The following is a 60,948-nucleotide window of genomic DNA, read 5'->3' as shown; positions in this document are numbered from 1 at the left end:
ATTAACTTTAGATCTTTGTTTGATAGTTTACGAAAAGTTGGGACTTGAAATGTCTTTTAAAAGAATATGCCCCTTTTTTAAATATCATGCTAAAGTACAAAATAAATTTTTACCCTTTTTAAACCTTTAGGTAGGGGGGTGATAAATTTCATTTTTTATTGTTGGCGTGCTTCCTTTTAGACATCCTTTTAGTGCGCTGAATGCTTAGAAAAGTGAAATAGAGAAAAGGAACATGGTTGTCACTACTTTACATTTTTTGATTGCTTTTTACAAAAATGATAAAGCCTTAGATGACATGCTTTTGGGCACAAGACCGCGATGGGCTGCAAACTAACAAAATAATTGTATTACCTCTAAGAATAATGCTATTTTATACAAAAGTTGTAAGATATCGTAATATTCATCGCATACCCATTCACCCAATTTCTCCTTAATTTAGGGACATTGTTGTCGATTTTACTAGTGAAAATCACCATTTCAACGAATAATGAGATTCATTAGTTATGTTGCAATTAAGCTAAGTTTCACTATTTCAATGTATACGCTAATCTCAATTTTGCAGAAAAATTTAGAGTTTCACTGAAATGGTGAGTTTCGCTGGACCAATACAAAAGGGTAAAGTCATCAACAATGCCCCCAAATTTAGGAAAAATTATGTGGGTGGTTATTAGAGGAATACTACTATATCTTGTAGCTATTATGTAAAATAGTATTATTCTTTCGGATAATATGGTTATTTTTTGATATAACAAATTTGACCAATTGATTTTTTTATTGATGGTATTACTCATTGTGGTTAGGAGTGTCGGGGGACTGGGTGAAACTGAGATGGAGGACATGAAACATGTAATGAACCGAGGATAGAGGTGAAAATCAAAACCCATGCAGGGATGAACATACTCTTACCTTCAACCCGCCTACCCTGTCCGTTGTTAATGAAATTACTAATACTCTTATTATATTATAAAATAACATTAAATCTTATATATACTTCTAATCCTATGTTCCTATTTTCTAACCATAAAACAGGTCCCCTTTCTCTCTTCTCTCCTTAGTCTAACAACTCTAAAGAAGGGTCATTTAAATCATGTACCATCTGCACCATTTGGGAGAACATGAAATGGGGAATGAACTTGGGATGAAGATGAAAATCAAAACCTGCCACGTGGATGAACCGAAGATAAAGGATTTTTTTTTGAGATGGGGCAGAGGTAGAGAACTAGCCCCCCACACCCACACCGGTCCACTACTATCCCTAGTTGTCGTCTGAAAAATTAAGCGCCAAGGTCTTTCTAAGTTCTTGTCTTAAAAAAATCAGGCACCATGTAAGGTAATGCCTGAAAAAATCATGAACCATGATTTCGATCAAGGTGCTTTATTTTTAAGGCAACAAAAGGAACAATCAATACTACTTTTTTCTAGATTTGTCATATCTTTTAAGTATGCGGCCAATTATAGTATTGTGCGTAACATTTGGTGCCATCTATGGCGTTGTGAGTTTTTTAAAACATTTAGATAGAAAATGACAAGTTTACCAACTAACAATATGATTCCAGAGCACAACAAAGATGATTAGGGAACACCCACTTGATGAAAATGATATGCATAGATAGGTCTATGCCTCTTTTTTATCTTGTTAGTTTGGATTTGCTATTGATGTTTGCTGCTCATCCAATATTAGCAAATGGTCTAAGACTTTGTACTTTCCATTTCTCCTATTTTTTTGTCATATTCATTTGATGTCCTAAAGATTCGAGCTTTGAAGATGAATTGGATCAAAATCCAATTCCCAAGATCCAATCCAGGATGCGATCCAGGGCATATTCAATTAAGCAGAACTATCAGGGTCCAACTGAATCTTTGCCAACCCAAACCCATTTTGATTATCGTGCTACAATATCTAAGATATTTTGCATCTTTCTCAGAAATTGTATTTTTATTATTCGATTCCATTTTGGCATGTGAGGAATCACATTAAATATGTTTTTATTTGTAAACTTTTTTATTTTTTTTAGGAACCAGATTCTACGGATCCGGATAGCTATGGTGCCCTATAGGATCTTTTTGTGGTACTAGAGGGTGTATGGGGAATGCAGGTAGTTTTTTATTTTTTCGCATTTGGATTTTTCTAATGCGTTTTGTGCAGGATCCAGTTCGCTGCATGTTTTGGATCTGGATCAGAATTTGTTTCTAAAGGGGGTCCTAGTTGGCGCCATTTTGGAGTGGACCATCTTGAACCTCATTCAAAATCTTAGTGTTGACTGGTCCAAGTCAAATATAGCTATTGGACCTCTTAATGCACTTGACCAAAAATAACCTAGTCAGAATCGTGGGCTGTGCTATGCTTGGGAAGGCCATTTTCCTCTTTAATGTGGCTTTTCCCTAAGCTCCAAGCCTATTAATGAAGGGAGGTCGACCAAGGAAAGGGGGCTTCGGTGATGAAAATTTCAAAATTTTCTTGGTGGAGAAGAAGTGTTTTGAAGGGTAAAGATAGTCTCAGTATTTTAATCTTATCTTCCTAGATACCAGTCCAAATTACGTGATCTTTAGCTTGTTGAAAAGATAAAATCATGCCCTACAAGTTTTCTATTTACCATTTTACGTGACCCGGCTCGGTTAAGTTGCTAAAATATCTGGTAAGTTTTCTGCTGACGGCATCAAGCCCTTTGGTTGGTGGAAAAACTCGAGTTTGTGATCTTTGAGAAGATCAACCTTGACTTGGCTGTGTAAGCATTCTTGGTTCGTGTTGGCTGCTGGTTCGAGTTGCGGTTCAAGAGACTTCTTCTCGGTGTCGGCTGCTTTCCGCGACATCCATTACCACCTTCATCCGGTTATCGTGTTCACTGGTTCATTTGTGTTTTCATTTATGTTATTTTGATCATATGTGATTTGTGTTTCTCGTTGAAGATTGCTTGAAAGTTGCAATAGATTATGTGTTATTTTTCTAGTGAATGAATAAAAGTTATTTATGTTATGGAGTGATTCTATTGTTTACAAATATCCAGTTTGATTGGTTATTATATAACTCAGATTTTTCTGTCAAAACTCAGATTCTCGAATCTTGAGTTGTCAAAAATATCTCCAAACAAATGATCATATCGGGGTCGATACTGGTCGGTTTCTGATGTTATTTAGCTCATCGAAAAGCTAAGATATTTTTCTATAACTTTATAGTTTAGGACATTTTGTGAATCGACCGTTTGAGTCCCTGAAATGTGCTGTCAAAGTCTTAGACTGACAGGAATCCACTGTCACCAGTTTGGTTCAGAATACTCCTAGTGGTGTTCAGTATTTCTTCGTTATCTGGAGATTCCCTGTATCAAATTTCATTTTTTTTATTCTGTGGAAAGCTAGAACATAGATCTACAATGTTCATGTTTTGAGTTTTAATTGAATCTTCGTTTAAGTACCTCAAAAATGTCAATCTTTGCTGCTCTCGAATAATGAAAAATTTAGTTTTTTATTCAATAACTCATACCAGTTTTCAGAATTCAAAAGTTCGTAGAATCTTGTAGAAAATTCAAAAAATTTCAAATTTTAGTTCGTTGGAAAGGTCTAGATCTGACCTTAGATTTTTCAGTTCGGATTTTTTGCAAACTTTACTGTTTGCAGGGTCAAAAACCCTGTCAAACAGACTGTCCGCAAAATCCGAAAGTCTGTCATAACCTTGTTCATCAGTCCCAGATTAGAGTCCGTAGAACATACATCACTGATCCGAATCTAGTGTTTTTAGATTCATTGGAAAGCTGTGTGAGTCGCACACAACTTTTATTTGAACCGCATTTGTCTAAGCAGAGTGTTCGGGTCTCAAAATTCTATTTTCCCAGAGTGCTGTTCGGACTCGTTATCGTATAAGCTTCGGTGCGTAACAAGATCCATTTGGATCTTAGATCGTGGATCAATGTTCACAAAATCCACATCGTGTTATTGCATCATCATTGAACCCACACAAGCAAAGAAAAAAGTTTTTTGTCCTCATTCTATTTTCATGGGCACAAAGTTTTACAATTGTTAATCCCCTCTTTAGGGTAACCTAGAGTACTCTGGGAGTCAATTAGTCAAAGTCCAGACATGAGATGCAGGGTTAACTCATCCTTGTTTGGCTTGTTTAAGCATGAGAATTGAGTTTGGTATAGCCAAGGCAGATTGGAGTAATTGCTAGGGCTTGAGACAAGCTAGGCTGGTTCCGGGTCATGCTGCCATAAGGCCCACGACTCGGACTGGGCTTAAAATGACTATCAGCTCAAAACTCGCCCATAGTCCTTTTCATGGCAAAGCAATTGAGCATAAAATAAAACGGGAATAATTAGAACTCGAACTTGGGGTTGATACCAATCAACTTAAGCCAAAAGAAACCACTAATATGACGTGGCATGACTCATTCGTCGACGTGTACCGAAAAAACAAATGACTGGTCCAATTGCTATGAAGAATATAAGTAGGTAAGGTGGGACCCTGGATCAGTAAAAAGAGCAACTTAACTTAAGACAAGAACTGGCCCAATCACCTTTGCCCCCACGCTAAGCCTTGACTTGAGGTATTGGTTTTGGTATCAATCCAACCATAGTCACAAAAACATTGCATGTTTTTACTGTGATATTATATTACCACGTTATTAATGTAATATTTTTAATTTTTATATATTTAAAGTTTTCATATTTATATTTATATATTTTTGAAATTTAAATATTATAATATTTTCTTCAGATTTTCTTGAAAAAATAAATTTGTTTATTTTGTAGCAAGAATTCTCCTTTCCAAGAAAATCCTCTAACGAGATATGTGACTATGAATCTAACCAACCCGGCACCAGGATATGTTTTGTCAAATCACCTGATCTGTCGTCACCTAGCACTGGGCTTTGGGACCGACCTGAGCCTGACCAACCTCCTAAAAGGGAAACCGGGGTTTGCTGCTTTGGGAATGGAAGGAAAAGGAATTGCCAAAGCTGTTTTGTAACCAAACCGTCCGTTTGAAAGACGACTCTCTCTCTCTCTCTCTCTCTCTCTCTCTGGGGCGTCACTGAGAGGCTGCTTCATTTCTCTTGGCTGCCTTTTCCTTCCTTTGCATCCTTTGCTTTAATCTTGTCCCCCATCACCTTCTTCATCACCACCATTACCAGTAACACCATATTCATCATCACCACCTTCATCATTTTTTTTATTTTGGTTGGTTTTTTATGGCGGACATAAGCCACCCTCCGATGGAGCAGCTCCAGGACCTTGAGTACTGCATAGACTCCAACCCCCCTTGGCGTGAGTCTCTCTCTCTCCCCCTTTTTTTGTGTTTCAGCGCTTTGCTTGTTGGGTAGCGCAGAAACGATTGGAATGATACCGTGGCTTTTAGTATGTTCTAGACTAAGCATGGAGTCTCTCTTTCAGAGTTCTAGTGTTGTTATTTTTCCTGCAATCTACTAATTTTCTTCTGAATAATACCATGGTTTTTAGTATATTCTGGACAAAGCATGGAGTCTATTGTTCAGAGTTCTAGTGTTGTTATTTTTTCTGCTATCTATTAATTTCTTTCTGTTTTTCTTTTCCCCGTTCATTGATATTCTGGAGATACCCTCTGTTTTAAACGGGTACATGTTGGATATATTAATGGTGTTTCCAGCATTTCTTTGCGGCGTTATTCCTCGGACTTCCTGAACTTGCTATTAATGGGTGATCGGCGCTGATGGTTTCCGGCCAAACCAACACCGGAACAGTGCAAGCTAAAGGAATGGTCTGTTAGAGTGAAACTGTGTATAAAATTGTTTCAGATATTTGAGAGTTAAGGGCATACATGTAAAGAAGTATCCTACTGCTGGTTTCCGGCTGGGCCGGATATCAACAAAGGATGTGACGCCCTTTGATGTTCAGTTCACCGGTTTCAGGCATAACAATCTCTGAAAAACGCTAGAGAATATAGGGCTGCTTATTACAGAAACCTGTTGTGGTTCTCAACCATGATACCATATGGTGATACTTACGTCGCAATGATATGCAGTTACGATTACATGAGAGGCGGGTTCGACTCACATATTCATTTTTTTTTTGGAAAATACTAAACAAAGACAGATTTTTTTAAAAATTTTAATCAGTAAAAAACTATTTATTTGATACTTAATATTAAAAATGCATTTTAATAAAATAACATTAAAATGATTTCTTAGAAATTAAAGTAATGTCCATATGTGTCAGTCTCCAAATCAATGTATCTGCACGTATCTGGTCGTGTCACTGGGGACCCGGGGCGGAGCCAGGATTCTAACCTAAGGTGGGCACAAATACAAAGTAATATTTTTTTTTTACTTACAATATATTTTTTAGGTAAAGTTACTAACAATATGTTTCAAAAAACCAAATCAAAACCATATTTTCTACAAACATCATAAATGGGCCATTTATGTTAGATAAAAAAACCCTAATATTCTAACCAAAATCAAATCACACAATATTCATGGATTCATGTCGAATGGTAATTAAAAAAACACAAAAACCTTAAAACTATAAACTAAACATTTATATTATAAATGTTTTGTTTATACTATCATTCTAGGAAAAAAAAAACAAATCAAAACTGATCATTACAAACAATATAAGTATGCATTTATGCTAAGTAATAAAAAAACACTAATATTCTAACCAAAATCACATCTTGTAAACTTCATATATCCATGCCTAATGATAATTGAAAAAAAGCCCACAGAAAAACCCTTACACCATAACTAAACATTTATGTTATTAAAAAAACCAAAACCTTAATCCCTACAAACATTACAAATTATGCAATTATGATTAATTAATAAAAAACCTTAATATTCTAACCAAAATCAAACCACATAATATTCATGAATTCATGCCTAATGGTAATTAAACACACACACACCTTAAAACCATAAACTAACAACAACAACAACAACAACAACTACGCCTTCATCCCAAAACAATTGGGGTCGGCGATATGAACCAAAAATGAAAATCATTCTGGGTTTTCCACATGAATCCTTCTCCTCCTATCATTTCTATCCAATGCCATGTCCTCGGTGAGGTTCGAAGCATTCATATCCTTTCCTATCATCTCCATCCATGTCTTCTTAGGCCTACCCCGACCTCTTTTAACTAATATATTTTCCCATTTCTCCATTTTTCTAACTGGAGCATCATTAGGCCTTCGCCGAATATGTTCAAACCACCGTAAACGATTCTCTCTCATCTTATTTTCAATGGGTGCAACGCCTACCTTCTTATGTATCTCATCATTCCGAATCTTATCTTTTATTGTATTTCCACACATCCATCTAAGCATACGCATCTCAACTACACTCATTTTTTGAATATAATGTCTCTTGGCAACCCAACATTTCGTACCATATAGTAAAGCGGGCCTAATAGTCGTCCTATAAAACTTTTTCTTCAACCGCAATAGCATTCTACGATCGCACAACATTCCAGTTGCACTTTTCCATTTCATCCACCCAACCTTTATCCTATGATTTACATTTCCATCAATTTCTCCATACTTTTGAATGATAGATCCCAAATATTTGAAACAATCATCCACCGGTATTTCTTGCTCACCAAGCTTCACTACACACCCATCACTACTTCGTTGCTTACTAAACCGACATTCCATATATTTTGTCTTACTCTTACTCAACTTAAAACCTCTTGCTTCCAATGTCTGTCTCCATAATTCTAACTTAACATTAACCCCAACTCTAGACTCATCAATCAAAATAATATCATCAGCAAACAATATACACCACGACACATTTTCTTGAATTGATCTCGTAAGCTCATCCATCACTATATCAAATAGGAAAGGGCTTAAAACAGATCCTTGATGTAGCCCAACCGTTATAGGAAAATTGGTTGTCACCCCTCCACAAGTGCGGACATTGGTTACTACTCCTTCATATATATCTTTAATTATACTAATGTACTTGAGAGAAAAACCATAAACTAAACACTTACTTTATTCTAAAAAAAGCAAATAAAAACTTTAAATCCTAACAAACATCACATTATAGATATGCTAATTGAAAAAAAAACAAAACCCTAATTAAATATTTATGTCGTTTGAAAAACCAAAATAGAAGATATAAATCCTAACAAAAATCAAAGATTTAGGGGTTTGATAACCAAAATCAAGCATTTATTGATGGAATCATGCTTAATTATAATTAAAAAGAAAATACAAGATAAAAAAACTAAAACCTTCATTATATAATCATGTAATTTGAAAAAAACCAAATCCATACCCAAAACCCTAAAAGAAATCATAGATTTATGCTAATTGAAAAAGAACAAATAAAAGCTCTAATATTCTTATAAAAACTCAAGCATTCGTTATTCATGCTTAATGCTAATTAAAAAAAGAAAAAGGAAACACACACATACAAAACCCTAGCAGGGGTGGACAGTCGAAGAGAGAGAGGCAGAGCAGGATTGGGGAAATGCGTAACTAAAGGGGGTCGACCCCCTTTGGGTTGGGCACTAGTGCCCACCCTAACTCAGTGAGGATGGGAACTTCCCATGCTATCAACGGGCCCTAACCCATATCCCTTTTAAGGGATTTTAAAGGGATAGGGTGGGCACATGCCCACCCTTTCGCTAACGTGGCTCCGCCCCTGCTAGAGAAACATGCCTACCAAATGTTTTTGAACCATACAAATATGTTTATCATGATTTATTTACCATGTTAATATATTTAATAATCTCTAATATATCATTGGTTTCAATTTTAACACAAGGGCTCATAATTCATGAAGATGATGTTTTTTTTCTCCTAAGGAGAAATAAAATTGCATTGAAATTAATGAAGAGTAATTACAAATAGGTGAAGCTAAGACGGTGAGAGGCCGACTAGTGATGAATAACTACTTGTTTGGGGGCAATTTAAGCCCTACACATTAAAAAAGCTGCCTTTATTGTGCACTGGTAAGGGAGAGACCAAGCCTACACAAAGAACAACAAAGACCAGACGAGGGTGAGGTTGCCAGAGTCCTAGATCTTGCTACGTTCATTAATTTTTGTAGAGTGAAGGTGGGGACATAACAACATGCTCATTGTGTTGGATTCTTTTTTATTGCAAGTCTTCCAAATGAAGATTCATCTCTTCTTGCTCACTCTTTTCTTGGTTCATGCTCTCACCTTCTTTGTTTCTAAGAATGCCTATCTCATCATCAACAATATTCTTATTTGGAGAGAGGTTAAATTCATCAAATATAACATGAATGGATGGTTCAACAACAAGAGTTCTTCTATTGAACACTCTATAGTCTTTAGAAGATAAAGATTAACAAAAAAATATGCATTCATCACTTTTGGCATCAAATTTATCTAAATTATCTTTACCATTATTTAAAACAAAGCATTTGCAACCAAAAGGTTTAAAATAAGAGATCTTGAGTTTCTTTCCTTTGTAAGCTCATAAGGAGTCTTTTTAAGAATAGGCTTTATCACAACCCTATTTATGATGTAGCAAGATGTATTTACGGTTTCGACCAAAAAATAATGAGGAAGGTTGTTTTCTCAAAGCATGGCCCTAGACATTGTTAAATTATGTATCGATATTTGTAATCTCATATATATAGATACATGTACATATATACTATGTATATATATATATATATATATATATTCTTATTCACCCAAAAGGGTATTTCTGTAAATTCCTGTTTTACGCATATTCCATTTTGGAATATGCTTGTAACTTTGCTTTTTCTTTTTCTTTTTTTTTTTACTTATTCCTTTTTTTTTTTTTCTTTTTTGCTCTTTTGTTTTTTGTGCCACATAGGGAGGCTCCCCAAAGAGTCGTTGGGGAGCCTCCAACGGTCACATATGTGACCGTTGGGGGCTCCCAACGACTCTCTTGGGAGCCCCCTATGTTGCTCCTTTGCTTCCTTATAAATAGGGGCTTCCCCCTCTTGTATTTCTCATGGCTTTGAGTCAAAGCCCAAGTGCTCAATAAAGTGATTCCAATATTTTTTATGCCTTTGTGCATTTTTGAGTTTTTGTGAGTTGTGCTTTTGTGCACAAGTGTTTTAAAGTGTTCTTATTGTGCATGTGTGCCGGGTTTATTATCAAGAATATTATGGTCTTGATCTTAGTATCTTGTTTGGAGATACTTTTACATGGTATCAGAGCCTCGTTGAAGAAGGATCGTGCATCTCTTTATTTTTGAAGTGCCTCGAAAAACATGCCTTCAAGTTATTGAAGTTTTGAAGTGGATCATCTCCTTCGGGCAATATTTTAGAAGTATGTTTTGTCAAGAAAGATTTGAAAATCATTTGAGGTACGTGTTATTTTCTATCTTCTTCCCTCTCTAATGGGTGAAAAAGACTCCCACTTCTCCCTTGGTTTTAAACTTAGTGGTTCGAACTATCATGTTTGGGCCGACAATATGGAAGCCCATATCAAAGGGAAATGTCTTTGGGGGTACGTTCAAGGTTCAATATCGGAACCTGAACCCAAACTTACAATCATAGAAAAGGGGATATTAAGATTCTTGAAGGTGAAGATAGACAAAAAACCCTAGAAGATTATTAAAAAAGGCATGATGAGTGGGAGATGAAGAACTTCAAAATCTTGTCTTGGATTTTTTCATCCGTAGAAACCAAGATCAACGCCAACATCATTAAGTTCAAAAAGGCCTCTGAAGCTTGGTTGTACCTTGAAAAAATGTATACTTCAAGGGACTTATCTCACAAATATTACCTCCAAAAGAAGGCATTGACCCTTCAACAAAACAATTTGTCTATTTAATAATATTTTACCGAACTATCATCTATTTGGGACGAGCTTGCTATGCTCGAACCAAAATGGAGCGGAGAAACAATCAAGTTAAGACACAAACAACTAGAGGAAGATCGATTCTTCAATTTTCTAAATGGTCTTAGACCCGAATTTGAGCAAATTCGGTCCTCTCTTCTATCCGCCTTCACATCTCCCTCTATTGAAGATGTTATCACTAAGCTAAGTGGTGAGGAAACCCATATGGGGATTAGTAAAAATAATCCTAGCATCCTTGCTGCACCTTTTCAAAATGATTATGAAGCGGTTAATGCTGTGTCAAGACCCGGGAATAATATGAAGGCCTACAAACCTCCTCATTTCAAAAATCAAGGACAAGGAGGAAATGATCGATATGGCAAAAGAGACTATAGCAAATTAACTTGCCATTTTTGTAAAGAACCCGAGCATATCAAACCCATTTGCCCCAAATGGAAGAAAATTCTTGCCGCAGCTATGGCATCCCAACTAGAGGAACGACCTTCTTCATCAAATGAGCCTCTTTCCCTTCAACAAATTGTGGATGCTCTTCAACCTCTTCTCAAAGGAGGCATTTCCGGAGCCGTTATGTCATCCTCCTCTTCTCTCGGTAAGACATCTTGGCTCTTAGATTCCGGTGCATCATTTCACATGACTCCAAGTTCTTGTTTTCTTTCTGATTTTTCTAAAAATTCTCTTCCATCTTTTGTTTCAACGGCGGATGGAACACCTCTTGAAATTAAATGAATGGACAGTTTTGAAAAGCAAGACTTCTTTATTCCAAAAATTCTTCTTATATCAAAACTAAACTTAAATTTACTCTCGGTTTCTCAACTTTTGGACTATGGTTGCGATATAAAATTCTCTTCTAATAAATGTTGGATACATGATCACCAGTTCGGGAAGTTGATTGAGGAAAGCTCTAAGAGAGGAGACCTGTACTATGTTGATTTTCTCAAAATTCCAAAGAACCAATTTTGTAATGTTGCTCAAAACAAAGATATTCATGTATGACATAAAAGATTGGGTCATCCCAACATTGTTAAAATCTCTTATTTGCCTTTTATTAAGCATCTTTGTAATGAAAATTTTGTATGTAATGAATTTATTCTTGGGAAAATGAAAAGTCTTCCTTTTTCTCAAAGATCCATGTTTACAACAAAATCTTTTGAAATTATTCACTCCGATGTATGGGGTCCGGCTCCGGTGATATCTAAAGGAGGTTTCTCATACTATGTTATCTTTGTGGACGATTACACTAGATTTAGTTGGATATATTTTCTTAAACATAAACACGAAGTTTTCTCGATTTTTAAAACATTTCATATGATGATTTTAAATCAATTCAATGGAAGTTTAAAAATTCTTAGAACCGATTCGGGTGGCGAATATCTTTCCAATGAATTCAAAAGTTATCTTGAAAATCATGGTATTCTCCATAAAAAATCTTGTCCTAAAACCCCACAACAAAATGGGTTGGCTGAACGAAAACATAGGCATATTATTGAAACAACACGAACTTTGCTCATTTCACAAAATATTCCGAAAAGACTCTGGGCTGAGGCAACCCTTACATCAGTCTATCTCATAAATAGACTCCCATCAAAAAACTTGAACAAGGTTTTCCCATTTGAAAAATTATACCAAAAAGAACCTGATTATAGCAGGTTAAGGGTTTTTGGATGTAAATGTTTTGTCCTTACTGATAAAAATGACAAACTCTCCCCCAAGGCCATTCCTTGTGCCTTTCTTGGTTATTCCGAAACTCAAAAAGATTTTCGTTGTTATGATATTAAAAATGATAAACTATATGTTTCCAGAAATGTAAGCTTTTTTGAAAATATCAGTGGTTTCGAAAAATTTGAATCTAATGACGAGAATATAGACTATTCTTTTTTGTTTGATCTGTTGACTGAAGATGATGATACTAGTGATGATGAGTCGAATCAAAATGACTTAAGTAATAATGAAACCAATTCTGTGCCCCCAACGTTTCATCAACATGTCAATGAGGAACCGCATAGAGATCCCATAACCTACACTCACAGAGATAGGAATACTTTCAGAAGTGCCCTCGAAAGATATGATGATGCTAGTGGGACTACTCCTCAAAGTGAGGAAAACCTTCGTAGGACCGAAAGACAAAGAAACCCCTCTTCTAGGTTCATCTCATATGAGTCTTTTTCACCTAAATATAGAGCTTGTCTAAGCGCCATTCACTCTTACATAAAACCTAGAAACTTCGAGGAAGTACGAAAATGTCCGGAATGGATAGTCGCTATGGATAATGAACTTGAAGCTCTAAAGAGAGCAAAGACATGAGAATTTCAAGACCTTCCTAAAGATAAGAAAACAATAGGGTGTAGATGGGTGTTTAAGGTTAAGACTAAGAGTGATGGGTCCCTCGAGAGATAACAGGCCCGTTTAGTTGCAAAAGGATATAGTCAAGAATATGAGATTGATTATGAAGAGACCTTTGCCCCGGTAGCTCGAATGGTCACCGTCCGATGTCTTATAACTGTTGCCTCAATCAACAAGTGGAACATCTATCAAATGGATGTTTAGAATGCTTTTTTAAACGGAGATGTAAACAAAGAAGTGTATATGGATGCTCCTTCTGGAATGAAGTCTTCTAAAGGAAAAATGTTTCGCCTTCGAAAAACACTTTATGGTTTGAAACAAGCCCCCAAGGCTTGGTATGATAGGTTTAACTCCGTAATGTTAGAAAATGGTTTTTCATCCCGTTTTACTGATACTGCTTTGTTTGTTAGAAAATCTAATGCAAAGATTATTATTTTACTTCTATATGTGAATGACATGCTTATAACCGGAAGCGATTCTAAAGGGATTAAAAACATCAAATCAATTTTAAAGGATAAGTTTGAAATGTCTGACTTGGGATTTTTAACTTATTTTTTGGGTATTGAGGTAGCATACTCTCATAGAGGGTATTTTTTGTCTCAAACTAAGCTTGCATCTGAGATTATTGACAGGTCAGGTATTACAGATGATAAAGTTTGTGAAACTTCTGCTATAGTAGGAGCTAAAATGAAGATTGATGATGGTGTTCTTCTCTCCGATCCTACTCCCTAAAGACAACTTGTAGGATCGTTGATACTGACTCTGATTGGGGAGGTGACCCAAATAACCGTCACTCCACCACTAGTTTTTGTGTATTCTTAGGTGATTCTTTAATCTCATGGAGATGTAAGAAGCAACAAAAAGTTTCTCTATCTTCGACTGAAGTTGAATATCGTGCCATGACAAATACTATCATTGAAATTGTATGGATTCATCAGTTGCTTGAAGACATGGGGATCACTATTGAAGGGCCCACTAAGCTATGCTGTGATAACAAGAGTGCAATATACATTGCCAAAAATCATACTTTCCATGAACGGACTAAGCACATTGAAATGGACTGTCACTATGTTCGTGAAGCCTACTTAAAAGGAGTCATTGATCTACCTTATGTTACTTCAGAATATCAGTTGGCAGATTTTTTCACCAAAGCCTTATGTGCCCCAAGATTCAACTTTCTCTTTGGCAAACTCTCGGTCATCTTGCCCTAAGTTTGAGGGGGGGTGTTAAATTATGTATCGATATTTGTAATCTCATATATATATATATATTCTTATCCACCCAAAAGGGTATTTCTATAAATTCCTGTTTTACGCATATTCCATTTTGGAATATGCTTGTAACTTTGCTTTTTCTTTTTCCTTTTCTTTTTTTTACTTATTCCTTTTTTTTCTTTTTTCTTTTTTGCTCTTTTGTTTTTTGTGCCACATAGGGAGGCTCCCCAAAGAGTCGTTGGGGAGCCTCCAACGGTCACATATGTGACCGTTGGGGGCTCTCAACAACTCTCTTGGGAGCCCCCTATGTTGCTCCTTTGCTTCCTTATAAATAGAGGCTTCCCCCTCTTGTATTTCTCATGGCTTTGAGTCAAAGCCCAAGTGCTCAATAAAGTGATTCCAATATTTTTTATGCCTTTGTGCATTTTGAGTTTTTGTGAGTTGTGCTTTTGTGCACAAGTGTTCTAAAGTATTCTTATTGTGCATGTGTGCCGGGTTTATTATCAAGAATATTAAGGTCTTGATCTTAGTATCTTGTTTGGAGATACTTTTACAGACATTTCATCCAAAGTCCTATTTCTCCTTTCAACAACTCCATTTTGTTGAGGAGTTCTAGGTGCGGAGAAATTGTGGGTAAATCCATGTAAAATTGTCTACGAAGAGACAATACTCATACAAACACAAATACTTTATAAAAGAAGTGCACGAAAGCACTCTCACAACACTTTGAACAAAATACGCAAAAAGCGTATAAATAATAAACATGCAATAATGCATGTATTTCATAAATAAAAGCAAATGCTTGAGACTCTCAAGCTTATCTTACAACAAGGGGGAACACCCCTATTTATACAAGAAAGGAGAGGTGCAAGGGGGCTCCCCAAAGGAGTCGTTGGGGAGCTCCCAACGGTCACAATTGTGACCGTTGGGGGCTCCCCAACGACTCTATTGGGGAGACCCCCAATGCACCTTTTTGTAAATACAAAAAGGAAAAATAAAAAATAAAAGAAATTTAAAAATAGAGGAAAAATTATAGCATATTCCAAATGGAATATGCGCAAAATGTAAAAGGACTAAAATACCCTTTTCGGGTAAAAAGGGAAAAATGTATAAATATATATACTTATATATAGAGATACATATATATATAACATATGTATACTTATCTCTATGTATATAAGTATATATATTTATACTTACAATAATGTCTTTGAGTATACATTTTAACACCCCCCCTCAAACTTACGGTGTGATAACCGCAAGTTTGTCAAGAAGGAAATGAAATCTAGGCGAACAAAGAGCTTTTGTGAAGAAGTCCGCAAGTTGATACTCAGACGTCACGTATGGTAGATCAATGACCTTCTTCAAGTATTCTTCCCTGACATAATGACAGTCCATCTCTATATGCTTTGTTCGCTCGTGAAATGTGTGGTTCTTGGCAATATAGATTGCACTTTTATTGTCACAGCAAAGCTTTGTTGGTTCTTTGACAACTACTCCCATATCTTCCAAAATACGTCGAATCCATACTATTTCCATGGTGGTAGATGCCATGGCTCTGTATTCGGCTTCAGTGGATGATAAGGAGACCTTCTGTTGCTTTTTACATCGCCATGAGATCAAAGATTCTCCTAGGAAAATACAAAAACCAGTGGTGGAGTGACGATTACTAGGGTCACCTCCCCAATCTGAATCAGTATAAGCAAACAATTTTAATTCAGAAGAAGAGGATAGGAATACTCCCTTATTTACCGTTTCCTTCAAATATCTGATGATGCGAAGCACAACACTCATATGAACGGTTGTAGGAGCATGCTGAAACTGGCTGGCGATGTGTATAGCATGTGACAAATCGGGTCGAGTAATGCTGAGATACATTAAAGAACCTACCAACTGTCTGTAAGGAGTAGGATCGATTAGAGGAGCACTGTCGTCAATCTTCATTTTTGCTCCCACAACTTCAGGGGTTTCACATACTTTGTCATCAGAAATTCCTGATCGGTCAATAATCTCACAAGCAAGCTTAGAGTGAGATAAAAAATAACCACGTTGCGAATAGGCAACCTCAATTCCAAGAAAATATGTCAGAAATCTCAAATCTGACATCTCAAATTTTGAAGTCAAGACGGACTTAATACCCTTGACTCCTTGAACATCATCACCTGTAATTAACATGTCATCAACATATAGTAATAATATTACAATCCCTGCCTTAGATTTTCTAGTAAATAGAGCAGTGTCAGTATAACAGGAGGAGAAACCATTTTCCAACATTACACTTGATTTGGCGAACAAATAAGATGCCTAATGAGTGGAGGAAGAGTACTTTGGTGCCTTTATATAAGAATAAGGGTGATATACAAGATTGCACAAACTATCGTGGTATAAAACTCATGAGTCATACTATGAAACTTTGGGAGAGGGTGATTGAGTCTAGGTTGAGGAAGGTTGTCATGATATCGGAGAATCAATTTGGTTTTATGCTTGGAAGATCAACTATGGAAGCTATACATCTTCTTAGACAACTTATTGAAAGATATAGAGAGAGGAACAAAGATTTGCATATGGTTTTTATTGATCTAGAGAAGGCATACGATAGAGTACCTAGGGACGTTCTCTGGTGGACAATGATGAAGAAAGGTGTTTCTCTCAAGTACATTAGTATAATTAAAGATATGTATGAAGGAGTAGTAACCAATGTCCGCACTTGTGGAGGGGTGACAACCAATTTTTCGATAACTGTTGGGTTACATCAAAGATCTGCTTTAAGCCCTTTCCTATTTGCGATAGTGATGGATGAGCTTACGAGATCAATTCAAGAAAATGTACCGTGGTGTATGTTGTTTGCTGATGATATTGTTTTGATTGATGAGTCTAGAGCTGGGGTTAATGCTAAGTTAGAATTATGGAGACAGACATTGGAAGCTAGAGGTTTTAAGTTGAGTAAAAGTAAGACTGAATATATGGAATGTCGGTTTAGTAAGCAACGAAGTAGTGATGGGAGTGTAGTGAAGCTTGGTGAGCAAGAAATACCGGTGAATGATTATTTCAAATATTTGGGATCCATCATTCAAAAGTATGGAGAAATTGATGGAGATGTAAATCATAGGATAAAGGTTGGGTGGATGAAATGGAAAAGTGCAACTGGAGTGTTGTGCGATCGTAGAATGCCATTGCGGTTGAAGGGAAAGTTTTATAGGACGACTATTAGACCCGCTTTACTATATGGTACGGAATGTTGGGCTGCCAAGAGACATCATATTCAAATAATGAGTGTAGCTGAGATGCGGATCCTTAGATGGATGTGTGGAAATACAATAAAAGATAAGATTCAGAACGAGGAGATACGTAAGAAGGTAGGTGTTGCACCCATTGAAAATAAGATGCGAGAGAATCGTTTACGGTGGTTTGGACATATTCGGCGAAGGCCTAATGATGCTCCAGTTAGAAGGTTGGAGAAATGGGAAAATATATTAGTTAAAAGAGGTCGGGGTAGGCCTAGGAAGACTTGGATGGAGATGATAGGAAAGGATATGAATGCTTTGAACCTCACCGAGGACATGGCATTGGATAGAAATGATTGGAGGAAAAGGATTCATGTGGAAGACCCAAAATGAATTTCTTTGTTGGTTCATATCGCTGACCCCAATTGTTTTGGGATGAAGGCGTAGTTGTTGTTGTACATTGGTAAATCTGTCATACCAGGCTTTGGGGGCCTGTTTCAAACCATAAAGGGCCTTTCGAAGATGAAAGACTTTATCTTTAGGGATCTCCATGCCTGGTGGAGCATCCATATACACTTCTTCATTAAGATCACCATTTAAAAAAGCATTTTTCACATCCATTTGAAAGATATTACAATTTTTAATAGATGCAATAGTGATAAGACATCTAACTGTAACCATTCGGGCTACAGGAGCAAAAGTTTCTTCATAATCAATTTCATACTCTTGCCCATACCCTTTTGCAACTAAGCGAGCCTTATACCTTTCAAGGGATCCGTCGCTCTTAGTTTTAACTTTAAAAACCCATCGACAGCCTATAGTTTTCTTTCCTATGGGTAGAGTTTGGAAATCCCATGTTTCAGCCCTTTTAAGAGCATTAAGTTCATTTTGCATAGCTTCTTGCCATTCTATACATTTTTTTGCTTCTTCAAAATTTCTTGGTTCAAAATAAGAGTGAATGGCACTAAGACAAGCCCTATATCGGGGTGAGAAGGAATCAAAGGAGACAAAACGAGTGGGAGGTCTCCTATTCCTCTCCGATCTTCGGTGATCGAGAACAGGAACAAGTTCATTATATTGATCAATAGCACTTCTAAAGGTGTCTTGGTTTCTACGAGAGTATGTTATAGAATCACTTGCAATCTTGCCTTCTTGTTGGTTATGCTCTTCGACATTACTCTCAATGTTCTCATCATGGTTTGATGATACATCATCATCACTAGATGTATCATCATTACTAGACAATAAGTCAAAAAGGAAGGAATAATCAAAATTTTCTTGTTGAGAAACAATTTTTTCAAATCCACTTTCATTTTCCAAAAAAGTTACATTTCTAGAGACATATAACTTATCTTCTCGAACATCATAGCATCGAAATCCCTTTTGAGTTTCAGAATATCCAAGAAAACGCAGGGAATAGCCTTGGGAGAGAGTTTGTCATTCTTATCCGTAAGTATGAAACACTTACACCCGAAGACTCGTAACCTATTATAATCCGGTTTGAGTTTATATAAAATCTCAAAAGGGGATATTTTCCCTAATATTCTAGAAGGCAAGCGATTTATCAGATAAACAGAAGCAAAAGCTGCTTCAGCCCAAAAATTTTTAGGGATGTTTTGGGAAATAAGAAGGGTTCTAGTGGTCTCAATGATATGCCTATGTTTTATTTCGGCCAACCCATTCTGTTGAGGGGTTTTAGGACAAGATCTTTGGTGAATGATTCCTTGATCTTCAAGATATGTTTTAAATTAGTTGGAGAGATATTCTCCTCCAGAATCGCTTCTAAAAATCTTTATGTTACTATTAAATTGATTCTTGATCATTGAATGGAAGGTTCTAAAGCACGAAAAGACTTCATGTTTGAATTTAAGAAAAAAGATCCATGAATATCTAGAGAAATCATCCACAAAAATAACATAATAAGAAAAGCCTCCTTTTGAGACTATAGGTGCGGGTCCCCAAACATCGGAATGAACAATTTCAAAGGGTTTTGATGAGAACATAGTTCTTTGCTCAAAAGGTAAACTTTGCATTTTTCCGAGAATACAGTCATTACAAGAAAAATAATTTTTACATAGATCCTTTGCAAAATGTAAATAAGATAACTTGGTGATATTAGGATGACCAAGTCTTTTGTGCCACACATTTATATCTTTGTTTTGGGCAACATTACAAAAAGATTTTGGAACTTGAAGAGATTCCATATAGTATAAATCGCATTTTCTAAAGCCTTCCTCAATTAATTTCCCGGACAGGCGATCGTGTATTAAACATTTATCACATGAAAATTTAATATCACAACCATGGTCCGAGAGTTGAGAAACAGAGAGAAGATTTAAGTTAAGTTTAGGTATAAATCTAATTTTAGGAATAAAAAAATCTTCCTATTCCTTTAATTTCAAGAGAGGTTCCATCCGCAGTGGAAACAAAGGATGAAAAAACATTTTTTGAATAATCGGAAAGTGAAAACATGTTTGGGGACATATGAAAAGATGCACCTGAGTCCAAAAGCCAAGAGACTTTACCTAGAATGGAAGAAGTAGACACGACGGCACCGAATGTAGCTCCCTTGAGAAGAGGTTGAAGGGCTTCCATTATTTGGTTCAACGAGAGTGACCCACTTGATGATGCCTCTTCCTTTTGTGGTGCACCGGTGGTGGCCATAGCGAGAAGCTTTTTCCATTTGGGACATACGGGCTTGATATGCCCCGGTTCTTTACAAAAATGACATATAGTCTTGCTATAGTCCCTCTTTCCTCTTTGTCCACCATCTCCTCCTTGATTTTGGAATTTAAAATGAGGAGGACGATAGGTCTTTACATTATTTTCGGGTCTTGATACGGCATTAACCTCATTGTTTTCTTCATGATTACAAGGAACCATAAGAACACTTGATCCTTGTTTACATAAACTCATGCGAGTCTCCTCACCACTTAATTTGGTGAGAACATCTTCAAGAGAGGGAGGAGAAAATGAGGATAGAAGTGATGACCTTATTTGCTCAAATTCCGGTCTCAACCCATTCAAAAAATTGAAGAAACGATCTTCTTCAAGTTGCTTGTGGCGAAGTTCAATTGCCTCTCCACTCCATTTTGGTTCGAGCATAAAGAGCTCATCCCAAATAGAGGAAAGATCGGCAAAATATTCCCTAATAGACATTTCACCTTGAGTAAGGGAGAGGGCCTTCTTTTGAAGGTAATACTTATGGGATAGATCTCTTGATGTATACATTTTCTCGAGATAATGCCAAGCTTCCGATGCTCTTTTGAATTTGATAATGTTGGCATTAATCTTTGTTTCGACGGATGCGAAGAACCAAGAAAGAATCTTGAAGTTCTTCATTTCCCATTCGTCGTGTTTCTTGGAGTATTCCTCAAGAGCTTTGATTCTTTCCTCTCCCTCAAGAATCTTGATTTCACTTCCGCCCATTACGGTTATCTTGGGTTCCGGTTCCGAAATCGTTCCTTGCACATAACCCCACAATCCTTTTCCTTTTATGTGGGCCTCCATATTCCCGGCCCAAATATGATAGTTGGACCCATTCAACTTGAAGCCAAGGGCAAAGTGAGACTCTTTCTCACCCATTAAGGCGTAAAGAGAAGGAGAAAAAAAACGTACCAATACAATGTTTCAACTTCTACTTTGCACAAGATCCTTCTAAAATATTTGAGAAGCAAGATCCACCACTTCAATATCTAAAGATCCGAAGGCACGATTTTCGAGGCACTTGAACAAAAGAGGATCCCACGATCTTCAATCACCAACCGAGCTCTGATACCATGTAAAATTGTCTACGAAGAGACAATACTCATACAAACACAAATACTTTATAAAAGAAGTGCACGAAAGCACTCTCACAACACTTGAACAAAATACGCAAAAAGTGTATAAATAATAAACATGCAATAATGCATGTATTTCATAAATAAAAGCAAATGCTTGAGACTCTCAAGCTTATCTTACAACAAGGGGGAACACCCCTATTTATACAAGAAAGGAGAGGTGCAAGGGGGCTCCCCAAAGGAGTCGTTGGGGAGCTCCCAACGGTCACAATTGTGACCGTTGGGGGCTCCCCAACGACTCTATTGGGGAGACCCCCAATGCACCTTTTTTGTAAATACAAAAAGGAAAAATAAAAAATAAAAGAAATTTAAAAATAGAGGAAAAATTACAGCATATTCCAAATGGAATATGCGCAAAATGTAAAAGGACTAAAATACCCTTTTCGGGTAAAAAGGGAAAAATGTATAAATATATATACTTATATATAGAGATACGTATATATATAACATATGTATACGTATCTCTATGTATATAAGTATATATATTTATACTTACAATAATGTCTTTGAGTATACATTTTAACAATCCATTGTCATAATTTTTTTTTGTAAACTCTAGGTTTTTAAATTCACCATCATGATCACTTCTAATGCAAGTAATCAAATAACCTTTTTCTAATTGAGCGCGTTTGCAAAACTTGATAAATTCATGTAATGCATCATTTTTGTTAGCAAAACGAATAACCTATGTAAAACGTTAAAAATCATCAACAATTACGAAGCCAAACCCTTTTCCACCAAGACTATTTGTTCTAGTTAGACCAAAAAGATTTATATAGAGAAACTCTAATGGTCTTGAGGTGAAAACAACATTTTTGGATTTGAATGAAGATTTTGTATGTTTTCCTTTGACACATGCATAACAAACTTTATCTAATACAAAATGCAATTTCGGCAAACTATTTACTAAATCATGCTTGATTAATTTGGATATAACACTAGTGCTAGCATGACCTAACTTTCTATGCCAAGGCCAACAATCATCCTTGCCGTTGGATGCAAGACATACATTTTTGCCGTGCAATTTTTCTAATTTAATAACATAAACATTGCCAAAGCGTTTTTCATGAAATTTTATAACATTAAATGCATTATAACAATAAGAGCCAACTCTTATCTAATATTTTGCATTAAACTAAATTATCTAATATTTTCAACACAAGTAGAGAGTATCGAAGTCGTTTGTTGTTGGAGAGTGTTGAAACCTTTGAAAGCTTGAATCTTTGATGTACTTGTGATTGACGTGATTTCAACAACCTTAATGCAGTTCACCATTATCAATTTATGGTTGAGGACGAGAAATAGCCGTTGGAGACATAAAACACCTTTTTGCAACGACTAGAAGTTCGTTAGTTCTCGCCCGTTATAGTCTGGAGTCAACTCTTCACTCTCTGGGGTAAACTATTCTTCCTTGAGAGTCAACTCTTCCTTTATAAGGGTCAACTCTTATTTGAGAGTTGACTCTTGCTTTAAAGGAGTCAACTCTTGCTTTATAGGAGTCGACTCTTGGTTGCACATTTATAATGTTTACGTTCTGTTCTTCGAGAGTCGAGTCTTCTTTCTCGAGACTCATGCTTGCACAGGAGCCATGTTTTCACTCAGTTCTTTAAGGGTCGACTAGGATGCTCTTCAACGGTTGACTCTACTACTCAAGACTCGACTCAAGAGAGTTGGGGGTTGACTCTTAGTGTTCAAAAAGAAGTATGCTCGTGTCCTTTTTTGGGTTGACTCATACGAACATAGATTTTTCAAGTGTTGACTCTCCAGCATTAGGAACATGTATCTTGCCAAATTTACTGCAAACTTTTTCAAATTTCTCCATTGATTATAAGTAACCTTTTGACACATTTTGGGGCGTTGTTAATTGCATTTTGAACTGTATAAACAATACAAATAAGAACAAATCCCTGCACACTGAATTTTCAAATATTAGCTCTTGGAGGCTATACATCTTCTTAGACAACTTATTGAGAGAAATAGAGAGAGGAACAAAGATTTGCATATGGTTTTTATTGATTTGGAGAAGGCTTACGATAGAGTACCTAGGGACGTTCTCTGGTGGACAATGATGAAGAAAGGTGTTTCTCTCAAGTACATTAGTATAATTAAAGATATGTATGAAGGAGTAGTAACCAATGTCCGCACTTGTGGAGGGGTGACAACCAATTTTCCTATAACGGTTGGGTTACATCAAGGATCTGCTTTAAGCCCTTTCCTATTTGCTATAGTGATGGATGAGCTTACGAGATCAATTCAAGAAAATGTGCCGTGGTGTATGTTGTTTGCTGATGATATTGTTTTGATTGATGAGTCTAGAGCTGGGGTTAATGCTAAGTTAGAATTATGGAGACAGACATTGGAAGCAAGAGGTTTTAAGTTGAGTAAGAGTAAGACAGAATACATGGAATGTCGATTTAGTAAGTAACGAAATAGAGATGTGAGTGTAGTGAAGCTTGGTGAGAAAGAAATACCGGTGGATGATTCTTTCAAATATTTGGGATCTATCATTCAAAAGTATGGAGAAATTGATGGAGATGTAAATCATAGGATAAAGGTTGGGTGGATGAAATGGAAGAGTGCAATTGGAGTGTTGTGCGATCGTAGAATGCCATTGCGGTTGAAGGGAAAGTTTTATAAGACGACTATTAGGCCCGCTTTACTATATGGTACGGAATGTTGGGCTGCCAAGAGACATCATATTCAAAAAATGAGTGTAGCTGAGATGCGTATGCTGAGATGGATGTGTGGAAATACAATAAAAGATAAGATTCAGAACGAGGAGATACGTAAGAAGGTAGGCGTTGCACCCATTGAAAATAAGATGAGAGAGAATCGTTTACGGTGGTTTGGACATATTCGACGAAGGCCTAATGATGCTCCAGTTAGAAGGATGGAGAAATGGGAAAATATATTAGTTAAAAGAGGTCGGGGTAGGCCTAGGAAGACATGGATGGAGGTGATAGGAAAGGATATGAATGCTTTGAACCTCACCGAGGACATGGCATTGGATAGAAATGAATGCAGGAGAAGGATTCATGCGGAAGACCCAGAATGATTTTCTTTGTTGGTTCATATCGCCGACCCCAATTGTTTTGGGATGAAGGCGTAGTTGTTGTTGTTGTTGTTGTAGCTCTTGGAGAGTTTTGTAATCATCAAAATCAATCTAAGAGCTCAACACAAACCTCAACCAAAACCTCAGACCCGTGATTTTGATAGCATAATTTCACTAGAGGAGGCTTTGATCCATCCTGTCTGAATATCAGAGATATTGTTCTGCTTTCTGGACAGATTCCACAACTATATTTTACTGTCCGTCTGTATTTCATTTATGTTAGTCCAACACTTCTTAACATCTCTTGCAAATTGCGACCACCATTTGATGTGCAAAGCTTTATTCGATAGCCTAATGCTTAGACTGCATTAGTAGGAGGTTATGTATTGAACCAATTTACCAGCTAGTATTAGCACTCTTCTAGCAAAATACTCTCATGGCCAGAAACAACATGCTTGGAAATTAAAAATATGCCTACTCTACTAAAGAAGCAACTAAAAGGCTAGTTGTTTAGCTCAATCAGATGACTGAGGTTTTCACCCAAGGTACACACTGCTCTACCATCAGTATCTGCGTTGTTTTCTTACCTGGGTCTTGATCTGGTTATGGCTGAACTCTGATTCCTTGAGCCATTCCTGCAATGACAAATTGAAAAGTTGTGAAGATGCCGAACGTTCTCCTGAATGCCAAATCAGTTTTAGAAATGCATACGGATACATTAAAATTTGCAGCTTGGCTCATGCAAAAATGAAATAACAAGGTTTTTCTTTGTTCATTTATTCTGTTCCTTCTATTTCATTTTTCATTTTATTGTTTCTGTTCTTTCGCCTGTGCTGATGGTAACAATTTTATGCCTGGTCTGCAGCTGAGACTGTAATCTTGGCATTTCAGAACTACATCTTGATGCTGGGCTCTAGTGTAATGATTCCTTCAATGCTTGTGCCAATGATGGGTGGAACTGATGTATGTTGGTTTATGAGACAAAAACATGCACAATATAGGTTAGATCTCCATTCATTTATTTAATCATGGGCACTTTTGCATCATGGCTTCATAATTGTTACACAGGATGACAAAGTCCGTGTCATACAAACTCTGTTATTTGTGGCTGGTCTAAACACACTCCTGCAAGCATTGTTCGGAACACGCTTGCCAGCTGTAGTAGGTGGTTCACATGCCTTTGTTATACCAATTCTTTCAATAATAAATGACTCCTCACTGCAGCAAATACCTGATCCTCATGAAGTAAGACCAATAAACTTCTTTTCCAAATCCATTTATCATGTTATTATGATTTTCTATCAAATGTGTCTTTTATTTGACCTATTCTTTAACATTTGAAGATGCTGCAAGCCTGCATGTTTAATTGATAAAGCTAGTGAACTCATCCACTATGTTTCTCTCTTAGAGATTTATAAGGACCATGCGAGCAGTTCAAGGGGCAACAATCATTGCTTCAGGCTTGCAGATAATTCTGGGTTACAGCCAGATTTGGGGGATTTTTTCACGGTATGTTGTAAAAGATAAACTTTTTGACACTACGTGGCTCTTGCAATAAAGGTCACATCTCATTCATTGTGAATTCTTTTTGTAGGTTTTTCAGCCCCCTCGGTGTGGCACCTATCATAGCATTGGTTGGTCTAGGGTTATTTGAGCAAGGTTTTCCAGTGGTACTTTAGTTGTTTCTATTGCCTTTAATCCCAATTGTTTTAGTTTATCTGTACTTTTGCCATTTATTTTTAGAGCACTTATTCTTGGTCCACTTTCTAACACAGGTGGGCAAGTGTGTTGAAATCGGCTTGCCAATGCTTTTGGTAACCATAGGGGTTTCTCAGGTTTGTGACTTGTTATGTCAACTGCCCTTGTCGCCAAAATATATTTACTTTTTTCCTACTTTCTTTGAGGTTTGCTTCATCCTGAATGCAGTACTTGAAACATATTAGGCCGGTAAGAGATGTGCCTATATTTGAACGCTTTCCCCTTCTTATCTGTATCCCCATCATTTGGCTATATTCCCATATCCTGACTGCTGGAGGAGCCTATCGTCACAGTCCAGAAAAAACTCAAATTCACTGTCGCACGGACAGAGCCCATCTCCTGTCTTCTGCACCTTGGTTGGTACATATTTCTTTATTGAGGAGTATTTAAGAAAATGGAGGTTTTATCAATTTTCATCAATTTCTTTTGCAGGTTCAAATTCCCCTATCCTTTACAATGGGGGGCACCAACATTTAATGCAGGGCATGCATTCGCTATGATGGCTGCAGTTCTTGTGTCAATGATAGAGGTGCTCTTATGGTGTATGCATGACCTTCTTGGCACTTGTTCTTACAGTTCTTCTTGATATTGCAGTCAACTGGTGCTTATAAGGCAGCATCTCGGCTTGCTATTGCCACCCCACCTCCTGCCTATGTTCTTAGTCGAGGTATTGGTTGGCAGGTGAGCTGATCAAAGTTGCTTCTGTACTTAATTACATTCTCTTTTATCTTAGTTTCTTATAATTTAAGCTGCAAGTGAATTTAAATCTTGATTTACCTCTCTCTCTCAAGAAATGCTTGATATGTCCAAGTCTATCACATCCATGATACACTAGCATTTTTTTCAGTGCCATCTGATCAGTGGTGAAGCTAGGATTTTCTACTGGGGTGCCGGCATGGTATCCATAGACACTTGCACGTGTGATTGCATGTGTATTTTCCACATTTCTTGGATTAATCCAAAATTGTTTACAAGCATGATCATGTTGACCCGCTTCTTAACTGGTAAGCTATATGAAAATGAGAGATACCTAAAGAGATTTGAAGTGTACAAGATGCATCATTTTTTAAGGGACTAGAGAGACACCCAACACAAACCTAAATTATGTACTGCCTGTTTTTATGCCATGCAGGGAGTAAAATCAATTGATTTTTTTTTTGCGTTTTTTGAAAGTGAAACCTCTAGAATGGTATCTATATTAGAATCTGAAATTATTTAATTTTTACTATTAAATAAATCACTAAAAAATCAATGGTTATCAAATACAAAAAATTCAACTACTATATTTTAGAATAGGCATTATACTCTCTTGCCAACTTGTGCCACATCTACCCATATCTATAATAAAGATGAGAATTTTGGAGGGTTCCCCTCTCCCTTGCCTCCCACTTCGCATCTGAGATTGAGTTGATTGGAGTTATGCAGTTCATAAAGATGGGTTTTGTTTGGTCAAACCAGATCTAAAATCAACTTATTGTTACCAAAGTTATTCACATGAAAAAGTATGCTACTGCCTTTTGGTGAAGCTAGATATGGGTAGAGTGTTGTCTTTGAAGGTGGTGTCGACAGAACCGGCCTTTAGCGTATCTTCATATCTGGAGAGTGGTAGTATATCGGCAATCCCGTACACTTGATGATATATTAAAGAAAACAATAGTTTAGTTTAAACATCATAAGAACTAGATAATATTGCAATATTAGCAGTGTTATTCTCACACTATGTTTTAGTGATTTATTTATTTCTGCAATTTAAATATGATTTCTTGTTTGTTGTTATTTTACATTTTTTATAAGTTCTAAGAACTTATGCGTTCTCTGAGCTTTGTGTAAAAACTATTTTTTGTCTTTTACATGTTCATTTTTAAAACTTGAGGTTTTCATGGAATTTATCCTCTGAGCTGTGTGAAAACTGAAATTTGTTTTTTAGGACTTTGATCCTCTTTTATTGCCGTTTTTACCTCACCATGGCTTCATTCTTCATTGTTTTCTATTTGACTTATCAGGGTATTGGTATACTTCTTGACGGTCTTTTTGGTACAGGGACTGGTTCTACCGTTTCTGTGTAAGAGCTTAATATGAGCTGGTTATGAAAGAAAGATTGGTTTTTTGCATATTTTTTGTGTTTTGGATGATGAAAAGCTCTTTGTTTCTAAATTTCAGTGAGAATGTAGGGCTTGTAGGGCTAACCAGAGTTGGTAGCCGCAGAGTAGTTCAGATTTCAGCTGGCTTCATGATATTCTTCTCAATTTTAGGTGGGTTTGGCCTTCACTCTGATGATCTATTTGTCATCTCTGGCCTGTAACTGATTCCACTATCCTTCTCTTTCTGCAGGAAAATTTGGAGCACTGTTTGCATCCATACCCTTCCCCATATTTGCTGCACTATACTGTGTGTTCTTTGGTCTTGTAGGTCTGTAATTTGGGCTTTTCGTGTTACAGCTGTTTTTTCAAGTTGGTTTCTCATCGGATTGCTTTTCTTCTTTCTTCAGCATCAGTGGGGCTCTCTTTTCTGCAGTTCACCAACATGAATTCCATGAGAAACCTTTTCATAACTGGGCTTTCTCTCTTCCTTGGGCTGTCTATTCCACAGTATTTTAATGAGTTTTGGCTCTCTTCTGGCCATGGTCCTGTTCATACCAATGCAGGCTGGGTTAGTTTACATTCCTTACTGCTCTTGGCATGTTATCTATGGAAATTTAAGATTGCTATTATTTGAAAACTTCTGATATAATGTGGTGGCTGTAGTTTAATGCCTTTTTGAACACAATATTCTGGTCACCTCCAACCGTGGGATTGATTGTTGCCGTGTTCCTTGACAACACTTTGGAAGTAGAGAAGTCGAAAAAGGACAGGGGTATGCCCTGGTGGGTGAAATTCAGGACATTCAGAGGGGACAACAGAAATGAGGAATTTTATACGCTTCCATTCAACCTCAACCGATTCTTTCCACCCACATAAATGAGTTCTCTGACATTGCCATGACAGGCTACATTTTTGGATCAGAGGCAGCAGCTCTGACTGTTCAATTTGGGGAGATGCCTACTCAGTAGACAGTTTACAGCTTCATCATCTCATTGCCATTGTAAAGGCACAGGCTTTGGTTTCTCCTTTGGTGCAATCCATTCACATGCAGCAAGATGTCGTCAGCACATGGGGAGTATCCTGTATTGTATGTTGTATGTTGGGGGTTTTCCTCCTAGAGCAATGGCACAAAATGCTAAATATTTCTCATGTAATTTAATTCCTTAGCACTATGAAAATTGAATTTCCACTGCATGTTGAACTACTGACTCTAATTGGCTTGTATCTTATCATGTAGTCTGTAACTGCTACAAAAGCTCCCTGTGCTTGCATGCCCGTGTGCCACACACACACACACACACACACACAGATTTTCTTTTCTCATGGCCTTGAGAGAGATTTTCTTTTCCCATAACCTTGTTTGGATTCACACGTGCATGCACATGCAAGCTAGGCATTGCAACTTTTCGCATAGGATTGTCCTACTTTTAATACTATAAATTGCCTCTCTGTGGAGTTTGAGTGACTTATCCCCGTAGATCTAAAGATCGAATAGCTGCTCATGGATAACGATCGGAAGGCCTAGTTATCTATTCTAAAGGGGAATCCCAACCTGGTGTATGCGGCACAGGCAGCAAACTGGTGGTCTGTATATGGTCTGGAATGGAGATGTTCAACGTCTCCATCTGAGCGCAGCTGCAAGGGCCTCAGCTGTTATAAGTTATGTTTTGGATCAAAAGACCAAGATTCACGTTCATTTAAAAAAAACACTGAGATGCTTCTCTCATCGGCTAGTACTTTTCACCACTTTAGATGGCACTGTTGATTACTCTTAGGTTCTGTTTGGAAGCCTTGCATTGGGATCCAAATGCTATTTCCATGTGTTGCGAAAAACATGGTTTTGGCAAATTGTGTGGCGTTGATGATGGAGTTGCCAAAAACATCCTCTTGTGAGCAGTGGGGAACATGAGAGCAGTGGGGAAACTTCTAAACACCTCCCATCAAAGGCTTCCCAACATGCCCCTTATTAATCATTGATTTGAAGCGTGTTTACCTCTTGGCGATTTGATAAGTAATGTTTCAATTTGCTAGCTTGCCTGCTGATTCATTGTTATTTATTGTGTCATTCTCTTATGATATATGAAGAAACAGAAGAGTTATTTTTATGGTCTATAGAGGGCAGACACTAGTCCTCTCTTAGGTCCTACTACTGCACAAGTTATTTATTGTGGGGAGACACGGCAGAAAGGACACCAGACACACCATTCGAGTAATTTCTCATTAAGAATGGTATACAAAAGGACACGACACGGAGACAAGTTGGAGTATCCCTGTGACAGTTGACAAAGGCAACTTAGTTTTTATGGCCACAAGGTGATTGCGAAGCATTTGGACATTACATCGGCAAAGTGCACGTGATGCGAAGATGAAGGATCAGAGTAGGTTGTATAGGTCTGGCCTAAATTAGCCCAATCTAGTCCAATTGGATCTGGTTCAGATCTAGGTCCAAGGGAACCTAAGAACTTTTTGCAATGATATCCAATTGCGTTAAGAAGTGCATACTCAATTAGCAAAATGGAACACAGTGTTGATGCATTCACTCCATTGACTAATATTGGCTGGATGAGTTTGCATGCCATGACCAAGACTCAGATCCATCCGGATCTCATCCATATCCAGTTTATGGAACTTCCCAATGACTTTTGCTATTGTCAAAAGACCGCATTAAACCCGTATATAAGATCTGTGGTTTTACAAACTTATTTTTATGACATTTTTTTCTCATCCATCGTCTTGAATGTAGAACCTTTTCGATCATGTATTTGAAACCCTACATGTTTTCACATTGAGACACAACTATCCATGTGTGACCTACATTGGACCCTTGGTTTGGATATGGTTCAACCCATTAACCCGTAAATCATGAGAGGTTGGAGGATGACCTAGTGGTTTTGGGTGAACTCATGTTGATGGTTAGATTTTGCCCTCTGCGGATCTCATATCTACTGGGATCAATCTGAATTGGATTTGGGATAATCTGAAAATAGTTTGGTTCTAGCAAAATAATACAAAAAAACAGATTAAAAAAAAACACTGCTGCTCATATTTACAACAAATTTAGGTGTTTTTACATTTTTTTTTTTTATATATTTACCAAATATAAACAATAAAAATTCATTGAAACAGCATCGTCTCTGTTTAAAGAGAAAATGAACATAAAATAAGTGCACCTAGAGACTGTATTAGATTATAAGATATTATTAATTCTCTCTATTTATTTATTTTATTTGTAACCCTATTTCATAATAGAATTCAAACATTTAATTATGTAGCTCAAATCTTGTAGGAACTTTTGATAAACTAAAACGAAGATCTGTATTCTATACATATTGACAAGTTACAAGTTCTTGCACTTGCTAAAACGTATATCATTTTATGATTACAAAATGAAACATATTACAAAAAAACAATAAAATTGGCTAAAAACACAAGAATAATGAATGAAACAAAAAATGTGGATTGCATGCTGTACCAGCAGTGTGAGGAATGACCCTCTATGTACAAGCAGCCTAATCCTATTCTTTCTGCACAAACTTAGTGTGTAAATTAGGAGAGAAGGCCTCATGTTGTCTATGCCTTCTTGTGCATGCACATGCATTCAGGAACAGGGTAAGCAATCACATCTCTCCCTTTCTTGTCTGTCCTGAATTGTGGGGCTCCCAGAGAGTCTGCATGTATCTTCTTTATTGCATTATTCATCTCTTGCTCGTCCATGGTGCTTGTGTGGTTGCTCACGAAAAGTTGAATGAGACTCTTCTTGTTAGGTCTGATGTGTTTTCGATGCCCCAAGTAGGCGCGGTGTCCCTGTTACCACCAAAGTGACAAGCATGTAGTTCAGCAACAGAGTGAGGTGAAATTGATACAGCAGGCTGCTTAATTTATCTAAACAACAATTTATTTTTGACGACCTATCTTAACAATAGTTATCAAAAACCTTTAAAGGGTCACCATAATATGAGAACTAGAGTACGAAATAGGCATTTAGGATGCTTTTTTTACAAATCTGACCCTGTAGATGCATTCAGCATGGTCCATTTGCTTGGAATCAACAGTTGGATCATGTGTTTATTTTTACGAAAAATATGTTTTCTGTACTTGAATATTTATGAAAACTCCGAGCCATCGATTTTTAAGCCTTAAAAATCCTGCTTATGCATCGCAATCGAATGGTTCAAGAGCTGGTTTTTAAAACCATGTAGATCACATCCATGCAGTCAGATTTAAGGAAAAAAACCTGTGAAAATCTCCCTTCACACTCCAATTCTCATATTCTAGTGGCTCAGTTTTTAAACATCTGAGAAGCTTGATTTAGAAGTGTAAACCCATGTACACCTTTCACGCTTTTGAAGCTTTATGAGAAGCTCACTTGCACAAAATGGGAAGCTTGCTTTCTTCTTCAACATGAAACGGAACTTCCTTGATGTAAAAAATGCTCTTTGTATTAAAAGAATCGTATTTTTTTTCTTCAAAATAGTCTTTTGTTCACACACACACACACACACACACACACACACACATATATATATATATATATAATAGATATTATTGGGAAAAAAGGTTAAACGGTGCATTTAAGTAAAAGGACAGTTTTTTCCACTTTCATGTCACTTCCTTACATGTTACCTCTTACTAGGTTTCTCATGTACTTTATGTAATCTTTGAACTTCAGGAATAGGGAGAAGATCAGGTGCAATGTGATTGCACATTTTTGGTGTGCTGCTGCCCTTGATCACCCTCCATCATTGCTTGGGGCCCACAGCTGGCAGGCTGTATCCCAATGGTAGAGAGTGATCAGGTGCATCAGCGTACTGAAAATGTGCAGTCACATTTTACCTGATCCTCCCTCTCAGGATTATGTCATAGTAAAAAAAGGTTCCAGATTGTGGATGAATCTGTATATATGATACCTGAATTGCCCGTTGCATGTTGCCACCATGGTTGGCCATGAAGACTTGGCTCTTGAGGCACACAATGTAGTCCAAAGCAGCAAGTACTGATGCCTGATGCTTGAATTGTTCGAGCTCACCTGCCATTGCCAAGCTCTGCTTGTTGTACAGGTTTGGGAACTCTGATCGAAGTGGCCGAAGCGCCTCTTCGCCTCCAAAAGGCTGTCCTCCGGCGAGATAGATTCGCAAATTTGCCGATGCACCAAGAGCCTTTAGCAGCCTGGTTAAGGACACCATGAGATTTAGCCCATTGCCATCTTCTCTATCGTGTAACATGCAAGGATGCATGCTCCAATCAATCATAAATTGGCAAACTCATCGAGATGATTCCGCAACTCGTGACTTTCTTTTCCTCATCTCAAGTGGGTCAAATAAAAACATCAAACACATTTTCAAGGGCTTTGTTCCCTTGGTTATGTGGGTCGGTTTAAGGTGTTCAAGCTAAAAATGTCACCGGTTTGATACTTTGGGTACACTTGCCAAAAGACCAAATTGATGGGGGAGTAGAGATGCAAATGGGTTGGATCCAAGATGAAGGTTTTGTAATTGTTGTTTCATCATACATTCAATACTAGCCATCCAAACTGAACCATTTAGCCATTGATTTGATGGCTAGGATTGAATGTATTATGGAACCCATCCTATTTCAAATGATGGGATCCGTGTTCCATAAATGTAGAGAGGAATCACATTCAAAATGACGACTATGTTGGAGGACACAATTAAAGTCCTTGGGTTAATCTGCCACAATCCCCCTTAGTTCCAAGGGGACAAACTGGTTCCCTCATCCCTTAGGTTATCCTTATCTTCATACCCATTTGGGATTTCATTGATGCAAGTTGTTTTTGATCAAATCAGGCTCTATAGATGCGATCTACATGGTTCATTTAGTGAAGATCTATGCTTAAATTGCCAAAATCCAACTTGTATGTAGGATTTTTTGGCTACTACAAAATCAATATTGGTTGACAAAACACAAGCTTTTGCAATCTAAAAAATCATATTTTTCATAAAAAAAATACAATTCAAGGGTTATTTTTTATTAAATCGACCATAGTGGATCCACCTCTAAGGACAGATTTGATCAAAACAACTTTTATCATAAGATTTTCTTGTTCTTTTTTTATGACAAAAGGAGAGCGACACTTAATGGGCCTGCCTCCCAAAGGGATCAATCAGTTATCTTCAAAAATTTGAAACTGCATTAGTGCACACCTAGGGGTGGGCAATGGGCCGATGGGCCAAAATGACATGGCTCGTCATGGTTCGGGTTTGGGTCAAGGTTTTAAGCCCAGGCCCTTTGGCTACCAGGCTGAAATCCAGCCCTGTTATATACGTGGGCAAGGTACGGGTCGGCCCGTGGGTTATCAGGCCGACCCAATGGGATTGAGCTATTTATTAATTTTTTAATAATAAATAAATAAATAAATTAATTAATTGCATAGTCATTTCATAACTATTATTATATATTTACTTAATTAGTTGCATTAATATTATGAAAACTAAAAAGATAACATGAGGACTAGAATTCAACATCGTGCTTTATGTTGTTTTGAAAATTTGATGTTCTTTCTAAAAAGAAAAACAGAAAAAAAGAAAAAAAAAGAAAAAAAAGAAAAATTGATGTTGATTTATTAGTTCAAATGCTATTTCATGGACAAGATATTATTATGAACTTTTGATTTGGATACTTTAAACAATATCAGATGTAAAATTTTGAAGTATGCTTTTTCAATTAATTCATTTTTAGTATTCTAAAAATTAATTTATTGATTTTATTAAAAAATAACCTACAAATGGGTTTGGGCTAAGCCAGTCCTTACCCGACCCGACCCACTTCACATTGCCACATTGGACCAGGTCGTGGGATGCTCTTTAAACCTGAGCCCGTTAAGAACTGGGCCAAAACCTGGCCAATTAGTAAACAGTCCAGGCCATCTCCGGGCTGCACTTAAAGCCAGGCGAGCTGAGCTCTAAACGGGCCTTGGCCGGCCCGATGCCCGCCCCTATGCAGGGGTCACCCACGTGGCCAAGGGGTATGAGTTGGGGTGTTCTTTTGACGATGAGGAGCCCTTGCTGAGAATCGGGTCACTTAATGACCCCGCCTCCATGCGAGGTAAACCCAAGCCCATCTGCAGGTCTTAAGATGAAAATATATACCAGACTGAACCCTGTTGGCACGTGGGTATGTCTGCATCTTTATCACAAATGAGGCACATAAGGCAGGGTGGTGGTGCCCTCATCCTGGGTTTTACCTCGCAGTAGGGGTGGGCAACGAGGCCGGGCGGCCCTATGGGCCAAGCTGACCCGGCCCTCCATGAGCCGGGTTTGAGTCAAGATTTTAGGGCGAAACCCTGCCTGTTATATACGTGGGCTGGGTCTAGGTCAGCTAAATGAGCCTGTGCTATTGATTAATTTTTAATAATATAAAAATTAAAAAAATAATTAATTACATAGTAACTTGGTAGTTATTATTATTTACCAAATTAGTTGTATTTTATGAAAACTAAAAAAATAACTAGTTGGGTACATGAAAACTTGTTAATTATTTACCTAATTAGTTGGGTTTGGGCCGGGCAGGGTCACAGGCTGCTCTTCAAACCCAGCCCGTTAGTAAATGGGCCGGGCCGGGCCGGGCCGATGCCCACCCCCTTGGAAAGGATGAGTGTGTGTACCTTGTTATGTCCAGGGATGCGAGAGGACAAAGGCCAGCAAGGTAGCGGTCGCGTGGGAGCATGTTGGTGCGATCGGTGAGCAGGCGTGGGTGGGCAGCACGCTCCTTCTCAATAAAGCGATCTGTGTCCTCACCTAAGCCCGGCAGGCACCCAGTTCGAATCCAGACGTCTTTCTCGAGGCGCAGGTGAAGGGCCAGATATGGGCCCTTCTCAGCCATCCTGGCAGCAATGATATTGCCTACTTCCTGGATGTCTGCTCGGAATTGCAATGCATGGAAGGCCACCTACCAACAGCTTGCTAGTAAGTGTTTGATCATATATATATATATATATATATATATATATATATATATATATATATATATAGAGAGAGAGAGAGAGAGAGAGAGAGAGAGAGAGAGAGAGAGAGAGAGAGAGAGAGAGAGAGAGAGAGAACCTTGCAGCGAAGCTTTTGTAGGTCAGGATTGAGATCCTTTGAGAGCCTTGAATCGAGCCCATGGAGAATAAGGACCCTATTCTTTTTTATCTGTTAGAATAGTTAAATACGTCAAAAAATGAGAGAGAGAAAGAGAGAGGAAACTTGCGATAAATTAAAAAAGAAAACTTCTTAAAAAAAAAATTAAAAAAACATCTTTTGGTATCATGATTTGCCAGGGTCTTTATGGGTTTATAAATCTCATGCAATTTTCATTTTCCTTTAATCTTTTACATATCTATACAATTTTTGTTTTTAAATATGCCAAGATCTTTTTGATGTATTTATCTAAAAAAAATGTCAAATTTATCATAAGATTTTTCCTTCATAAAAAAAAGTCCAACATTACTATTTGTGACTCATGAGAGAGAGAGAGAGAGAGAGAGAGAGAGAGAGAGAGAGAGAGAGAGAGAGAGAGAGAGAGAGAGAGATCTAACAACGCCACAAATGTAAGAATCATATTTTTCGGGAGAGGAGATTCTTGAAGTAAAAGAAATTTTTTCGTTTTGCATGGAAAATATAAAAAAAATATAAGTAAACATGCAAACCGAAAGGAGTTGCAGGATGCACCAAAAAAGCCTTAAGACCCCGCTTTTAATAAGTGTGAATTACAATTTTTTTTAGCAAAATTCAAGCACCCAGGTAACCATAACCTTTGAGAAGCATTCAATGCTGGGCCATCTCTTACACACAAGGTCCCATTGATTCCAACACGAGGTCTTAACATGAGCAAACTCTATCCATCGGACAAATATGGGTTTTGATCAAGATGGATGGCGTGGACCGGGGAAAAATGAGGCACGCTCGCCCTCGCCCCGGAGATGGAGGGGATGAAGGCGGGGATGAAGGTTAAAATAAAAAACTGTGTAGGGATGGACTTACGCTTTTCCCTGCTCCATCTCGTTCTCATCCTCGATCCCATCCCATCCCCGATCCTTCTTTAGAGATGACAGTGGATAAAGGAAAAACAGGGTCCAGCCCTGCCTCGTCCGGTTTGCACCGAGGATGTAGGACATGAAACGGGAATGAAGGCGAGGATGAAAGTTAAAATCAAAACCCGTGCGGGATAGAGGGTAGAATTTTGAGACGGGGCAGGGATGGAGAACTTGTCCCCAACCACCACCCCCATCCCGATCCACTGCCATTCCTAATCAAGATTTGCATTGTGGAGAGTGGCACAATGTTTCAAAATATTGGTGAACATATTATTATTATATTTTATCAGTAACTATTTACTGTATATTTGTGCCCACCTTAGTTTAAATTTCTGGCTCTGCCTTTGGTCTGCTGTACTGGTGCAGCATCATTCTAAAAGTATCTATCTATATATATATATATATATATATATATATATATATATATATATATATATATATATATATATATATATATATATATATAGATATAGAGAGAGAGAGAGAGAGAGAGAGAGAGAGAGAGAGAGACGAAAGTAATTCAACATTACCACTCATGAAGATCAACAAAATGTTGAACCCATGAACTGAACAAGAACAAAAGCCAAAACAAATAAAGAAAGCACAAGAGAAAAGAACATTAGACAGATAAAATGGGCTCACGCCGGAGCCGCTTGCCCAGATTGCGACAAAGGATAGGTAGCATCAGCAGGAGGGAGTGGAAGATCACTAAGATGCATACGCAAGATCGCATAAAGAGAGAGAGAGAGCTTACCACTGATAGAAAGTGAGCCAGAATCCACTCTTGGTCTACGTGGAGTCGGGGGATGGAATCTACGAAGGGACGTGTCTTCAAGTGCTTGGGTGGCAGAGACGATACGACACGGACGTGCTCCTTGAGCTCCCCTTTGAATTGCATCACGTCGAATATGTCTGAGAATTCGCTGCACTAGAACCAAACCCAACACACTTCTTTATTCCAAGTAGATATAAAGATTTGGATCCCTCCTGTAATGTTTTAACCATTTATAGCCCAAACGGATGTCTACTTAGTTAGATACAATACAACGCATTATTTAACTATTCAATTTTTAATTTAAATACAACTTGGTAATCGCTAGTCCACCCTAATTTTATTCCCCCCTCTTTTTCCCCTGAATCTAACGCGTTATTAACCAATAAAAAAACAGTTGTATTTTTAATTTAAATACAACTGTGCCGCTTTTATCTGATGTTTTTTAAGAAAATGATAGCTGGGGTTTTAGCAGATAGAAGGTTGGATATGGACCTGGATCCAAACCAAGAATTAGACTACCAGGTAGGCCCATTATGACCAGCATCACAAGTAAAATGGCAACTACGTATGGTTCAACCAAATCATAGCTGACCTCGTTAAGCCTGGAATCCGTCCCCTAAAACCAAATCAACTCAGGGATCAACTGTGCCAAGGAATTCAAATCAAGCTAACTCAATACTTTTGGCTAAGGCCCCTAAAGCCAGGTTCGACTCCCACCGGGTGAGCGATGTCTTTAACTGGTGGGCTCCCTAAGGGCTTGTGTGTCGATCACCAAAAAAACATTGACCCAGTTCTCGACGAGCAAAAAAAAAAAAAAGGCTAAGCCAAAAGAAAACTCTCAGTTCTTATCGGCCATGACCAGGATCGCTGTGAACCTAGTTGGCGCAAGTTCTGGCCCTACTACAAGCTTTGGCCGTGCAGCAAAAAATGCACAACCTGCGTATCGAACTCGCGACATGCACCAACTTGGACTCTTTAAGCCAACAGCCCGAGTCAAAGTGCACGAACCAATGGGACTAATCGTACAAAGTCAAAATCAAATCATACTGGCCAAACAGGCTTAAGCTTGGCTTGGAATAATGGCTTTGATCCCATAAGCTCATTTCTGTCTATACTGCAACAATGAAAATCTGGTAAGAGCCATGGCTTGGTTTGATCCCCAAGTAGGCGCGTCGAGTCTTTGAGCTAAAGTTTGGCATTTGAGTCTGGTAGTTAATTAGCTTAGTCTGAAGGCAAGTCAACTTAGCTTGCCAAGTTGACTAAATCTAATGGGGTCCACATTCAAACCTAGAGCTGATATGAGTTCAAGGATTGACTAAATCCAAGTCAACTCAGTTTTGTCTTCCTGCGACTTCTAAACGCCAACACAAATATCGTTTTCTGGAAAATCTCGCTACAAAATGATTTTTTTTTTGAAAAATCTTGGTAAGATATCAATACACAAAAATATACAAAACTCTAAATAAAGTATAAGAAAATATATAAATATTAATAAAGTGTTTTTAGATTAATATCGGGATAAAAACAATATTGAAAACATGGTTCTTTTCAGGCGTAAAAAAGCAAGAAAACAGCCTTCACCCGTTAGAGAGAGAGAGAACATTCACCATTTAACATTACCAAAACACTACCAAAATACATCCAACAGAATATTGGATGGGAGAGACAAAAGAGAAAGATAAGAGCAAAACAACCACAATCTAGATGGTGATTGTTGAATGGCGTCCTAGTTCTTAAGTGAAGTGCACCAATGCAGCACCGAAATTTAGCGGCATGGCACCTAGAAATTTAAAATCTTTTTTATATTTTAACGCCTTAAAAACAAAAACGCCAAAACTTTAAAAAAGACTACCAAAAATTTAAAAGGAATACAACAATAAAAGGCACACAATTTTGATGGAAGAAAAACATACAATCTTTTCGAACAAATCAAAAACCAAAAATACATTAAAAGCCACCTCCTGGTTACATAAGAAAAGAAAAAGGTTTTATGACTTCTGTCAAACTACCAACACATAACTTCTGATAGAAAAATTGGTTAATCCATTGCGTTCTAGTGAAAACATCCTGTTCTAACAATTTTTTTTTAATTTAAAAAAAATGCGTTAAAACAAGATATTTATTTATGAAATATAACGCAATAATGGAGTTATCTTTTTTTGAAGGAAGCAATAATGGATTTATCACCTCCCCAACAATTGCATCATCTGCCAAGCTCACCTCTCGTCCCCCCAGACGGCATTCACTTGAAGGATGGGAACAACGAGCGCTGCCTCCAGAATCCTGGCAATGACAACCGCGTCGATGATCTGATTCCTCTGCTGGTTCAAACCTCCCGATACCACCACCATCAGAAACCTCCTTCTCATACTCCCCACCTTACCATTACGACGACCACCAGCCAACTTCATCATCATCCTCCGAGACGACCTCCTGTACTCCTCGCTGAAGTTTAAGCACGGCCTGAACCCCAACCCATCTGGATGCCTCCAAAACTCACCACCACCTTCTTCTTCTTCTTCTTCTTCTAATTCTTCTTGGTTTTGGTGCATCAAGGTCGCCTTCTGCCTTATCTTGAGGGCTCCTCCGGCTTCTTCTGCGTGGATGGAGAGGAGGGGGTTGCTGCGCCTGAAACGGGGAAGGTCATATGGGTACTGAGGGATGTCTCCCATGAAGATGGTGAAACTCATGTAGATGGCTAGCAGCATCAGCAGCAACAATGGAACTGTTCTCAGTTTGAGGAAGAAGGGGCATCTCTTTTCCTTGCTGGGTTTCTTGTGGTTTTGGAGGTAGCCATTATTAGAGACCTTAGATTGATGGTGACCTCCTTTGGCGATCATGGTTCTACTCTTTCAGAGAGAGAGAGAGAGAGAGAGAGAGAGAGAGAGAGAGAGAGAGAGAGAGAGAGTTGATGCAAGAACCTGAAGAAATCACCCACGCAATGGCACCACAGATCACCACAGGGAGACTATTTGGAGAGAGAGAGAGAGTAGCGTGCCTATTTGTTTGTCCCTTTTTATTGTAGTTTGGTGCTACCACCTTCATGGAAATTGAGGAAGGTCTCGTACTTGTTTTTCCTTCCAGCTAACAGAGAAATGAGGAAAGCAAAAGCAACATTTGGGGGTTGACTTTATTCGGCTTGGTCCACTAATGAGGTGAGTGTATCCAGGTGGGCTAGGTCAGATACCTCAACCAAGCCTAGAAACTGTATATATTCTTAGTCAACCACAGGGTTTCGTCTAAATCCACCAAATTTCCGTACTTTAAAAAAAAAATCAATACACAGAGAAACCACGAGAGAGGAACAGAACAGGTGCAATGTTTGCATACTTTTAAGAGAGCAGATCAGGTGATCCGTCATGACATCTTCACCGTCCATTGCATCATCCCAAGAGGACCCCACAGTTTTTATGCAATTTTCGGACGGTGAGGATGCCAAATCACTTTCCTTTAATGCGATTTGTCAAATCACCTGATCTGCTTCACCTAATCACTCTCCATGTTTGGATATATACAACCTCAGTTCTGGGGCTCGATGGTAAATCGAAGGTGTTAAGGTTCAGCAGTACAAAAAAAGTGTGCAATCACAAGAAACCACACCTGAGATCATACTGCAAGAGTAGCTATGGTCACCATCATCCTAAAACCATATGGGTTGCCAGTCCTGTCCTCCAAGGAGCCTCCTGCTTCACCTTGTGGAAGGGTGCAACCAGACAGAGACTCAAACTCAAGCCGTAGGAGAGACATCCCTATTCACAAGCTGAGACCATGTAGGCCATCCGGCATAGCCAACCTCTTTACTCTTTAAGTATGATGCCATTCACAAGCCCTTTGCTAGGCTTGCCTCGCACACCTGTTCATCAAAATTCATTCTTGTTATACACGCGTCTCCATTTTAGTTATTTATTTAATGTGAACCGAACTCTATTTTTTTTTTCAGCTTCTATTTTTTTCAGCTTTAAAAGAATGATTTTTTTCTGTAAACAAGCCAGCTCGAACTCGGTTCTTTTAATTTAGGCTCATTATGAGCTCGAACTCGGTTTGACTCGCCGCAAGAATGAACCAAGAGATTGAACACTTCAGCTTGGCTCATTCGGCTCGTTTACCAGACCTATATGTGTGTGTAAATGGGTCAGATTCAGTTCGATGTTAAGACTTTGCTGAATCTGACATGATTCAGATTTGATTATGAGACATATGGAAAAGGTAATAGTGAATCCAGATCCAATTACCTAAATGGATATATTTTTATATGTAACTTGGTGGGATTATCCATCAGATTAAACCTGCATACCAATCCGATTGTTAATCAGAGGCTACACGCACTACTGAAACCAACTAAACGGATATGGATTTGGCAGATATCCAACCCAAATCCGATCCATTGACATCCAATCTCACTCTCTGAGAGAGAGAGAGAGAGAGAGAGAGAGAGAGAGAGAGAGAGAGAGAGAGAGACCTACATTATAGTTTCGTTTAGATGACTAAAACCCGCAATCTAAACAAAATAGCAAATGACAGGTTCACAGCTTTAACACTGTTCAAGAAGCGTTCGCATCTCAATCACAAGCAATCGAGTTCGGTGACTTTTTTTTTAGAAGTACCTTTCATGAGAGCCGCTTCAGTTAACATGTCATTGCTTGAGCGTGTTGATTTAAATTCAATTGGTAGTTAAAAAATTCATATTGCTTTGTTCACAATTTACATATTGTCAAAGCAGGAAACTCTCTCGCTCTCTCTCTCTCTCTCTCATCCCCTATGTCAAGCCTATCTTTACACCTCATACAGGATCTCATTGATGCAAGTTGTTTTCATCAAATCTGACCAATGAATTCAGAATGGGTAATTTGATAGGAATCAACCTTTCAATTGCATTTTTTTGGCAAAAAAAAAAAATGATATTTTTAAATCAGCAAAATTTGGCATGTTAATAGCTGTTGAATTTTGAATCTATCATAAAACCCTAGACATGGTCAGATTTCAGCTATTCAAATATTGATATTCACTAAATAAACCATGTATATTCACTAAATAACTTGCATCAGTGAGATCCCAAGATGGGGTATGAAGAAAGAGATGACATAGGAGACGAGTGGATCTGAATTGGTACACTAAATTAGCTTTAACCTTGCATCACCTGACCTACCTACGTACATGCACCTGTGAATTTTAAACATATGATGTTTTGTCATCTTGGTGACACTCACAATCACACCTATCATGAGCATGTTTAGTGAATATTTTTTGTAAGGAAGGACGTGGGATTAATTTGTGCATCATTCATGATGATATTTTTTCTTTTAGCTAAAAAACCACAAAAATAGGACCAGGTTGGTTTCTATTCATGTTGGACTTGGAGCCACTCTGCTCACATGAACATGGATGCAGCTTATTCCAAATTGAATCCAGATGTGAATTGCACTCATATCGGTTTATTCAGTGCACGCACTACTGTAGTATATTCTAATTGGACTTGGATCCAATCACCAATACTTTTTTCAGCTTTTGAACAGTAATTGGTACCAAGATTAGAAGGACCCAACTCATGTTCAGCAAAAACCCTACCACATTCATTAGAGCAGAAGTAACTTGATCATGATTTGGTTGACCACCATCATCTTGATCCTAACGACGAGGAATTTTGTATAAGAAAAATGCTGTTATCCTCATGTTCCCACATGCTAAGGGAAGGTTGATTTTGTAACTACCTAATGAAAATGAGTGATATGTTTGTTGGCTAGAATCCATCATAACTAAAGTCTTCCACTGCATCAAATTATTGTGGGGCCACCATAATATGTCAGGGTCAGTATGGATAACCACATGTACCAACAATTCTTGAGTGAAGTTTGCTCAACTGTACAAAAATGGACTATAACCAAATTGTACACACAAACCTATGTCACAATGACACGCTAGTAGGTTCCGTGTTTAAGGGGGACACGACCAGACGCATTATGACATGCTATGACACATGCTCATTGAAAATCCCTTGCAATAACCCACAAGTAGTAACAGAGTGTGGGCCCACCAATAGGCTAAAGGGTTTAAGTAGTAAATGAGTCTCCTTTTCAGATACGTACATTACCTGGTTTTAAATATAAATATATTAATATACATATAAATATATAGGAAAAGTGGTAGCTGCTTAATCCATAGCTGCCTAAAGAAAATGCACGTGCACATGTCCATCGCGTTCTCATGATGGAAGGTCAATGGGCAAAAAGTTTGCAAAAAATGCAAAAAAGGGCTTTAGCTACACTTTTGAAGTGCCACTACAGGTTCCATTTCCCTTGGGACTAGAGGTGTCAACGGGTCAGGTTTACTCAGACCCGACCCGTACCAAGCCCGATAAGAACAGGGTATATATGGTGATAAATATGAATACCTGATTAAGACCCAAGTCCAGACCCGGAGGTCCGATTAATACATGGATCCAGGTATAGTCTGCAAAATTTTATACCAAACCCAGGGCCAACCCGAGTTTCGATTAAGACCTGCAATTTTTCAATGTAAAAATAATAAAAAAATAGTATTTTACTGGGTATGGCCTTGGTCTGGTTCATGTAGTTCTTATCGGGTCCGGGTATGATTTCTCTTATGATGGGTCCGATTAGACTCAAGTCCAGACCATATACCATACTTGAAAATCGAGGCCAGGTCATGTTCTACTTGAGTCCGAACCAAACCCAACCCGTTGACACCCCTAGTTGAGACATTTAGCGATGCTTCAAAACACTGCTAAAAGCCCCTAATACTCAATATTAAATAAATGTTTTTTAAAGCAAAAAAAAACACAGCCATCGCATGTGTGATGGACGCTCAACCTGAAAGCATTTTTATTAAAAAAGTATGGATTAAGCAGCTACCTCTCTCTCTCTCTCTCTCTCTCTATATATATATATATATATATATATATATATATATATATATATATATATATATATATATATATATATATATAGTAATGTTTGGAGGGAACCTTCTAAAAATCATGTTGCATCTTCTCAATCATACCTTATAGATATATTCAACATAGATATTTGATAGGAATCATGTTTTTTTAACATAAAAATAGGATTTTTTAAGTCATAAAATTTTGGTACATTGTGAGCCATCCATTTTAAAATCTTAAAAAACCCTCTATCGTACGCCATAATCACAAGATCCAAAACTTTTTTTCTAATAAATAATAATTGTAGATCATATCTAAACCGTCTTATCAATGAAAAAACAAAAAAAATTTAAATAATTTGAAGCTTCTATTAGGTGGGAGTAGATACTCCCAAAGCATCCTATATATATATATATATATATATATATATATATATATATAGAGAGAGAGAGAGAGAGAGAGAGAGAGAGAGAGAGAGAGAGAGAGAGAGCCGAACTATAACCATCAACATTACGAAACAGGTTCAACCAACATTGAACCTACCAGATAACCCACCAGGCCCAAGACATGCCAAGGAGCCCCAAAACGAAGGAAAAAAAAAGAAAGAGAAAAGAAAAATGAAAAAAAAAGATAACAGAAAAACACGAAACAACTCCAGTTTGTCGGCGAGCATCACCCTGGATCATGAGTGATCCTTGTGGGCAGATTGTGTTGAAGATCAGGGATGTTGATGCGAAGAATGGCATACACGTCCGCCAAAATAAGGTTCACCATTTTGTTGAACATTGCCGGAATATGCAGAAAGATAGCGTTGTTGCGAGTCATCCATACAACCCACCATGACGAGAGAAGCCAGGTTCGCCAAATAATCCGCCAATAGTTGCAATGATGAACTTGCTTAGGACCCCACAGCAAATCGCTGGCAAACGATTCCTGACGCACGCTGACCCCGACTTATTCCAAGTCACCTTGAAAATGTTTTGAAAGACAGAGCACTCCCCAAAAAGGTGAAACGCAGATTCTTCGACCGCCTCGCACAACACACATTTACTTGGCTGATGGAATCCGATGGATTTGAGGAAATTGTCAGTCTGCACCCGATCGTGTAAGATTAACCAAGCTAGGAAACATGATCTCGGAGTCGGACCCTTGCCCCAGAGCAGGCTCGTCGAAAACCGGTCCACCCCCAATGGAAGGAGAGCGAGGTAGCCTTCTTTTGAGCAGAAAGATCCGTTCGGAGCAAAGATGCATCCAACAAACTGAGACTGCGAGTCAACATTACCATTATGTAACATAACCGCAGACTAAGCTTGAATCCATGATCGACGAAGCTTTGACATTGTTCGTTGACGCATGCTAGTGGCCCCCACTAAGGATTCCACACCTCCGTATTTAGCCAGAAGCATGCTTGCACACAGGGACCCAGGTTGGTGGGCAAGCCAGCTCTGCTTCATGACGAGAATCATACTCCTCAGCCTTGGATCCTTGATTCCCACCCCCCCCTATATAGGGGAAGTCGAAGTGTGTCCCACCCTATGAGGTGGCGTTTGTTGTTGGTACCTCGCCCCGACCACAGAAAGTTCGCCACTACCTGAGTTAGCTTCTTACTAACCCCCATAGGCATTAGGAACATAGACATAAAAAATTCTGGCATAGCAGAAAGAACGTGCTTGATGAGAGTCAGTCTACCCGCGATAGAAAAATAGGAAGCTTGTCAGCCCGATATTTTGTTCTGAACCCTTTGAATAGTAGCGCTCCAGGTTGCCGTTGTAACACGACTGATTTGAAGTGGCAGACCCAGATAAGAAAAGGAGTTTTCCGATACCGAGCACCCGAATATCTGCTGGCCCATGTCCAGCATTGACGGAGGAGCATTGACCATGGATAGACAACACTTATCGTAGTTGATGGATAACCTTGACATCGATAGGAAAAAAAGAAAGACAAGCTTGAATCTTAACATTTGTTGGATGTATGCCCTTTCGAAGATAATTATGTCATCAGCGAAAGTCAGGATCTGACTACGACACTCTTGTATACTGAGAGACTCAATTAGACCATCCTCCATTGCCCTCTTAACCAAAACCACAATGCCTTCAGAGACGATGTTAAAGAGTAACAGAGACAGAGGACATCCTTGCCGAAGACCACGACCAAGGTTGAACTGATTTCCCTTGACCCCATTGATCTGAATCTGTGACTGGGCATTGGTAACCAGCTCATGCACCCAGCTAGAGAAACGCCTACCGAAGCCCAGGTTCGCCAACATGTTGAAGATGAACGACCAATGAACCGAGTTGTAGGCTTTATGAAAGTCAAGCTTAAGAGTGAAGAAGGCCCCCCCGCTGATCTTCAGAGAGTGCAACACTTCTGTGGCCAAAATGAAGGAATGTTGAAACCTTCTGTTAAGAATGAAGGCAAACTGAGCCTTCGAAAAAATCCTAGGAGCGACTGATCGCATCCTATTAGCCAAGACCTTGGCAATAATGCAATATAAGCTCCCTAACACTGATATAGGTCAAAACCGCGAGATATCCGATACGGCTTCCTCCTTAGAAATAAGTGACACAATCGCTAGGTGAGCATGAACTGGCAATCTGCCATTGCGATGAAACTCAGCGAAGACACTAAGAATGTCACTCTTAACACATTGCCAGAATATGCGAAAGAAATCCACTGGATACCCATCAAAACCTGGAGCTTTCCACCCAAACGAGTTCTGCACCGCCGAGACGATTTTTTCTTCGGTGAATAACCCCTAAATCGAGTTGGAGAGTGCTCGATTTAAGGATAAAAATAAAGTCGTACCCATATTGCCACCTGCAGCTTGGTTGCAGGAATACAAGTTAGAGAAATAGTTGGTGACAACATTGATTACCTGATCGCCTGAAAAGGAGACATCGTTGATATACATAGAATGACTCACATGTCTTCGATGCCTGTGCGACGCTAAAGAATGAAAGAACCTTGTATTCCCATCACCCGCTTTAAGCCAAGTCACCCTTGACTGCTGCTTCCAACGAATCTCATCCTTTAGACGCCAAGATTGCACTAGAAGAGTCACCTCGGCTGATCTAGCATTGAGGCTTTCAATATCTGATGCATTCATATAGGTCGTATCCAAGAGAGACTGATTTATAGAAGACAACTCACGCTCCCAATCCTCCATATTTTGGAATTTGCTTATTTTATTAGAGATAAACCAAGATTTGATATCGCAGGATAGGCGAAAAAGCTTAACCATGCATCTAGTAGCCGCCCGGACCGCATAGCAAGGTCTACTCTAAGATTGTTGGACTAATGACTCGAAACCCGCCTCCTTAAGCCACCATTGCTCAAATCTAAAGGATTTGTCGTCGGTGAAGCCTTGTCCCCATCGGATAACAATCTGACTATGGTCCGAGACAGATGGTGGAAGTAGGTAACATGAAATGTCATTAATAGAACTCAGCAGATCTGACGAAACAAGCACCTTGTCTAGCAGACGAAAGCATGGTCTAGATCGTCGATTGGTCCACGAGAAAGCTTCGCCTACATGGGGAATGTTGTACAACCAATTCATCTGAATAAAGTTTTGGAAAATCCTCATTAAAGCCGAGTAGGGCACCAGAATACTTGAATCGATAGGAGACAGAAGGCAGTTGAAATCTCCCATAATTATATGATGGTCTCCAAATGAAGCAATGACCCTATTCAAGTCCAACCAAAACTCCTCCCGCCGACTTTGACGGTGGGGACCATACACCATAGTGACCACAGCTGGATTTGCGATTGAAGAAAGTGGAAGAGTAATGGATATGGAAAACGTACCTTCATCCACCTGTTGTAAGGCTAGAGAATGCTTCCCGAGGATAAGGATGCCTCCCGCATATTAAATCGCAAGCTTGAAGAAGAAATCTGCACCACGTCAGATTTCGGAGACAACGGAGCTCGGGATATCTGCCATCTTTGTTTCACAAAGTGCAATCAGATCAGGCTTTTCTTTACGGATCCAACTCGCCAGGAAAAGACGTTTGGAGGGGCAATTCAGTCCCCGAATATTCCAACACAAGATCTTCATAACTGAAAGTTCGAAAATCCCCGAGGAGTATGGATCCTCACAGACCGCCTAAGAGAGACCCCAAACTCGTCGGATGGAGAAAGCGAGGGCTGACGACGTCTCCTTATTGAGAGACCACCCCGCTTAGGTTGAGATAACCCCCCAACCGAAGGAGATAGGGCGCTGACGTTCGTGAAACACCCCTCATCCATGACCAAGGTCGGTAAACGATCTGCGATCACAGCCAGAGACTAACACATAACAAAATCGATGTTAAGTAACTGGGTTTGGGTAAGCGCGAGTTCGAGATGCCGAACTGCATCGTCCACAAACAAACCCATAATGGATGAAAGATGATCACTCATAGATGACGAACCCGCAGGCGACGGATAGACCGAGTTTGGGGAACCCCCCATGCCTTCGAAGTTACCCTCCCAGATAAAAGAGGTGTTGTTCAATGCAGGCGGAGCCCTGCAATACACGGCTAACAGAGGGGCACTTACCCAACTGATGGAGACCAGGCGAAGCGGACATACGATGCAATTGTTTGAGATAGACGAAACCAAGGTTGAAAGGCCATCAACTAGCCTGCAGAAAAAACGCTGTCGGATCGAGACTCCGATACTAGGCGACCTGTGGGCCCGAGCAAGAACTGAGTCCTCCAAAAAATGAGACCTCTTTCGAAAGAAAGGCCCAATACCAGACTCTCCATAGGACATAGCAAACGAATTTGAAGATGTTGCAACTGCATAGGGGCTGAGAGAACCCTTAGTCGCCCAGGCGACCCCTGACAGTCCCCGATCCTCATCAACCTCGAAGAATGGATCCACCAAAAGGTTCCGCAGCAACATAACCTGCGACTCAGACCGACCGGATTCCCATGACCGCAAGCATCTACCTGACCGAGACACGGATGCCTCATCACACTCGCTAATCCACCTGATAGCCCGCCCGCCTTCGAGTAATGAGCCCAAAAAAAATGATACTATAAATAATGATGATGACAGCAGTCTCTCACTCCAAAGAGAGAGAGATAGATAGATAGATAGATAGAGAGAGAGAGAGAGAGAGAGAGAGAGAGAGAGAGAGAGAGAGAGAGAGAGAGAGAGAGAAGCAGCCAACGACCACTGCCGACACATCGGGCTGAACCACCTGCACCCACAAAAATGCCGCTATCTGTGGTTAAAGACCTCGGGGGTCTTTAGGATCTTTAAAGACTGTTCAGCGTGGAAAAAACAACGTGACACATGAATTGGCTGCCAGTTGTCAGCTACTTCCGTTTCTCTTTCTCTCTCTCTTATATATATATATATATATATATATATATATATATATATATATAGAGAGAGAGAGAGAGAGAGAGAGAGAGAGTAGAATATGAGAACTGAAATATGGGCATTTTCGACAAATTTTTTTGCAAATCCAACCAAATGGATGTTGTCACGGTGAATTTGCTAGAAATTAACCATTGGATCATGTATTTTCGATGAAAATGCTATTTTTGAATGCTTGAATATTTATGAAGATTATGAGCCATTGATTTTAAAGCCTTAAAAAAATCTAGTTTACGCATCAAAATCAGAAAATTCAAGAATGCTTTTTTATAAAACCAAGCCTTAAAAGAACAAAAAATTCATGAAAATCATGGTTTACACATTAGTTCTCATATTCTAGTGAATATATATATATATATATATATATATATATATATATATATATATATATATATATATATATTACTGGACATGCTTATGTTCTGGACTACTGATTAACCACATGGAATTCCCAATGGGGCAACTGATCTTAGTACCGATTACCTAGTCTACTTCAAAGTTGAAGCTGGGGCTTCAAGAAGCTGATTTGGTGGTTTAGCTAGGGGAGCACTCCGTGGCCAAAAGTCTGGTACCATTGCAGCCACAGGAGATTAGGTTTTTCATTTGATGTAGTTGGTTGAAGCTAATATAGTGGGGGCTACATATTAGGTTGATAATCTCTGCCATTAATCTTGAAGATGGTTAGTTATAGAGAATCATTTGGTTGTTTTTATTTCCTTCAAAATAAGAAAGAGAGTTCAGAATTCTGTTATTTGAGAAGCTTAAGAGTCACAATGGATTGGATCCTTGTCGGTTATAGATCTGGTATCAAGCCCATTTTCATCACATAAGCATAGCTCTGGTTTCAATGGGTCGCATCTAGATCCAGAAAAAAATGGGCCTGATGAAATTCAGTCACATGATTCCTTGTTGCAGAATCATGTCCCGAACGATTTTCTGTGATAACCGAGTGAAAAACCTTCTAGAACATGCTGATGAGAGATGGATTGGAAGAGTGATTGGTAGCTGCTTAATCCATAGGTGCTCAATGAAAACACACTCGCGCTAGTTTTCGGATCAGTCCAGCTGACACATTTGGGACGTCCAGTTGATCAAGATCATGCTTCTATCCCAGATCATTATCAAGATCATGCTTTTCATTTGGGCATCCAGCTGATCAAGTTGGCGTTTATCCGTAACTAAGATAAGAAAGGAGTTCCATGCAGAAGTGCTGTTAGTGAAGAAACCCGAAAGTGTATCTCACCTCTAGAGAGGGTCGATCCACCTAATATGGGTCTTACACAAAAAATGGGAGACCTGTCTAATGAAGACTCTAGGACAAATCCTACGGTTGTAATTAAACCAAGTATAGACTGTACAAAGATGAAGAATATCAGTCTATCTCTACGTGATCTTAATTATAAAAAGGGTTGGTTGAGGCCAAGCAAGAAATAATATTGTCTTGACCCTGTTCCGTGGGCGTAGACAAACAAGCCCAACCACACATATATTGTGTTTCTTCTCTCTCTCTCTCTCTCTCTCTCTCCTCTCTCTTCTTTTGCATCGACCTACCTTAGGGTAATCACTTTCGTTTAGCGCTGATGAATGCTCAGCGTATTTTTTGCACAAAAACGTGTGTTTTTGTGCAAAAATGCCTTTTAGCGCACTTTTGAAGTGCCGCTAAAGCCTTTTGTTTTTTTATACTGCTAAAGCGTTTCAGCGACATATATTTTGAAGCGTCACCAAATGTGATTTTAGCTCAAAAAGCACGCTGAGCGTCCTTCATGTTTGTTTAGGCAGCTATGAATTAAGCAGCTACCACCTAGGAATGTCTAATTTTTAGGTACAATTTCTTTTTTTTTTATGACGAGGAACTCTTTACTGAAATGAGGAAAACCTCGGGTGAGGCCCCACAGCCACCCTAACGTGGCCCACCTCTAAAAGCTATGGACACAACCGTGCACCAATGGGGTTTGATCTAGTGCCTTCATCTCATTACCCTCACAACCACGCCCACTAGCCACGTGGGAAACCCCGCGGTGGTCTAATCTTTAGGTCCAATATCAAATCCATTTTAAATCAAGGGTTTGAATTGTCTCGACCGAACATATACAAATTTGTATTATGACCTAAAGCTGAATCAAATTGTCCCACATGATCTGACGAAGATCAAACCACTCTATAGCTAAGTTATAAGAGAGTGTTCAATCAAATGGAAAAGTCCCCTAATGTTAGGGGTGGCAAAACCTGACACGACCTGCCAACCCGGCCCGCCAACCTGCCTCTTAGGCGGGTTCAGATTGGGCTTAAACTAACCCGTTTAATAAACGGGCCGACCCGCCTAACCCGTTTATTAAACAGGTCGGGTTCGTGTTAGGGGTATGCCAACCCGCCAACCTGGCAGACCAGTTTAATAAATGGGTTAGGCGGGCGAGTCAACCCGCCAACTCGTCCGCCAACCTGCCCTGCAAACCCACCCACCAACCCGTTTACCTGACTTAAACGGCTTGGCGGGTCATGTCGGGTTACCTGTTTAATAAATGGGTCAGGTTCATGTTTGCCACAGCTGACCCGTTTAATAAACGGGTCGGGTTCGGGTTGAGGTATACTGACCCGCTAACCCGCCGGGTCGACCCGCCAACCCGACTTGATTGCCACCCCTACCTACTGTGGATGCTTCACCAAGAACCTGGGATGTCTGAACATCTTGGCCCTCAGGCTTGGTTAACGGGAGAGCTTTGGTTGTTGGAGAGATGACTTTTAGAAATTGACATTGTTCAGGAGATTTTGGACTTTGTTTTGGATAGTTGGTTGTTAGTGTCATTGTTCTTTTTTGCTACTTTAACCAGGGTATTTAGTGACAGATGCTGAGCTGTAGCTTCAGCTTCTAGTGCCGATGACATACTGTGCTCTCTCTGACAAGATGATAGAGATGGAGTAACCTTTCTGCCATCCTTTCCTTCACATGGGATTCGATCAGGACAGAGGGGATTCGAGGAGCACTCACATGGTTGGTTTTTTAAATTCATTTGTTTGAAAATTCCAAGTAATTCTTCCAGTAGCTGGATCAGGATAAGTGACACAGGGTTTGGATTTTAGTTTTAACTCAGGCTCTATCTCTCTGAGTTGACCTGGACCTACTTTATGATAGTGTTTTGGGTCTATCTTGAAATTGGAATTTCATGGTTAGCAAGATCTACCTACACTTTAGTGATAAAATTTGAGGAAATGACTTTTCAACAGATTTTAATGAATTAAATTTTAGGAAATATAGAAATTTCTTTTAAAGGAGGGGGTGAAATCTCCTTTAAACCTGAAAAGGTTTCATTTTGCTGAAACTGCTTTAGAATAGAAACTTCTTTAGATGAAAACATTTTTTCAACATTTTTGAAGAAGATTTTTCAATTAATTTTGAAAATTTATTTTCTTTTAAGGGAATAAAAACTTCATTAAAATTTTTGGTTGAACTTAAAATGACAGTATTTTCATTTTCAAAAGATGAGGGAAATTTTTGTTATGAATTTGAGGGGGAAGAAAAAAAGATTCATTTTAAAGAAGTTTTATTAGAAGAAGAAATTTCCACAAGACTCAAGAATGGCAAAATCTTTGACATTGGACGAGCTTGAGGATTTGGGCCAGCTATGAGTTTTTTGTTGAAGATAACCCTGCGATCACTACGTGATCATGCCACATGATCACGTCGTGATCCCTTGGAGTTGGATGGTGCCAATTCCACATATGTTGCCAGATTCTGCGTGATCACCTCCTCATTTGTTGCGCTGCAACCATATCCCATATCGGCTGATCTCCAACTCTATATTCGGTTGTTATGAGATTGCTGATTATCCTTATCAAAGTACCATCATTATCGTTCCCCCCTCACATCTATGTATAGGTGTGGTGTGCTGTGATGCTGTAATTAATGCAGGAATAATGTCTATCACGTTCTCTCTCATGGATGTAAGCTCAATGCCGAACCACGTTATATTCTATCTTATTTTTTCTTCCCTTTAATCACCTCTCATTTTATCATAGTATCAAAGAAGGATCGAACGATCACATAATCTCCACGGTGAGTATCTTGGCATTCACCCATCTCCCTCTTGCTCTTGTTGATGGCGGAAAGAGAGAACGAGTTGAATCACATCAGTCTTCCAATGCATATCACGTCGAAGATGGTTGTGCAAAAGCAAAATCCCACGCTTAAGATCACCACCATGCCACTTAATGGATCCAACTACCTGGCATGGTCAAAGGCCACCACTATTTCCTTAGCGAAAAGTTCAAATTGGGCTTTGTCAATGGTAAGATTGTTCATTTGAAACACAAAGATCCGATATACGATGAGTGGGAGTAAGGAAACCACCTCATCATGTCTTAGCTGTTGAACTCCATGGATCCCAATATTGTTGAGAAATTTTTATTCCTTGACACCGCCAAAGATATATGTCACTTCCTAAGAGATATCTATAGTGAGCAAAATAACCTTCCCAGAGTTTACCAACTCTAGCAAGATATTGCTCACCTAACTAAAGCAGATAAACCATTTCACTCATATCTTAGCTCCTTACGTGCTATATGGGGCAAAATGAGTCTATATCGCTTGACCACTAACGACATAGACATCATTAAGAAGTGTGTCGAGGAAGACAAGGTGTTCAAGACCCTTTCCACCCTCGGACAAGACTATGACAACATGAGGAGCCAGATTCTCATGTCGAGGGAGTTGCCGCGCTTGAACAAAGTTTGCTCCATCATTCAACGGGAGGAAACTCGTCAAAAAGTCTTAAGAGTTGATCTCAGGTTTCAAAAACCATGAGAAAGCTATTTTTTCTAGCAACTTCAGGTATGACTGATCCAAACCTTTTTGTGATGGTTTAATACAAGTATGACATCATCGATGGAAAGGACTTAGATCTGAAGTAAACCCAACTGGATCCAATTTGTTTTAGATCCACTTTATGTATACGAGATCTTATCTCGGTTTGGATTCAAGTTGGATTCAAACCTTGATCCGACTCGTATTGAGAAAATTGAGCTCTTTACCATCTCGATTTTCACCCCACTCGATATACATGTTCATATCCGCTTACGCACACGTATGTGTATATATATATATATATATATATATATATATATATATATATATATATATATATATATATTTCACACATGGTCGGCCTGGTCTAGACTAAGTTGGTCTATCCCAAAAGCTAGGCTGACTCGATCTAGACCAAGTCGGTCTGTCGAAAGCATACCCAACTCGGTCTGTCCAGATCAAGATGGTATGCCAAAAAATCAGACCCAACTTGGTCTGTCAAAACAAAACAGACCTGACTCAGTCTATCCAGACTGAGTCTATCTATAAAAAAAAAAAAAAAACTGACCTACTCGGTTTGTCCAAACCGACTCAGTCTGTTATCATTCTTTTTTCTTGCCTGACTAGGTTTGAGCCATTGCTAGACTGAGTCGGTTGGTCTTGTTTATTCTGATTTGGTCTGAGCATGCTCAGATCGAGTTTGTTCGGTGAGTTGCTGGCCCAGCTTGGTCTAGGTCGTACCTACATCGAGCAGCTTGGCTGACACGATATGATGTTATGCAAACCGAGTCTGCCTATCACTCGAGGTTGAGACAGAGAGTTAGACTCTTGTAGATTGCCCTGAACACCCCGTTTAGAACAACATGTGCACCCGGTGCTCCAAGTGCAGTGTTGGATAGACACATATCTAGTACTTAGGACATATTATCTCGGGTCAGGGGGTGGAGGTTGACCACAAGAAGATTGTGGTCTAGCCAATTTCTTAGATTACCAAGGTACTGCAATATTTCCTTTGCCTTGATTGATACTACTGCAAGTTTGGGTAGGGGTATGCACAGATTGTCCAACCCTTGAATACACTGTTGAAGAAGGGGGCCTTGAGGAGGCTAACAGAGCCTTTGAGTTCTTGAAAGACGCCATGACCCACAACACTGTATTGACCCTACCTGATTTTATGAAGATCTTTGTGGTGTAGATAGATGCAACAGGGTTGGGCATAGTGGTTGTCCTCATGCTAGAGGAGCACCATTTAACATATTTCAGCAAGGTGATTGCGGAGAGAAAGCACATACTCTCGACATACAAGGAATTCTTGGTCATTATCCTCGCAATGGGTATGTGGTACTTGACCTATGGAGGTCTATTTATGAGCTAGAAATCGGAGAGGAAATCGAACCTTGCATTGGCCAACATTGTTGTCGGAGCTATTGGATTTGTTTTCCTTTCTATTTTCTTGTTGAATGTGATAGTTGATTATGAAATCCATTTGTTCATGAAAGAAGGGTTAATATGTTGAATTTGTTTTTGTGTTTTGAAGAAGATCAAACTCGTTAAAATCTATATTTATGTTTTAGCCTTTGAAGATTGATATGAACATTTATTTTGCGTGAATATGTTTTCTGTCATGTACTGTGATTTATTCTAGATTTGAGAGAGATTAACATGTATTGCTTCAGGCCATTTAATGTCAAAATAGAACCCTCTTAGATTTAGTTGTAATGTTATCTTATTGATCCCCTCTTATTGTTTGAATATGAGTCGTTCTTCATTATGTTTGCAATCTGATTTTTTAATCCCCAAAAATCTCTATTTATGCGTTCAATTTTAGTTTCACAGATTTGGTGAATTGATTTGTGCTCGACAGATTTTGAGTATGCCAACAAACTGAATATGTTGATGCTTTAAATTTGATTTTATATTGTGCAAATGTTTGTAATTGAATATATTTGTATTTCATGATTTTTTGTGGTAGCAATTTCAAGGCGAAATGCTATCAAAATTTTGCCTTAAAGGAGCTCAACAAGTGTTTGGAGAAACGCCTAAACGAGCATGAACATGCTAAGATAAATTGAAATTTTTGTTGAATGTTTGGAATAATTTTTAATTATATTTGCATGCATTAGAATTTTATTCTAGGTTCATTTGGCATCCGAATATACGTTTTGAAATTTAGTTATAGTCATTTCGTGGCTTTTTTGGCCTTGTCACGTGCGAGTCTTGTTAGCATTTAATTTAGGCTTAGATTAGGGCGTGTATGCTAGTTGCGAATGTAGGTGGTTGGGCACACATCCGTGTCTCATGTCCCTCGTAGGTGTTTGTCCTTGGTTGTTTTATTTGCAAACTTTGATCTAATAGTCTAATATGCGCTTATGCTTGCGCTTAGGTGGCTCTCTAGTGCTTAGTCCAGTTTGGAATGTCAGCCTTGATACTATATAAATGAAAAGACTTTAAGATAAAAACACTCTTATTCTCTCACTTGTCTAATGTGAGGAGAGAAACATTCATTTAAATGAGAATGAATATATGAATCTGATAATGATGACTAAAGCTCAGCTAAAACACACTAAAGCAGACTAGATCACAACTACATAAATCATTCCTCTTCTATGGCTTCTTTGAGTGCCTTTTCAAAGAAGTCATGTCTTCTCCTTTCCTTCATTTAAGCACTGTTTTAGATAGTTTCTCATAGTGCTTGGATTAGATTATGGGTGAGCTGGATGCCGAATCCGTTGACTAGTTTTTCTTAACTTAAAGAGTTTTCGTCTCTTGTGGAAGCCATGAAGTCATCCTCTCTCTGGATTAAAATCCATAAGATTTTCTCCTTGGATAATCTAATGTTAAAATATTTCAAGATTACAAAAGAACAATATTTAAACTTTCAAAGAATCTTAAGATCCCCTTCGCAACCTTCTGTCTCTTTCATTTGCTACCTAAAAATATTTAATTTAAAAAGGTTAGACAATTAAGTCCTCAGTAGGGCAGAGCTATTCAATACACGTAAATTAAAACAAGTAAACATGAATTAATCTGATATTCGCAAGACCAAACAAGATTAAGCTTACCAGAAATACATGCATGAATTTTTACGGGTAGAGTATGCTTTTTCTTTAAGGGAAAAACAGTTAAATGATTTTCAAAATGTAAAACTAACGGTATTTTTCAGTTCAATTTAAAAAATAAAAGTGACTTTTTTTACCATAGTAATTAATTTTATATTATGAAAAATGCTATTGTTTTTTATTGTGTTATAATCATCACAATTAGCAGTTCTTTAAGATCCTTAAAAAATCATAGTTGCTGACGATTTTTGCTTTATCATTATATATTTCCTAAAGACCATGCTTTGAATCGAATTGTTTAAATGAAAGAATTGTTTATAATCTAATATTTTCTACTGAGTAATTAAACTATGATAAACACATTTGTCAGCTCTTGTAAAGGAAAAAACACCCTGCAACTATGATGTTTAAAGGGTCCTAGTGACCTAACATTTTAGTGGTGATATGATCCCTAATCTCTTATACATGATGTAATATTATACAACAAATATTTATGATACATGAACTTACCCAACCCTCTCTTTAACATTGTGGCAACATGCACCCATATTACGAGGGCACCCTTTAACATTGTGGATATGGTCACACTTTGAGCACCACTCAGTCAGCCTCTACTGTTGGTCTGTTCCTCTGTGCTATTTCTGCTTCTTGGCAGGAGGTATAAATCTCTTCCCACAAAATTTCTTTTTCATCTATTGCCATTGCTCACCAGACTGTTGTACAAATCGGTTCTGCTGGTCCTTCTCTGCCTGTGCCCATTCATCGTTTAATAATATGGCCACCTCAATGGCTTCATCAAGAGTCTTTGGACCTCAGGCTGGTCTCTGTCCATGGGCGAGCTTCATTGCCCGTTTCTCCTCCGTTGTGTAGACATTGGGTGTATTGCCCTAAAATTTTAACCTAAAAATCATAAATTTTTTTTATATAAATACATAATTCAATGCAAGATCTTATCTATGGCATTGCCTATGGACACCTTCCTTGCAGGTTTTTGAAAAATCGAAAGCAAGCAAGGTTTTTCCACATTAAAATCATTTTTGAAATGAATTCAAAACTTATCTAGATTTTGAGAGGGTATGGGGACCGTTCTTTAAGGTAAATAGACTTTTCTTCTCTAACGAGCAGAGATCAACCAAACTAGGAATTCCCAATCTTTATTTTGGGTGGCAGCATTGGAGAGAGTTGCGTGTCTTTGTAGCTTTGACCTAAAAGAAAATTGAGTCTGGAGGTGGGAGCCACCCAAACTCTCGGACATAGGTAGCCCTTTCTATGATTGACGAGTGCAGAAGCATAGGTGACACTTTAGCTAGGCACAGGCTCAAACTGGGTGTAAGTTGAACTGATCTTGGCTCTAGGCTAGGTTCATGATGGGATTTGGCAGAGTATAGATGCGAAGGTTTAAAATTCTAGATCTCCTCTAAATAGGGGAGAATACATCCCTATTTATAGGTTTTGAAGTAGATCTGGATATATTTTCTACGTATCCGGGATCCATCTAGATGAGCAGTTGTGGTTTGGATAGATTTAAATGAACGACTAGGGTTTAGTTGCCTTGGATGGAATTTTGGTTTAAAGAAAGAGGTTTTGGAATGGATGACATTCCATTCTGGTTTTTGGGAAAACTTATCCATCCCAAGGGCACCCAAAATGGTGGCTGATAATGAGTTGGTCTCAAAATACGTTAATGATAAGTTGTGTTGACAATAACTTAGCACTGATAACAACTTTCATGCTAATGACAAGTTCGATCATCGTTAGAACTGGGCTATAATGACAACTGATGACTCGGGTTTGCCTTTGTGACAATCTGTCGGGATCTGATGACAACTTAGGGTGCATCAGGGGATCATTACACTATATCACCACAATGAAAAGTCCTCTAACGACATTTCAAGGACACTGGAGATATTTCATGGATGATAATGGTGGCAAAGGATCACTAAAGATAATTCAAAAGGGATTGACGATAATTCAACGAGGTCTAACAACATTATAACTTATCGTTAGAGGTTAAAAAATTGGTTTTGTCATAACTTTTGATTTCAACATCCAATTGAGGTGATTTTTGGTTTGCTAGAAAGCTGAGAATCTCCTCTTCAACTTTTATTTTGGTTAAAAGTTTAGAATAAGTAGTTTTTTAGGCCAAAATTGGATTAAAGATACATTTTCTTTAGAGAAAGATAAGATTTTAGACAAAATATCTCAGTAAAAAATTGAGTGTTCATATTGCCTTAGCCGAATTAAGCTCTAAGGAGTTATCCTGCGCATGCACCAGTGTTTAATAGCTCCTTATGACTGGATTCGAGAAAAGATGACCATTGGATAAAACCTTTTTTTTTCAAAACTGATTTTACCAAACTCCAAGATTGATCAAACCATGTGCTATTAGGGACTGATATAACCTTATTTAACTAGGGTTTCAAACATGATCCACTTCTGGATCAGTTTTCGTGAAACTATTTTCGGGAAACCCTGACTTTCATGAAAACCACTCTTTTTAAAATGAAACTGATTTGTATTTATCTTTATTGTTATTTTTTTTAAAGAGTTTATCAGTGCCTGCTCAGTTAGGGACCGATCTGGACCGAGTCTAGTCAACAAATCCATAACTGATTCATGTGTGGATCGGTCTCTCAAATCGATTTTGAATACTCATTTTGTAAACACCACTTTTTAGGCAATTACCAAGAAAACTTTTTTTTCTTTGGTTATAAACTGATCAATCCTA

General features: G+C 38.4%; 1 protein-coding gene and 1 pseudogene across 1 annotated transcript; one reads left to right on the top strand and one right to left on the bottom strand.

Annotated features, from left to right (window-relative positions):
* The first annotated feature begins 5,179 nt into the window (after positions 1-5,179).
* LOC149812998 (nucleobase-ascorbate transporter 1-like) lies at positions 5,180-29,479 on the top strand. Its single transcript, XM_089990878.1, has 14 exons — positions 5,180-5,255; positions 25,316-25,413; positions 25,519-25,695; positions 25,859-25,959; positions 26,045-26,120; positions 26,226-26,285; positions 26,377-26,564; positions 26,641-26,737; positions 26,803-26,889; positions 28,212-28,270; positions 28,369-28,460; positions 28,540-28,617; positions 28,697-28,857; positions 28,953-29,479. Exons 1-14 carry the CDS (start codon positions 5,180-5,182, stop codon positions 29,163-29,165), a joined length of 1,563 nt encoding a protein of 520 aa, XP_089847004.1. The 3' UTR covers positions 29,166-29,479.
* A 2,380-nt stretch (positions 29,480-31,859) lies between these two features.
* LOC149812997 (O-fucosyltransferase 20 pseudogene) lies at positions 31,860-36,128 on the bottom strand (annotated as a pseudogene).
* Positions 36,129-60,948: the final 24,820 nt, after the last annotated feature.

This window comes from Nuphar pumila, chromosome 16 (genome assembly GCF_984573655.1).
Source record: "Nuphar pumila chromosome 16, dmNupPumi1.hap1.1, whole genome shotgun sequence".
In the NCBI taxonomy this organism is placed as follows: Eukaryota; Viridiplantae; Streptophyta; class Magnoliopsida; order Nymphaeales; family Nymphaeaceae; genus Nuphar; species Nuphar pumila.
The sequence above is the reverse complement of the archived record's forward strand: the minus strand, read 5'-3'. Positions and strand labels throughout refer to the sequence as shown.

Coding starts and splice junctions, on each gene's coding strand:
- LOC149812998 (XM_089990878.1), top strand. CDS start 5,180: ATGGCGGACATAAGCCACCCTCCGATGGAGCAGCTCCAGGACCTTGAG. Junction 25,414..25,518: donor CAATGATGGGTGGAACTGAT/GTATGTTGGTTT, acceptor ATTGTTACACAG/GATGACAAAGTCCGTGTCAT. Junction 26,738..26,802: donor TTCTTGTGTCAATGATAGAG/GTGCTCTTATGG, acceptor TTGATATTGCAG/TCAACTGGTGCTTATAAGGC.